At 32.2% G+C, this 72089-nt stretch overlaps 3 protein-coding genes and 1 long non-coding RNA gene across 4 annotated transcripts in view; 3 read left to right on the top strand and 1 right to left on the bottom strand.

Moving 5' to 3' along the window:
* The first annotated feature begins 944 nt into the window (after positions 1 to 944).
* Positions 945 to 34489, top strand: LOC143076769 (protein unc-93 homolog A-like). Its single transcript, XM_076252642.1, has 4 exons — positions 945 to 1077; positions 18147 to 20319; positions 32011 to 32281; positions 33862 to 34489. Exons 2-4 carry the CDS (start codon positions 19237 to 19239, stop codon positions 34089 to 34091), a joined length of 1584 nt encoding a protein of 527 aa, XP_076108757.1. The 5' UTR covers positions 945 to 1077; positions 18147 to 19236; the 3' UTR covers positions 34092 to 34489.
* A 14835-nt stretch (positions 34490 to 49324) lies between these two features.
* LOC143074212 (protein unc-93 homolog A-like) lies at positions 49325 to 53519 on the top strand. Its single transcript, XM_076249762.1, has 4 exons — positions 49325 to 49342; positions 50176 to 50446; positions 53129 to 53242; positions 53404 to 53519. The coding sequence occupies exons 1-4, from the start codon at positions 49325 to 49327 to the stop codon at positions 53517 to 53519; spliced, it is 519 nt and encodes a 172-aa protein (XP_076105877.1).
* Positions 53520 to 57328: 3809 nt separating this feature from the next.
* Positions 57329 to 60063, bottom strand: LOC143074852 (uncharacterized). The gene is made up of 3 exons (XR_012978126.1): positions 59830 to 60063; positions 59114 to 59287; positions 57329 to 58077 (listed from the first exon to the last, which is right to left on the bottom strand). It is a non-coding gene; the product is annotated as an uncharacterized LOC143074852 (long non-coding RNA).
* An 8022-nt stretch (positions 60064 to 68085) lies between these two features.
* Positions 68086 to 72089, top strand: part of LOC143076771 (anti-sigma-I factor RsgI6-like) — a 19890-nt gene continuing 15886 nt past the window's right edge. The window contains exons 1-2 of the mRNA XM_076252643.1: positions 68086 to 68324; positions 71096 to 71244. Of these exons, the coding sequence (XP_076108758.1) occupies positions 68143 to 68324; positions 71096 to 71244 (331 nt within the window). The 5' untranslated portion in view covers positions 68086 to 68142. The remainder of the gene's footprint in view (positions 68325 to 71095; positions 71245 to 72089) is intronic.

A 72089-nucleotide genomic window follows, 5' to 3' on the forward strand; every position in this document is an offset into this window, starting at 1 on the left:
GTGCGTCAACATTTGTAGTTTTCTTAAAAGATTTTGCTAAAGAGTCCGTAAATTGTATCATTACTGACATTATGTGTGAATATTTTGCGAATTTTATGAAGAAACCATGCACCCACATCTACAAACTTTTCGTAACTGTTAATTTTACTTTAAAAAAAGAACAAAGGAGATTGATTGACATGTTCCAAATGGAGTGGATAAAATCAGTAGTTAGTTTTACTATTATACGCATCGGAAATGAACTGAATGTGAAGGGCATTTTTTTTAAGTAGATATAGGAAGATGTGGTATGAATGCCAATGAGATAACTCTCCATCCAAGTCACAATTTATAAAAGACACCATAATAGGTCAATGTACGGTATTCAACACAGAGCCTTGGCTCACACCGAACAGAAAGCTATAAAGCCCCCCCCCCCCAAAAAAAAAAAAATAAAAATAAAAAAAATAGGGTAAACCCATTCAAACGGGAAAACAAAACCAACGGTCACAGGTAAATGCAAATAATTTTGTTGTTAAGTATACTTCTTGTTCTGTTTGTATGATCTTCTGTTTAGGAAAACCAAGAAATGTCTTGTATGTCAATAAAATTATTCTAAAACTATAAGGAAAAGCTGACAGTTGTTCGTCCTGTGTTTGTTTGTTTGTTCGTTCATTTATGATTTAGTTGTTTTTTCCTCATTAATTTGTCATTGCAAATGCAACACATTTAATACATGTTGCACATCGTGTTAAATGGAATAGAAATAAACTTTTAGTATAAGCGTGAAAATGTTAAAAGCCAATTCCCGTTAGATTTCTTTATTAACTCAACCAAGCCAAAATTTCAATGAACCAATCGAACGTTTGTATATATTTTTGCAACTGACTATGTTCTCGTGGTAATTTGCTACAAGGAAATATAAATCATTACAACGGTAGTTTATGCGTGTAATACAACCTTCTGAAATTGATGTCTGAAATTGATTTAATAATTACAGAAGATTTGTTTATCTTCTATAGCTATTTGCCGTTCCCTATCCGGATCGATGTAGTCGTGGATGGAAGCTGTATTAATATAGAGAATATATTCCCTAAAGTAAGTAACAGAAATTAGTTTGCATTCAGTTTTCGTATAGTACCGTTGATGTTTTTATTTAATCAAGTAAAAGTCTTCGGACTTGTTTACAAATTTTCATTCCATTTCAAATTAAAAGCTATGCATGAAATATAATTGTAGGTGTACAAAGAAAACAAAATATAAAGTTGTTAACGTGATTTTTTCATTATACATTCTCGTGAATAAAATGTGATGTGGAGTCTTTATAGAGACGCGAGCCAGCATCTCATTAACGAAAATAAAACCAGAAATGATAACTATATTTCACACTGGTTTTGTATAAAACATATTCATGATATTGTACATATAGCTGTAAAAATACTTTAACTATATTCTAAGCAATTCTTCACAGAATGTAAAATTTATGTATTCATCTCAGCTAACTATGTGTTTGACTTATCTGCGGTATATAGTGCAAGAAGATATCTCCGACTGGTACAGTAGGACCAGTGAATTTTTAAGAGGGGTCTGATGGCGGTTGGGGGGGGGGGGAGAGGGGGGGAGGTCTCATCACGATTCACGAGTTACTTTTTTTGTCAATCACGATTCACAGAAAATTAATTTCCATGATCACGGATCACGAAAATATATATATAAAAAAAAATCTGTAGAAAAACGGATCAGTCACGATAGCGAAAATGCGCCGATCACGAAGAACGAAAATAACCCATCGGGCACCTCTTTAAACAATGATAAAATTTGTATAACAAACACATATATTCAATCATTTCATCTCCATTTTTATCGTTATATTTGTTGTGTACCGACAATTGTATGATTTCACAATAAATCTTAAATTTAGAATCTGACTTAAAGGCCAACATTATAACCACTTTGCGAAAATTTCAATCGTATTCTTAGCCCATTGTAAATAAAATATAATGTAGATTAGATAGAGACGCGACAGCATCCCATCAACGCAAATAAAACCAGATATGTTAAATACATTTCACGCCGGTTAATTTGTATACTACATATTGTATATAGAACATGTAGCTGTAAAAAGTCGTTGACTACATTCTGTTGCGAAACAAGGGGGAAAGGGTTGGAACCCCCCTTTTTTTTGGACGATCAATGTATTTGAATAGGGACATATGGTTGGACCTCCCCTTTTTTGAAAATGGCTGGATTCACCCCTGACTACATTCATGATTGTAAGCTGCAATTATCCAACTTTATTTAAATTACTATAACCATGATAACGTTAGAGTAGACATACTATCAATTGTTTACTAATATACCTTCACAGTCTATATTCATATAAAAAAGAAGATTTGGTATGATTGCTCCACAAGAGACCAAACAGACTCAGAAATTGACAACTATAGGTCACCGTACGGCCTTCAACAATGAACAAAGCCCATACCGCATAGACATTAATATAAGGCCCCGAAATGAGTTTAAATTACTATATGTGTTTTACTTAATATCTGAATTATATAAAAACAAGTTGAACCCTTTCCAAACCCTCATTTATGTAATATCTATTTTATGAGATAATTTTGCAGTTGGATCACGACGTTAAATTTTCCTAATCTGCAACATAGGCTAAATACCATAAATATCTGTTTATGATTAACAATTATAAGTAATTAGGCAATGAAGTTTTCTATGAGTCATTGATTTGTGAACTGACAGTGTAATATATTATATAACATGTATAATGACAAACAAAACAATTTTGATATGTTATTTACAATTAGGAATAATTTTTGATTTTTTTTCATTTCCCCCATTGTTTTTGGCATGCAGGACGACCCTTGTGATATGGTGACAAATGTACTTAAGGAATTTCGCTTCTCAGTTTCAAAATAACAAGTTTTTCATAACATTATTATATATTGATAGGAGATTTACGTAAAGGAACCAAAACAGTGGCGGATCCAGCCATTTAAAAAAAAGGGGGGGTGGTTCCCAACACAGAGTGAAGGGGGGTCTTCCAACTGTATGCTCCCATTCAAATGCATTGATCGGCTAAAAAAAAACGGGGGGTAACAACCCCCGGACACCCCCCCTCCTGGATCCGCCACTGCAAAAGAGCTAGAAAAAATATACATGTCCGTGTGTCCGTTCGAGATGTAACCCATTGAAATTTTGGCGGCAAATGTTCTCTCTTGATTTTTCTTAGCTTTAATATTGACAACTTTAAGTTCTTTAATAAATTATAAAACATAACACAGATTGTATTAGACTTTTACAGGTTGGTTATAATAACTATATATGTATATATGTGTAAAAGATTATGTAAAAGATTTATATTAAGAAAAATGGGGGTTAATGGGCAAATATTTAAGGCATTCAAATGGATAAAATTAGAGGATTCCGAAAATCTGACAGAAGTTCCAAAACATGACAAGCGAACATCCTTAACTGATAAAATGCATAACGAGCTATAATAATAAAGAGTTATCACATATCCTGGATTAGATAAAATTTACTTAACACGGGCGGATTCTTGTTTTCATTAACATTTTGTAAATTAAAATCTGTAAAAATCTCTAGAATAGCATTACGTGTGTTGGGGGTCAGGGTTATTGTGAGTCATTGTCAATGAGTTAGCAACTTTATGTCAATGTACCTACTTCAACAATGAGCAAAACACGTACCGCATAGAAACGGTTACAAAATGTCCACCAGTTAAATACTTATATATAATACGTAATATTAATTATCTTCTAAACATGATTTGAACCTACGAACAAGCAGTAGATCAACCAAATTGAGGAATTGAGTCATTTTACAAAGATAACATCTTTAATAATGTCACATTTATGCGTCAAAATAAAAATATTTTAAGTTTATACAGAATATCGATACAAGCGAATATTTGTTCTATCGATAATATCTTAAGTATTGTCATAAATCTTCTAAATATGTTGAAAATATTGCAACCAATCTACCGAAATACTTTTAAAGTATTGCATTATATTTACAGAAATATGACTGTCTAAAGCTGGGGTCACACTATAACGATTTTTACTGCCGTCCTTGACAGGACCATTCTTGATTAAAATTTCTCAAAAGTCTGATCAAGATCCTGTGAATCGTGGATGGAAATTCAAACTTTAATTACAATTTGTAAAACAAATAATTTAATCACGACAACAATCAGATATTGTTCAGGAAGCGTCGATATCCAAACGTTTCAAGCGAATGTATCCCGATAATCCTGTTCTCAATCCGCTTCTAATCCAATTTGTATCTTTCGCCAGGTAAAATTCGACCGAGTCTGTCACAACTGCGTCCCGATTCTACCGAATGTAATCCGACAGATATCAGACAGTGACCAGGCAGTGAACCGACGCTGACGGAATTTATCCGTTCGAAAACTGTCGGCATGCAAACTCGGGATGATCAGGTACTGTCGGAACGTAATCCTGTCACAGTCCGCTCTATCGCATTGCAAACGGCTTTGTCTGGTCTCAGTCGTATTGTATTCTGTAATTGTCGGGACTCTGACGTGGGTATCATTGACGAATTTCGTATTAATAACGGGACTGTTCCGGAACGGTTTCGGCAAAAACGGTTCGCAATCGACAAGATCTGGATGCAATCTGTACTCATATGCAATCGGCAGAAAAACAGCAATGAAAAATTTCTCCAGATCATTCTCGTTCCACAGGACACCGTCCAGAATACACAGAACATTGTTAGGATTTTGATCCGATACAGCAGAATCTGTCACGACACAGGCACGATTGTAATCCGACTAGAAAAAATCGGCTGAGTTTCCCCAAATGTTACTGGACGCACATAACAGTCGGGATGCTTCGCCGAACTATTTGGACCCTTCCCGATCCGTAGGAATCTGTTACGAACTTAAACGACTGCGTTCAGACAATGATAAGACATTCCAGATAATTGAGGATAGTAATCCGACTTTTTCACTGTTCGTGTCGTATCGCTGTCTGATCTTAAACGGGAGCAATAAACGGCAATGTGTGAACCCCGCATAAAATCCGAAAACAATCTATCGAAATATATATTAAGTATAACGACAAACAATTTACCGACAGACAGATGTCTAAAATATTGTCATAAATCCGCCGATATACGAATACAACGTTTACAATAAGGACTTCAAGCTACCGATGTACATGTACTTCTGCGATAATGCACTCAATTTACCTTTACAATTCACTATAAACGGCTAAAATCGGACAACCAATCTACCGATTCGGAAATACATCTAAAATATGACAAACAATCTATAGAAATGCGTCTAAAATAATGCAATGAAACCACTTTTACATTACTACCGAAATACGTCTAAAATGCTGCTTAAAATCTACACAGGAACGTCTACAATCTACTTATTTCGAAATACATCTGAAATATAAAAAAAAAAAAAAATCAGAAATACGTATAAAATAATGCAACAAATCTACCAATATTTTACTGATCAATTTAACAAAAACTTCTAAACATGACAATCAGTTTAAAAAAATGCAATTACATCTACATGTACATGTACGATGCCTACTGAAACACGTCTAACATATTGATTCCAATCTTAAAGATATCCTGTAAATATGCATGCTATGGATTTATGCATAGTGGCCTTAAATATGCTTTTTTTTTTGAAGAAAAAAAAAAAAAATTATTCGAGCCTTCAACCTAATTATTAAGCTTCAAGAAGATTAATTCTTTTCTGACAAGTGTTATATCATACAGAAAATTGCAATAAAAACGTTTTGACTATTGAATAATGAACATGCACATAACAAAAGCATTGCTGTTCACAAAATGAAACCACGTGGAAAACAAAATTGATAGCTTTGCAGTTGCACTTGCATACGACATTTGGAAATCTATCTTTTTAACGTATAATTGACTTATTGTATTAAATGCGTTACATCATATTCAGGTTATTAGGTTTCTGAGAAAATGTGAGGGTCTGAATGGGGTCCTTCATTTCTGCAAGGAGGTTATATTATAACCTCCTTGATTTCTGTATTCTTGAATTTTTAGGCAATTGATCTCTATTATTTCCACTTGTTGTCCATTGTTCTCTATGCATTATATTCTAGCACCTTATTATTCTCTTCTCTCACAGGCACTTGTCTCAGAAAAAAAATCCTATTTACCGTAATAAATATTTATATTAAGGTACATGTATGTAGGGGGAAACAATTCTGAAACAATTGTCTTTTCTTTATCTTTGGGTCCATGTTTCCCTAGATACCTTTTAATATGTTTTGCCTATTGAAAAAAAAAACGTGAATAATTTAAGTCCATAGTTCTTGAAATCGTCTGAAGCAGATAAATTATAATCACTTCTATCTTCATTTGATATTATATGCAGTTTAATTACCGTTCCTTCATTATAAAGTTATTTGCACTGAGGGGAGTGGACACAATACCTGCATAAATATTGTTTTACTGTTTTACAACTCTATATCATTTATGATGTTTAATACTTAATAATGTTTTTACATTGTATTGTATTGTTTATATATGCCTTCAACCCCAGGGGTATAAAAGTGCATTTCATTAATAAAATTTATTCTCTACTCTGTAAACTCCCACCCACACCCTCATGCAGGTGATTTGGTTTCTGAGAATACGTCATTGTGTAGGCTTCAAATATTATATGGATGCTGTGTCAACTATTACTATTTCCTCTTTTCAATCAAATCCTTATACAATGTAAAGTAGGAAATTATAATATTTTTGTGAAAGGAGGGTACATGTACCAATATATTATGTTGGGAATTTAAAGTTTATATACAAATACAATCGGTTTAGATGAGAAAAATGATTTAATACATAAGAGCAATTGCGAAAAGTAATATCTATGCCTGCATGTGTCATACGGAGGGTAATGGGTTCTTATGATCTTTTATTACTTATTTCTGTAATATTTTTTCTGAATCTTTGTCATCATACGAAATATACAGCAAAACATTGTATACTCGTCGAGTACCTATATATTTTGGAATACCGGAAATATAATATAAAGATATAATGAAAAAAAATAATGATGACACTAATGATACACAAAAACAATTAAGGATGTACTTAGGTGAGGTTTTGGAATTTGTGTCAAATGTTCGGACTCCTTGGTGTTTTTCCATACACTACAATGTAAAATATTTTCCCCCATAACACCCATTTATTTTTTTCATACAAGACTTAATAGCTCATGAAAGGTCATGTACCAAAATTTTAGACGATTCTTAATTTTCTTTCTTTTGTTTTGAGACCTAATAATACCAATGCAAACATAAGGTAAAAGTCAGAGTCAGCCTTTTCCCGCCATATTTTAAATCTCAAATATCTCGAAAAGGAGGTCCATGACATATCAATATTTTTAACTTATTTTTATCCTTAGTTGATGCTCTACCAGCTTATAGTATCAATTTTAACTTCTTAATTTATTAATTTTCACCTAACCTCACCTAAGTACATCCTTAAAGGGAAACTTCGCAAAAAAATGAAAATTTTATATTATGTTTATTTGATATAAATAATCATATATTCATTAAAATTATTGTTCAATTCTTCTAGATGAGTGATTAAAATAAAAATTAAAATCCCACTATCACTGCTCGACTTATCGCCATTTTGACGGCATCTCCGATACAAATTGTCACGTGATGAGTATATTTGAATAAAATATCTGAAAACCACAAAGCCAAAAAACAAGCATGGCATATCGTATATTCAGTATCAAAATGACTTGTCAAGCGTACGGATGTTCAATCGAAGTTCACATGGCATAAGCTTACACTTTCCAAGACGTAGATGATTAACCTCAACATAACACCAACCAACTCACAACAAGTTCAAGAAAGTGTGTGCAGACCATTTTGAAGCATCTTGTTTCGATGGAAATTTGATAGTAATTATGATTTTTTTCTCATGAATGTTTTTATTGCTATTTCGTTCCAAGCCTGGTTGAAAGGAAATTGTCAGATTAATATAGTTCAGTATTTCTGCATTCATGCATTAGTAACACTTTTGGTGTTTACTAGTAGAAGTTTAGTACACGGATAAAAAGTCACAGACAAAAAAAATGTTGAATATATATAGGAAAAACATCTTCAAATATTATATTATTTATTACATTTATTACATATTAAGTTTATGAACATGTTTACAAGCCTTAAAAATAAAAAGATATTTGATTTCAATCATGCAAAGGATATATATTTCTAGGGACAATGAAGCCATTTAAGGTACCTAGCCACTTTGGCATTTTGATTTTATAACAATTATTTGATGTCATTGATATCTATTTAATAAATTCTGTTTACAACTTGGTTTAAAAATAATATTTCAAGAACAAACCAAAAAGGAATTAATTAATTTACGTTTTCTCGTTTAAAGAAAAATAAACTCGAAACTGAATTATGACGTTTTGTTCTGTGACTTTCTGTCGTAAATTCACAAGTTCAATGAAGTATATATTTTTTAGGTGCAAAAAAACCTAGTATACATAAAAAATTACGTAAAACATTTAAAGGGTCATTTGTTTGATATAATAATGGTTTAAAAATAAGACTTTATTTATTTACATGTAGTATAATTACAGATGCTGTTTACCCCCCCCCCCCTCCTTTTCCATATTGTGCCATATAAAAGGTTGAAGAGGTGATAGGTAGATGGGAGCATATGTCTTCCCCGATTCGTGTGGAAACTTAATAGATCTTACCGCCCCCTTGTTATGCTTTATAGCTGTCTACTAGGTCAACGCAGTTGCGTAGTCCTACAAGTTAAGGCTGAGCAGTTTCGGGATATAAAATGTCGACAGTTAGGCTAGCGAAGTTTGTAATGATTTATGGTCAATCGTAGTAGGAGTATTTTTTCTTTCTAAATTCATGTTAACAAGATAAAAGATAGGAATACATCTAGTGGGGCGGACACTAATTTGGAAGTTGTAAAAGCATTAATATATTCTTATCTGTAGCGGCTTTAGACTTTTCGAAATGCTTGCCAAAAAAAAAAATCTTTTTTATGTAATAGATTTTATTCATTTCGGGTACTTCTAATATGAAAACCGTCGATCTTCTAAATTATTGCCAGAGGTCATGTAATAGTGTCACATTCGGGTATTCTAGTGACTTCCTGCGGGCTAATAAACTGGTGACATTACGCAATTCAGGTACATGCATCGCTTCCCAGCTGTTTGACCCAGGTGTGCACAGGTAAAAGTACCATCGAAAATGCTGTCAGGTGTATTATACATCCTGTTTACAATGTATGTTCCTAACCTGATTGAAATACACAAAGCCGTCCAAACATGAAATTAAGAGTTTAAAATTTATATCTACAGGCTGATTAATTCTGACATGTGCAAAGACAGAAATAATAAGACCGTAAATTATTAATTTTGACTTCTGTTTCAAAATTCATGTGTAGAAGATTATCTGGTACTGTACCATGTAAAATGATTTTTTTTTTCAAATTTCAGTTTTACTTTTCGGGGGCGGATCCAGCCATATTAAAAAAGGGGGGTTCCAAATATATGTCCCACTTCAAATGCATTGATCGGCAAAAAAAAACGGGGGTTCCAACACCCGGAACCACTCCCCCTGGATCCGCCAATGCTTTTGTACACAATAGCTTACATAATGTTTTGTCAGCTTGTTTTATTTGCTTAGCAAATGTTTAATTTACGTTATGCGGTCTAGAGTTGTGATGAATAATTCAAGAAAGAAAAAAACATACTGCATCATTTTACAACATTGTTTGGAGTAAATCCTAGAGAATTTAACCGAGAGAATACGGATGACTATCTTTCATACTTTCTTGTCCTATTTCCGATATGAGCGGGTACATTTACGAAATATTTTGCCTATTAGAAAATTTGCGTTTACTTGTATGTGAAGAGACAAGCATGCGCAATTATGACACGAAGATGATACTTAGTTCGTGGCATGTCTCTAGAACGTGCGGTAATCGTTTGTCTTCCTGTACATGTACATTCAATTATTTAAAGGAGTGTCATTTTTATCAATATAAGATTTTGAGAACACTAAAACACTCCCGCGAAATCGCTGGCATTTCAAGCTTTTAAGCTGTTGTAGGATGATTTATTGTAAAAGATTTTATGTCTGGAGATCAGGTATCAAAAGCCCTCTACATTTTTGCCAAAGTCCGTTTTTTGTTTCCTTTTCTGTTAAATTCCATTATTTTCGAGTATCTGACACTAGACCACAATTACTCTTCCCCTTTGCTACAATGCATTTCTTGGTAAAAGTCAAATTTAATTTTTAAAAATGCACCGCTTCAAACATGAAATAAATGTAACTGTAAGTCTATAAGTAGACCATTATTAATCTCATAAAATATGCTTCTAGGACAATCCATCAGTGCTTTTTCTTTTGTAGTAGCATGATACATTTCCAATATTCAGTTTCATGGTCTTGTTTGTAAAAAGGCAGAAGGTACCAAAACGGATAGTCATATTCAGTATTAAAAAACACACTGACAACGTCATAGCAAAAAATAACCAATAAACGATCGAAAGACAAACAAGGAGATAAAAAACACATCATTGAAAACTGGTTAAGGTTGCACAACAAGAACCCCAACAACATCTCGGGAGGATCTCGGGTCAAATCATATCAACGCTCCGTGGTACTGTGGTAGACCAAACCTTCATGTTAATACAACATGCAATCTATAAAATTAGACCTCAAAGTGAAATAATTCATAAATAGGTTTATTAATACACAAATAATGAAATGAATCTGAAACATTCGGTGAAAAACTGTATTGGTAAACCGTTTAAATGATTTTAGAACTATTCAGTCTGAAGTGTCACTTTCACATTCTTTGAATCATTCGTATACCCCATCCAACTTCTAATTATGTTTACTACACAAGCCGGTAGGATTATTCTGTGTTTCTTGCCAAGTGGTTGACCATTCCTGACCCAACACACAAATTGACGATAAGCCATAAGCCATAATAAGTACGTCTGGAGCTCTCCCTCCCTTCCAGTAAGACAAAGTTGAAAATTTTCTGTTAACATTTTTGATATTTTCGTTCAAATAGCTGAAGAATTAGTACGTGGTGAGAATTAAATTATTTTGATAAGGACATTACTTCCTGAATATTTAAAAAAAAAAAAAAGAATAAGATCGCTTTGAACGACCCACTTATATAACTGCAATTGGTAATTACTATCTATTTCAAAAATTCAAGGTCACCGATTCATATTTAGAATTTTTAATTCATTTACTCGTGTTTATAGGGACATCATTATTCATAAATTTATTCAATTAAATTAATTCAGTATTTCTTTTTTTTTTAACAAAAAATATTCAGCGTCAATAATATATTTAATTAAACTGAGCTCATGGAAAATATTAAGATTCCCCCGTTTATCATTCATACGAAATGTTGTTCACACCTAGAAAAGTGAACCGTGACGGCTTAAAAATTCACTGAGTAAAGATCAAAAGATACAAAATGCTAATCTTTTAATTAACTTGAATTTAACCACGCATTCAACAGGTAGTCACTATGTGTCAAAGTACAATACACATTTGTATTTGCGGGGGCCGTATTTACACACTACAAATATACTAGCAGCACATTTACTAGCCTGACGTAAAAGGTATAAAGTACAAACATGCATGTTTAAAACACTACCAGTTATACGTGTTAGTTCAAAATATCCGTCGGAAAAAAAATCATCATAAAAAAATATTTTATATGATTTACTTGTATCACTATAATCATTTCAGAAAATATTAAAATATAAATCGTACATTCTACTTTCAAGCTGAGCGCTGTTCCATCTTAATTATTAGTTGGTTAATAGCTACACCAAACGTCGTCTATGCGCTTTAAATAGCGTTATAAGATGATTAACGATTAAGATTTAAAATGAGATTATTTCCACTCCCGGCATGCTTAAAGACTTAAACTACGTCACATAAGTCAGGAAGTTCGAAGAAATAAAATTATTAATTCTTAATTTTCTCCTTTATTGCTGTTCATATCCAGATAAAACTTGGTGAATATGTTTTTTATGGTATTATGGACATAATTAGCTGAAAAGTAAAAATTCGCGAATTATCCCTTTAATATTGAATCAATATTTTATTTTCCTTTTTTATTATAAATACTGGGAGAAGATTTTTAAGATATTGATCATTGCAGATATGTTTAACATATATTTCCAACATGTACTGTCATAAAACAACGTTACTTTTGTAATCACAAAAATGTCACTATCATTACATAATCTTTACGCACAAAATAGTTCTGTCAAATCTATGATTAAGATGCGTTATCTGGATAAAGATATGTGATGTATGCACAGTTATAATGAAGGCACTGTCATTCAACCAGAAATACGTCACAGGTTTTGTCAATGAAGCCGTAAAGTTAAAGATAGACAAAAGGCGATTTTTTTCAACGCCAAATATGATTAAATACAGATCTTGCAGTTTATGCTTCGATTTACAAGGTTAAGCGAGGACTCTGTAGTTATATTGTTATTCCTATATATATGCATGCTCAAAACATTCAAAACTTTCAGCTAATAAAACTAGGATTATTTTCATTGAAATGTCATCATTGTTTGCAACTGAAAACCCTATTATTTGAGACTGAATGCCTTCGTTGAATTTCTATTCCATAGCATTGAACTATTTTTAAGTGTGGATCATTAAATCTTAGTTTTGTCTGAAATTAAACTTTAATTGAAGAAATCCTCCTCGCAGATGAAAATAAAATCAAATTACTTTACTTAGAAATCGTGGTTTCTGATTTTAACTAAGATCCATTAAAACATAAAATTTGATTTCAGTAAGAGCAATTTCTCTATAGAAAGCAATTATTACAATTAGTTATAACGTCAGTTTTCATTTAAAGTTATCTGCTAATCGCTGCATCTGTGTATTGCAATAAACGCACGATAGATATTGATTAATTTCAGCTTGTGATAAGATAAATATTAATGGTTATGTACGAGGAAACATATATTTGTAATACGCTTAGATCATTGGTTAAACGCTGGTGTGTATATATGCATGGCTCTACAGCTTCACTTTTAAGCTTTAGCAATAGTTAGCTTTTTGAAAACCGTACTAATAAAATGAACTTCGACCTATCTTTCAGTAACTACAAGTACTGTTTTAGATTGGCTGATCTTGTCTCTTGCTATTTCTGTAGATGCGGTCTTTAATTTCGATACCACGAATCTCTTTTGATTAATTTGTTTAATTAGCTTCTTACAGCGTAGTATAGATGAGTTTATATGACATTTCTCATACAAATATTCATCTACGAAACACAACATTTTATGGTATTTTGTAATTTTATGTAAAGCAATGAATAGTATACATGTTATATAAATATGAATAGTTTAATTCAAAACAACCAAAGACACTAAGAAACCTCTGCAATTTTATGCGATGTATTAGTACTAAGCTCACTCCTTCTTAAGCTGGGGTCACACATTCACGATTTTTACTGCCGTCCTTGACAGGACCATTCCCGATTAAAATTTGTCAAAAGTCTGATCAAGATCGTGTGAATCGTGGATGGTATCTTTCGCCAGGTAAAATTCGACCGAGTCTGTCACGACTGCGTCCCGATTCTACCGAATGTAATCCGACAGAGATCAGATAGTGACAAGACCGTGAACCGACGCTGACGGAAGTTATCCGTTCGAAAACTGTCGACATAATCGGGATGATCGGGTACTGTCGGAACGTAATCCTATCACGGTCCTCTCTATCGCATTGCAAACGGCTTTGTCTGGTCTCAGTCGTATTGTATTCTGTTATTGTCGGGACTTCTCCAGATCATTCCCGTTCCACAGGACACCGTCCCGAATACACAGAACATTGTTAGGAATTCGATCCGATACAGCAGAATCTGTCACGACATAGGCACGATTGTAATCCGACTAGAAAAAATCGGCTGAGTTTCCCCGAATGTTACGGGACGCACCTAACTGTCGGGGTGCTTTGCCGAACTATTCGGACCCTTCCCGACCAGTAGGAATCTGTTACGAACTAAAACGACTGCGTTCAGACAATAATAGGACATTCAAGATAATTGAGGATACTAATCCAACTTTTTCACTTTTCGTGTCGTATCGCTGTCTGATCTCAAACGGGAGCAATAATCGGCAATGTGTGAACCCCGCATTAATAACCATAATTTATGTATCATACTTATACACAAAAAGTATTATATTATACAATTTTAGCTTTCACATTTGACTGTATAAGTATATATAATATATATTCTTTTATATGTTATCTCATCCGAAATTTTATGCATTTTTGATGCATTTTTATTTTTGTTGTTATGTACATTATTTTTTTAACTTCTCTGTAACCTTTGTACTTGCATGGTTTTATGAGAATAAACTATCTAATAGTGCATGGTACTAACGGTCAATCCATTTGTCTTTGTCTGAAGAAGTTTAATATTTTATGAACGTCTTAAAAACTTTTACATTGTATTTGTTAAGATGACTTAATATAGATGCAGTAGGGGTTTAAAGAACAGAGAATAATGGATAAAAACTGTAGAATAGAGACCATAAGATATTAAGAACAGAGAAATATTGGCCGAAAAATAAAAAAAAAGAATAGAGTAATGGAGTGCTTAAATATGAACTATAGAGAACAATGACCCAAAAATATAAAGAATAAGGACAAATTATTTGAATAATAAAAGAATACGTGACAAAATTAAAGGACCCCCATTCAGTCCCTCGATCACACACCAGGAACACAGTCACACTTTAACTGTGGTGTTGTCAGTTGCACTAGTACTATAGATGTATTCTTATTGTGTTGTCTCATTGACGTGTATCACAACTCTCCTTTTATTCCGATACCACAAAGGCACTGTAAAATGAATAAAACATGAACAACAACGCACTGCTCTTCGTTGCTCATATAATTAAAACAAACGTAAATGTACAAAACAAAACAACTCTAAACCATTGGTAATCTTTAATTCAACGACAGCTATTGAGCTTATCGAAATCGAGCCGGGCGAAACAATTGTTCGATATTTATTTTTAACGCCGGTCGTTCATTATTCCAACATGTAATTTTCTGTCTGGCATTAGATTAGATGAAAATGCACGTACAGACTTCTTTGACAAGGTTAGACGGCTTTACAGTCAAATATATATTTTATAGAGTTTTTAGCCATTTGCTGTTAAAAGATAAAAGAATACAAAATTAGATGACCCACATTCAGTCCCTCAAAAACAAGACAAATTGTCACTGTGTTGTTTAAGAATGTCAGTTGCACAGTCTAGTACTAAACATAGCTTTTTATTGTTTGTCACATGTGACGTGTATCACAACTCTCCTTTTATTCCTATACCACAATAGAATGTATAAAATTCGAACAGTAACGCACTGCTCTCCTGTGATGATATAATTAAAAAAATCTTTAATTTACAAAACAAAAAAATCCTTATACAATTGGCAATCTGTACTTTTCAATAAAAGTGACAGCTAATCCATATCGAGCGAAACGTTGTTCGATATTCATTTTTAATGCTGGACGTTCATTATTCTAACATATAATTTTCTGTCTGACATTTGACTCAGTAAAGTAATGTACATGCACAATAAGACTTCTTTGACAAGGTAACACAGTAACACGGCCTTTCAGCCATATATATTTTCTACAGTTTTTAGCAACTCGCTGTTACAACAAAACTTAATGAAGAATGCATTTAAACGTGTTTTTACTTCGAAACCAGCCGAAGTCTCTACATTAAGGGAAAACAGTACTATAACATTTTCCCAGCATTAGGTTAGCCTTAATTTTGTGTACCAAAGGCAGGTGAAGGAAGTCAAAGTAGGAGCGCTGTGATTGGATATAAGGGTACAATATATTTTATTATTTATCTATGAATAACTACAGAGTGTATATTTACAATAAAAATTTAGAAACCTGTTGAAATATTTTCGAGAGACATATTCTAAAAGACTTCCAAAATTTCATAAATTTGATGTAAAATGACGGTGGGCATGGATAACATAAATAATCTCCGTTGGAAGTTGGTCATGATACCATTTGGCTTCAATTTTTAAAACAAAATAATAAAGTACTAACACCACACATAACTGTTTTATGCAGGTTTTATTAAAAAAAAAGTGGTAAAGGAGTAGGTCTGGTAAGGGCGGATTTTGGCCTCAAATTTCAGGTTCATCTAACGAAAGATTTTGGACACTTTTCAAACACTTTTTTAAAGTGTCTGTTTCAATTGATTCAATTGGTTTATTTGAAAGATTTTAACTGATTAAGTCATCAAAAACGCTCCGATTCAATCTTAAATATGAAATATCTACCAAACATGCCAAAAAACGTCACTTTTCAGATGGTTTTGGTCAAAAATGAAAGTGGCCGCATCCGTGTTCATCCTCAACCTTTATATATGTTATGTATTATCATGCAATCCAAGTTACCTTTCAATATTATAAATGAACACGAATGCGGCCATTTTTTCATATAAGATGGTAACAGTTTGAAATTTAACTAAAATGCAAAAAATGTGAAGATAACAGTAATTTAGTATGACTTAATGATGCTAAGGCCCGATACATATGCATTGTATTGTAAAAAAGAGCCCATATCTATGTAGCAGAAACATACTTCTTTCCAGTAAATAGCTAAAAGATTACATTTTCACAATTTTGAAAAAACTGCTATACTTTGGGGCCAAAAAGGGGTCTTACTGAACCTACTCCTTTAGAAAATGTATTGTCGCCTATGGCAGAATAAATAGTACCGTTTTTCCTATTATAGTCAGCAGCGTATCGCGTAGAAATTTCCGAAACAAGATCGAACAACAAAAAAGGGATGTATTGCGTAAAAAAAGACAACCGTTTCCACTGTTTCTGAGTTTGTAGATAAAAATAGAGCTAGCAGGTGTCATTTAGAAGTGACAGCAAAATGTTAAGACCGGTTGGCCTGGAGTGCTGATAGTGTGTACTGTTACTTGTAAACTTACTTCCAGATCAGCGTGTCCGTCTTGTACCATACACTTTTAATAATCACACCATGTCGTCCAGATATGCATATTATAAGTTTTATGGACGCCATATCGAGTTGGTTGACCGTTATGAAATAACCGTTTCACAAATGATCTCGAATAGATTCCCCCAGTCGTAACTGCAATCCCCTTCCCTTTCATGAATGTCATCTACCGAATTAAACTATTTACCGGATTTGTTATAACATGAGCAACACGACGGGTGCCACATGTGGAGCAGGATCTGCTTACCCTTATGGAGCACCTGAGATCACTCCTAGTTTTTGGTGGGGGTCATGTTTCTTTTTCTTTAGTTTTCTATGTTGTGTCATGTGTACTATTGTTTGTATGTTTGTCTTTTTCATTTTTAGCCATGGCGTTGTCAGTTTATTTTCGAGTTATGAGTTTGACTATCCCTCTTTTATATTTGTCACTGGACGTTTAAAACTATCTTCAACTTCTATATATATTGCACGTAACTTTTTTGACACATTGTCTTTCTTTCTAGATTTTAACGTTGTGAACGTTTAAAAACATTACGACCAAACGACATTTTTGAAATCTGCAATGACTCGTGTGAACAAATGATAACATCGTGTAAGAGAACAAGTTTGTGTCATAATCCCAAATCGGATACAGACATTTCAATGGTATTCATATAATATTTTATTGCGAGAAAATTGTTGCCAAGAGTTATGTTGGGTTCAATTCTTTGTCTACTGTTTCAAAATTTAATGCATTCTGAGTAAAATTTTCAAAAGAGTTTGAACCAAACGTTGTGACTTGCCAACAATATCATTAAATTAATACTCCAAGAAATTTAGCCAATGACTTGGTGTTACAAAATGTATTTACAATGCGGATACGAACAATGGATTTACCATGATAGTATTTTAAGATCCATCAACGTTGAATTAGATGACCGAATGTAATGTTGATTTATTGTATTAGAATTACACCGTCAACTTGTTGTTTGAATATTTTTATATGAATTTGTCGCACTTTTCTTATCCGACACAATTTGATCAATTTATTATAAAAAATCTTAACTTTTTTTTTATCTTTGCAGGATAACAAATAACTGTTCTTCAATGAATTGATAGGCAGCTGGTGTGACATGTCATTGATCTTAATAAATATTTCAAATAACCTAATTAAAGGATGAACGATGTATAATGTCGGAATGATTTAGATACAATGTATTAGAACCAACAGTTGATTTTTTTATGAACAACACGCGTTTCATTTGATCATCCACTGTTTTTAACATGAAATATGTATGATATGACAGAAAATCAATGGCGCCGGAAATGTTATCGTTAAAACAGCATAGGAATTTACTTAGGATTACACAAGACACTAGTTTAAGTCATGACGAATTTGAAAGATTGAAAGATGATAGGATTTAATCATTTTAGCAGAAGACACGTGCTGAATCTTAAGTACCGTCTATTCCCGTGTGGACACGAGAATCCCGTCTACTTCGGTATAATGAAACATTGAATAAAAAACGTACAAATTTATCTTCTTGGAAATTATAAAGAAAGGATATTTCAAAATGTAAAAATAAAAATTGAAAATAGTAATCAATGTTTTTTTTAGATTTATCGTCTTGATGGAAATATGGAAACTATAAAGAAAGGATATTTAAAAAAGAATGAAATAGTAATCAATTTTTCTTTAACTTTCAAGCAATTAGTTTGAAACAGAAACCATTATAAAGCGGAAAATCCCGTTCTGTGTACTTAATTGCGATCACATCGAGCCAAGTTGGATATAATCAATGTTTGAAATAGTCGAGAAGCTCTTATCGTCAAAAATGTAATTAATATACAGAGAGTACAATATTTAATAAAACAGATATTGTTTGTTTTTAATACTGAGCAAGGTGTACGAACAAAGAATAATAAAACCGAACGACTTATTTACAGAAACTATGATCTTGTTTGTTGTTTTACAAATTATTGATTAGTGTTATACATGTTATAAGCACTTAATTTTGCACGAGGAAGAATACACGCCCTTGCTTGTGCCAGATAAGTAAGTTATATCTACAAAATTAGTTCCACATGCTAACGTACTTCATGTGCCGTAATAAGTGATAATTATCAATAAAGGTGACATATTAATCGTAGTGCTTTAATCTCCGATTGACCAGCATGGATGATATACATAAAACGTCGAACGAAAAGGTACATGTTCTAAGCGTATCGTCTGCGCCAAGTCATCACGTGCATCATGCGGTTATGACCCACGTGGGAGGGATTGAATACGACAAGACTAGGAGACGAAGTACGATCCATTCGTATACTCTATCTAACTACCACGCTCTTTCTCATGATCCGCAGACCATGAGAGCCGTTCACGAAATGACTCGGGCGAAGGCTTACAAAAATGTAATAGCCCTTGGATTGGCATTCATGTTTGTTTTCACAGCATTTGTATCAATTCAGGGATTACAAAGTACGATGAACTGGGAAGGAGGCGTAGGGGTTACGTCCCTTAGCAGCATATATGTAACTACTATTATATCATGTTTATTGGCGCCATGGATAATTCAGAAACTTACGACCAAATGGACAATGATTATTGCTTTTGTGCTTTGTACGGGATATTTCGCGGGAAACTTCCATCCGGAACACTATATGCTCGTGCCGTTGGGTGCTTTACTCGGACTTTTAGGAGGTCCACTGTGGAGTGCGCAAGCAACATCTATAACTTCGATATCTTTAGCATACTCCGAACATATTCATGCAGAAGAGCAAGAAATTGTCGTGAATAAAATGATGGGGATATTCTGTGGTTTATATAGAACCAGTAATATATGGGGGAACTTAATAACAACGCTAGTTTTAGGGAAAAACGAAACCCTTCATGTACCGCAATATTATAACTTCTCAGCAAACTCCACGTGCGGTGCTGGATACTGTCTCACAGTTGAGGACGAACTCAATCATGGAATTTACTTTTCCCAGAATGCAATGAGAACCATCAGTTCGAAAACGAAAATTATGTTATTAAGTATATACCTCGGTTGTGGCATGATGGGGATCGTAATCCTCATATCTTTATTTGACCAACATAAAAACTCCAAGTTGAAGTGTAGAGATGACGTCTTGTCATCGAAGGAAACATTCCTAGCAACAATAAAGATGTTTAAAGACACAAAATGTTTGCTCTTGCTGGTGATTGTTGTATTCATCGGCCTAGAACAAGGGTTCATGTTTAGTGACTTTACAAAGGTAAGATTGGTTTTGATGTTTATGTATTCATAATTCCTTTGAATTTTTACCCGCTTAAAATAATACACTTGAAAAAAGGGTGTGGATTAGGGTTTACAAAATACAGAATAATTGGCAAAAGCTATAAAGAATACATATAAAAATAACGAGGATCTCAAATATAAAGAATAGACAATTATCAGCATCGAGTATAAAGAATAGAGAAAAATGACATAAACAGTAAAGAATACAGAAATTATGGACCCCCTCCTGACCCTCTTGTAGAAATAAGACACCCAATGCCTGATTTGATAAGTTGTATTGAAGACAAAGAATTAAAATTAAAGAAACGAATTGTAAAATCCTGGAACAATGGCATCTGAAAGTTATAGCTATTATCAAAACATTACTAATACAATGGTTAATTTCCGCATATAATATTCTAAATTGTCGACATATTAAGTCTCGCCAATTTAAAATTACCTATCATTGATTGTATACCTGATTCCAATAACTTTTATTCGCAATCATGATATTTTGATACATTACTCCAACTAAAATTGACATCTTACCCATCCATTTGAGTAAAGGCCTACCAAAAAAAAAAAAAGATACTTTACCCTCATAAACATATTATGATAAGACATCGTTTATATAGCTAACTAGCTTACTAGTTTTCGTATCTTTCAGCAAAAGTATTTTTGGCTAAATAATTTACTCTTATACGACGATTGCATTGGGAATTAAAATGAAACAATAAATTTGGATTGTCAGAAAACATAGCACGCATACAAGTCGTCCCTATTCTTAAGCACATATATATATAAAACTTCTAAATATTTACATAAATGTACATATGTGTGTTTACACCATGGAAGTAGTCAATATAATACATGTATACCATGGTTACACGTTCAAATGTTTATATTTCAATGATAAAATGATTTAGGTAGATGTACAAGGATACAATATGACAACCAGTTGAACCACAATTTTCAATGCAAAACATTTATGAGGATGTGGTAGGAGGTCCATCATTTCTGTAGTTTTTAAGTTTGTTTGTCATTTTTCTCTATTCTTTAAACTTTATATTTAAGCACTTCATTATTCTCTCTCTGTAGATATATTCTTTATTTTTAGAACATAAACTACTATGTTGGAATCTCTTTTCCATGTTCTCAAATTTTCGGTGTTATGCCGTATCAAGCTTTGAAAAAAAGATTCTTAGATTATTAAATGAATTATTTATTAAAAATGAAATGGGCACTGGACTTTTGAAGAAAACAATAAATAGGTATTTCAGTGAAACTGATGCCGATCGATAATCTATACAGCTAGAACAAGTTGAACAATCTTATAGTTCACACATAATTTACTCTTTGAATATCACACAGTTAGACAAATATACCATTAGTGTAAACATATTTTATTAATTGAATTTAAGTTAAATAATACACACCATACATAGGCGGATACAGGGGGAGGGGCCTGGGGGCCCGCCCCCTTTCGTTGGAAAAATTTGGTTGATTATATAGGGAATCATTGAAGCATGACTGGAGCGGGCGCCCTCCCCCCTTTTAGGTCAGTCAGCGGCCCCCCTTAGGAAAAGTTCTGGATCCGCCACTGAAATCTGACATGAAACCTATATATATATCTACAATTGAATAATTAATAGGGTGGATCATGCGGAAACAAGTTGTTAACTTATTACATATTTATCTGTTTCCTTACGTTTCCTAATTAGCCATTTTTAAATGTAGATTGTCTTAAAAGTATGAAATGTACGTTTTAAATTAATCATTTAAAACACATAAGCTCTCAACGTTGGAAAATTATAATATAATTGTTCTAGAATATCGTCATTTGCATAGCTACTTGTATTCAGTTCAAAGTAAAAAAATTGTATCATTAACGAATTCGAAATGGATAAACCGATAATAAGACATTAAACGTATACACACAAAAAGTAAGACCCTGTGTCCTCGATAAAGGACAAATATATCCTGTTATTAAACAAGCATAAAACCACCCAAATCTAGACAATTCAATTATTATAAATGAATAACCATGCAGGGACAATAACCGATTTTCTATCAATTGTACATGTTTGGCATTGAAATTTCAAGGATAACAATAAAATGTAACATTGCAGGATCATAATAAAATGTAAAATCGAAAGTGAGAAAAAACATATACATTAATCAAGGAGCTAATGGTTCATTACATATGATAATATAGCATTTGTCATTAACTCGCATGTATTGCAATTAACCGAATTTTTGCGGTCAGTGTTATATTGATTTTATAAGAACACATTTTTATGTTTTGCATTATATTCAATTATCAAATTGATATTTTTTTCAAGGCTGTTTTCTTTGCTCTGTGATTTTTATGAATCTTAATTTAGAAGTTGATAACAGAGGGTTGCTGCATTTTAAAATTAAATTTCAGAATAATAGCAACGCTCTCGGGAAAAGATGCATGACTTATTTTAGGATATTGAATAAGTAAGTTTTAGATATCTCATCAAATCAGTGTAATAACTAAGCGCCTTTATTTTTATACTTTTCTGACTATTATTAGTAAAGTTAATATAAATGAGTCTTCCGATCAAGTTAACCGCATATATTATACTTTTTTTTAAAGTGGACGCCTGGTTATTTACTCATCACTATTTTTTTTTCTCTGAAAGTACACGTCATAAGAACGACCTTCTCAGAGTATCTTTTTTTATATTCAATCATTGAGTTGATTTCAAATCAAGCACTGTTACTCTATTTGTAATCTTTACAAAATTTGTCTGTTTATCACAACCCGTAGTTTTTAAAAGCTCAAAGAACAGTATTTTTTATTACGCTTGCCATGTTGTCAAGTATTGACAGAAATTATCATTCTTTTTAATTGAATTTAATCGTAAATGCTGATGCAAGTTCATTTAGTTGATGATTCCGTATCACTGCACTATCATATTTAATGTCTATACCTGTACATATGTAAATAATTTAAATTATTAATGAGGGTTGTAAAATGCTTACATCAAAAGAACATCGAAACATAAAATATACAGCTATAAAAATTTGCTATAACGATTACGTTCTCGATATACAGCTTATAAACACGTGTTTAAATCGTGGCAGAATTGCTTCAAAAGATTTTTGATCCTCTTTTTCGAAAATTATTGATCTTGACTCTTGACATTTTTGGGAATGGTAATAAAAATTTGAACACGAAGGAATTAAAGTCAGGAGCCTCTGTCCTTTTTTTCAGTCTAGTAAATTTTAATTCAAGTACTGACTCCAGTAAAGTCATATCTAACTGGAGTTTAGTATGACGTCCATTATTAATGAACTAGTACACTCTTTTGTTTAGGGGCTGGTTGAAATACGGCTCTATGTGCGGTATTTTTTTCGCTGCATGTATTGAAGATCCATTGATTGCCTTCGGCTGTGTTCTGCTCTTTGGTCGGGTTGTTGTCTCTTTGACACATTGACCATTTTTATTCTCAATTTATTCTGATTTAAATATTAAATAATACAAACATGTATACCCCTATATCTAAACTCTGATATTAGAAATCCAAAACGGTCAAATAATAATTAAATAATATCATATTGCAAAATATATTTAATAATAACAGCAGAAAAGTAATGCATTTATTGAATCCCATGTAATTCCGCACATTTTAATTATATTTTATAATTCATGACGCTGTATCTCTATGGAGAGGTGGTGGCGGAATTGCAAATGAGTGTTTTGCAAATTAAAAGTGTTCAGTGTTAATTGTTCCCATTTACATCTATGTAAATAATTGGAGGAGAAATCCGTATTTAATATTCAAACTAATTGCCTATATTATAAATGGAAGCATCATAATAACAAATGTACATACATATAGTAATCTAGAACGTTCACATCGACTAATGAGATCCCACCTCTTAAACGTTTACATTGCCAACTGGTTAGGTAAAGTACCGTTCAACAACTTCTAAAGAGTAGTATACAGCTGCGTCCAATAATTGGGTAAGAATGCTGAAATGTTCCAGTAATAACCCAGACAATCTCACTAGATACTAAACACGCAATGCAATATTCAACAGAAGAGGATATTTTTCACGAATAACATTATTTCCCATGGCCATGACCAAAAGATAATGTTCATGGCGATGGGAATTAATGTTATTCGTGAAAGTTATCCTAGTTTTTTTGTTTAACTGCCAGTGGTAAACCCAAATGACATATTTAAAATGATAAAATTCCCCATGACAAAGTAACGTTTTATTAATTTTGTTTCGGTGAGGTTAATTTAAAAAGTAAGTAGAATGTTCAGTGTGCACAAAATGCTTGTTTACATCTCACCGTTACTGGTTAGTTCTCAAGTAATTCAAAATGTTCGGTCAGGACAGAACAATTTTTTTCCTTCTTGGCGTATAATAATCTCAGACGTCCTGTTTTGGTTACGTACAATGCATCAACTTATGATGTTTCTGAACAATATGTGTATACGAATATAAGGATATACGAGTTACTTGTCAATGATACAATTACCAAAACAGCAGGACATCTATTGGGACCTCGGGACCACACTTTTTCTCTAGCGGCTGTTTTGGAGTCGATGTAACAAAAAGTGAAGTCATAAAAATACTGTGAATCGCTATACAAACATAACAAGTAACAAAAATACCAAACTTTGGGGAAAATTAAAAAAGGAAAGTCCCTAATCAAATGGCAAAATCGAAAGCTCAAACACATAAATCATTGTAAATCGAATGGATAACAATTGTCATACTCCAGACTTGGTACAGACATTTTCTTGTGTAGAAAATACTGGATTAAACCTGGTTTTCTAGCTATCTAGCTAAACCTCTCACTTTTATGGCAGTCGATTCAAATTCAATTATATTAACAATGGACATAATTGGTAAAAAGGTAAACTAAATAGGGGTACAGCAGTTAACATTGTGTTATAGTCTAAATCACTACAAAACAAACAAATATATATCAAAGTAACACAAAAGGCTTATAGACAAGTCTCATAAGCAAAAATGAAAGACATGAATACAAAAATTTACAATAACACAATGACGGGATGTATAAGTACAGAGCCACGTCAGCTAGCTGTATCATAGAAACACAACAAGGAAAAATGAAATCTTGAATGACTATGGCGTTCTTGTAAATTGCGCATTTTCAATTGAAATATACGAAATACATTTTTCTTCTACAGAACCTGCACACTGTATCATTCTTTCTTTTTTTTTTACATGTTTATTTATTATTTATATAAGTACTAATTATGGTCAAATAAACACGATTATGAATTTATCGCCTTTTCCACATCTGCAGGAATGTTGTTTCGTTGTTACCTATATCCGTTTCACTCACTCAATGGACGCAAGTTTTTTTCAGACAAAAGTGCCGTATGAAATAAGATCCGAAATTAGATCCCAAATAAAATCCCTATTGGATTAAAGTTAATGTCACATCTTCTCCCTTTTACACTCTTAATAGCTATTTTCACGTAGTTTATATCTGACACGAACATTGCTCTAATCATCTATGTCTCTGGTGTAATAATGTTAATTATGTGATGTTTATTGCATGCGACTATTACACCTCGCCATATTGATAAAACTAATTGTTCAGTCCCGAGTAGATACCATTTGCTTTCCACTCAACTTTTTATTCGATGACACTTTTCTATTCATCAAATTTCTTGACGCCATCAAAATATAAAGTGTTTCGAATGTAATCAGCAATACTTGCAGACGACAAGATAATGAACACGAAGTCAGAGTAATGAAATTGACTTGGGATTTGATTGGTTGAAATCATTTTGCTGATCTGAATGTAGTGTTCTGTATGTCTGGTTACATTATAAGATCTTAATAGTTTTTCTTTCAGGGTTATAGTAGGATGTTTCCACCATGTTCTACAGGAAATTCAATAAGCCAAACCGTAATTGTCTCTAACAGTTGTAGATGCTACTAAAATTATTGCTTGTAAATTGAAGCCAAAGCATTATTATTGAATAGTTCTCCTAGGCTGATATTGACTTGCTTCCTTTATTTTCTTTTAACTTTAACAATTTTACTGCTATAAGTAAGATATTACCATTATAATGAAATCTGCAGGGGCAATCAGTATATACTGAAGGTTTAGTAAACATGTTAGTTAGCAAGAAAGAAAGAAAAGAAAGGGAATTGAGGCAAGTCTACTTAGATATTGCAATATTATTCTGATTCAAATTTTGACATTTTCGTATTTTTAGAATTAAGGTTTAAGCACCACAGAAAAAAATGCATCATATTATTGATTTCATTGTGATTCTACCGCTGTCGTGACTGCTTGAAAGTACATGTCAACGTTGATGTAATAAACCCATAGGATAGTGTTTTGTATTGTTAGAGTATCTTAAATGTCGAAGTTAAAGCCTAATGTTGAAGTCAAAGCCAAACATTTCATTGGTATAACATTTGTTATTGTACAGATGTGATATCCTTGATATTGATGCCTCTTTGGTAAAATGAAAGTAAAAGAAGATTATTCTCCCGAGGATAACTTTGAATCGCGATTTCTCAGAATTTGATACGCTTGTATATCTTCTTGTACTTTTAAATTCTAAAGTGTTTGATACTTCCGGGTTTCAAGAGTGACAAATGTTTATTTCAAAAGATCATATTGTATCCCCTAATTTGGATTATTTATTCACCTCATATGTGTTCCTTATTATAAATCATTGTTTTCAATTTGAAGTGTGATGGTTCCTTCAGCTTCCTTCTAAAATAATGACAACCGATAATCATGATCATTTATGATCTAAATAATCTGTTCCGTCACAGATACAAGAAAATGATATCAAAGCGTTCGTTCAAGAACTTCCAGCGGTGACATGATTGGATATCTTGATTTGTTATGGGAATCATTCAAAACGAATTGCAATCAATGTCTAGCATGCAAAGCAAGATACCCTTACTGTAACGATATTAACTCGTCTTAATTATATTAGTGTTGGGGTTGCGATTAGCTCATGAACAAAAACACATCTTACGGTAACGACATTTAATAAAAGAGAGAGTAAAACAAAAAGGCGTTTCCGGACATCACTTGTACAATTCCGTAAAAACATATATAAAACCGAAATACACATGTAAAATATATATATCTAAATATATAACATCCCCTAGCAGAGAGAAAATTCCCAATGAAGTTTTACATGTGCGGAATTCAGAGCACAATCAAATACAAATACATGATCAATATTACCAATATATATCTTTCTAACTTTCATAATATTCATAATTCTCTAACTTTCAATATATCTCTAAACAAACAACTTCAAGTAGAATGTAGTGTACCTGTTAATCAATCAAACACAATTATTCATGTTATCAATAATCAATAAAAAGTACGATATTTCAATAATTAAGTAACAAAATGTAAGTTATGCCGGAATGATATAATATACAAAATATAATCGGGAACACGCGATAAATGTTCATATTAGTATTTTTCTTTTGCCTCTTGATCTTCATTTAAGGATATCCAGTAGAACGGATATCTTACTATGAGATAAATCTCACAAGAAAGTTTACGATAGAATAAAATACAGACGGCACTAACACAGATCCTTGACGAATTATTAATATCATGAGTCGAAGTTCCAAATTTCGATAAATGCTACGTTGTACGTAGCTACTTAATTAAATTGTCATGAGATAAATCTCACAGACACATAGTAACTTGTGAATATATACAGTTGTATTGTGCATGTAGTCATGAGAAAACTCTCCCAGACAAATAGTCTACTTGTGCATGAATATATATATATTTACCGTGAGCTGTATCGCGCATGTACTCATGAGATAAATCTAACGAGTATATAAATGGTGGACGCTAATTATTAAATAAAGATGATGTTATGACAATATACAAAAATGAATAAAGACAAAAAAAGCGATTAAATCATCAGTTGTGCCGGGGTTCGAAATTTCAACTTGGCCTTTGCCTTGTGTCCAAACAGATTTTCCTGCAGCCACATGGCGTTTTGGGCTGGTTCACCCACTATACGAATAAACTATCAAATATAAATATCCATTTGTAATTCCCAGTAATAGGAATCTTTTACATTTTACCCGACTTGTAAATTTTTCCTGGCCACATCGACAAACAACAACCACGTGTGATGTCCTCGTGTTTGGGGTCTACATGTACTATCAACGGGAGTCACATTTTCAAAAATAATTAATTGTCTTTTAAAAACAGCAAATATTCTCATAAAATTGTTAAAAGTCTCCTCATAATCTCTTTAGGATCACTCCACCATGTAACGATATCGCCTCGTCTTAATTATATTAGTGTTGGGGTTGCGACTAGCTCATGAACAAAAACACATCTTACGTTAACGACATTTAATAAAAGAGAGAGTAAAACAAAAAGGGGTTTACGGACATCACTTGTACAATTCCGTAAAACATATATAAAACCGAATTACACATATAAAACATATATATCTAAATATATAACATTACCCTGTCTCGCTGCTTTTCACGGACGGCCGGGAGTTAAGAATGTTCGCTCCTCATGTATTTAAATTTTGGTCATATATTCAAAATCCTCAGGTTTTATCCATCTAATGCCCATTAAAAATTTTGCCCACTGAGACCTTCTTTTCTTTTCATAATTTTATCACATATAGTATTGAAAGTCATATTCAAAAATCTTACAAAATGCTTGTTATATTCTCATAGGTTTTGAAAGAAAAATGCTATGAAAAATCTAGAGAGAAACATTCCCCGCCAAATTTTCAATGGCTTATATTTCAAAAACAAGCACACAGACCCATCATTGTTTTCTTCTTTTTAAGTTCCATTATTTATATATTATCAATGTATAACAGTCGTTTAAAAAGCTTTTTTTTTAAACAGAGAAGCATATATCCTTATCGCAATTACCACAGTTTTTTTATTTTGTTCCTTCGGTGTCTCTTCCTATAATCGGTGAACGAGATTTTAATATCGGTTAATTATTGTCGTCTGAATTTTTGACTTAAGTCATATTGTCAATCGTAAAACTCTTTGCTGGATTGTCAATAACTAGATCTCGGATGTAAATATAATAAAATAACTGCAGATCGCCTTACTGAGCAAATATCATATCGTAAATTAAGTTATACAAACGGGAGACAATAATTGTAAAGGTCATCATCCAGGTTTCCACAGATTAAATTACGACTGATTATACACACAGCTCTTAGAGTCAATCTTTCTGATTGACAATCAGTTTGCATAGTTCTTTTTGTACTAAAGGTTATCAACGGATGTCATATTAGTAATGATTTAACCACATTTGAGCAACACGCTTTTATATCGGATACTAGTTTTGATCATGGCAAAGCTTGATATTTCCTTTACAATAGAACGTGATTTAAACGTACAGCTGATTTAACAGAGTTAACTCCCTGTACGAATAATCATCTGATGCATCCATTGAGTATCCTTATGCATGCATAGCAAGAATCGGTACTCTGTGGATTAATCCAGTTCGCTCAATTTTCGTTCGCTATTGAATTTTGGATCCGTAATGCTATTAAACTTTGTAATTTCTGGCCGTTTACTCTTTTCGATTCGAGCGTAACTTGTAAGTTTTCTGCAGTTGAAATGCGTTTCAAGTGTGACAATTGCTAAACCTGATATCTATGATGAGTCTATATTTAGTAAATTTGATTTTCTTATATTTGTGTTTGGTTTGTATATTCATAAGCTTAAAATATACTACTGAATCGGATAACTACTATTACCTTGTGAATACGACATATGTTAATTTTATTGATAAATGAACAGAGCACATACATTCAGAACTAGCATCTGTGACGTCAGTTTGTTTGCCACAACTCAGTGGACATGTTTGGATTCAATGACATACGTATTTTGATAAACCACAAGTCTCAACAAACAAATCAAAAAGATAATATGTACGGCGTCATAATATTGTTGTAGGCTGTACAGTACCCTATAATAGTTGATAACTTCTCTATCATTTGTTCTCTATCAGAATTGTCTAATTGGCTCATCTTTTTATTTATATTCAATTTTGTAATCGTTTGATGCATAGATTACCTTAGCTGTATTTGGCAAAAAATTTCGGAATTTTGTTCTCGATGCTCTTCAACTTCGTACTTTATTTGGCATTTTTAACTTTTTTTGGATTCGAGCGTCACTGATCAGTCTTTTGTAGACGAAACCCGCGACTGGTGTATATACTAAATTTAGTCCTGGTATTTATGATGAGTTTATATTGATTCGTTACATTGACGAAATTTTGAATATACAAACATAAAACTTCATGTGCCACCAATAACAAATGTCTAAGGATCCTGACCTCATACTGGTAATGATACTTACCATTATTACTCGAGCTGGAATGCATGACAAAACATTATGATCTTAACTGTTTATTTGATTCATTAAATACATTAGGAAATGTTGATTAAGGCTATTACATCAATCGATAGTTATTTACTATTCACACACGACAAGCTTTTTTTAGCACATTCAGTAATTGTCTTATTGATGGAGTTAGTCACCGCAGTATCTGTTAACCCATACAGTAATTATTCTATCGACATATTACGAATGCGCTACACATAAAGATGGGGATGGTCAAACATGAAAAGATAAACAATTTAACGGAACAAAGGTCAATTACTAAATAAGAACAATGTCTATTTATTCACACATGTATTTAATGTCGAACATTGACCGCGGTCATATATAATGAAATATAAAACATTATTAGCAATAACAGTTCAGTCCATAGATATAAGTAGCAAATGTACCCTCTAATAACGTCCAATGTTTAAGGACACATTTAGTAGACAACTTAATGTAAGTCCTTTCTATAATTGATCGAAACAAAATAAATCGAAAAGTGCTCTATTTTTCCACTTTTCCATTTTGATGAATCTGGAAAGAACCATGTATCTTTTGCACTTCTTTTAATCTACTTTTCAGTAATGAACTTTGCAAAAAATTAAAAAAATGGACGTGCAAAAAGTAAAATAATAAAAAAACCGAGGAAAATTCTAGGGGGAAAGTACCTAATCCGATGGTAAGATCAAAAGCTCGAATTCATCAAACGAATGAATAACAACCGTCATATTCATGACTAGGTTCAGGCAAAGAAACTAAAAAATATATATATATCGTGCTTGCTTATATTCATGTTCCATTTTGGAGAGACATTAAGCCGACAGTCAATTGGTATTGCCGTTTTTATCATTACTGTTATGTTTTCAATTTAAAGAGCGCTTTGTACACATGGAGTTTATAAAGTTTTGATTTTATTATTTTTATAAAGACATTAACGAAACACCACTTCATAGATATTTTCAACAATGCTAAAAATTGGTTAGATGATACATTTTTTGTAAATCCAAGCAGAATTGTCCAGCTATTCAGGAGAAAATACTATCAAAATTTTGTGAAATAAGCCCAAAAATACAATTTGTTTTTAGTGGATACATGATTTCTTAACACGTACATTGGTATATCAAGGCTATATACTCTTTTAATATTTTTGAAACAATTAAATCTTGATAGCATCCAACATCGCTTTAAGAATTGTTAATTTTGTAATATAGATACAACCATTATAACTATAATATTTCTCAGATATTAAATAAAACAAAAATAACCGTTCTTTTATATATTTCAGGCATACATTTCTTGCACATTGGGAGTAACAAGCATTGGACCTGTTATGATATGTTTTGGTGCAGTCAGTTCTGTTAGCTGTATTTTGATTGGTTGCATAGCCAGTCGCCATATTAAAAGATTTGCTTTTATCAGCGCAGGCGCAACGTTTAATATTGGTCTACTTATAGTATTATGGTTATGGAAACCGTCTACCTTAGATATTCCAAACTTTTTCGTGGTAGCAGCATGTTTAGGATTATGTGATGCCATCTGGCAAACACAAACGTACAGTAAGTTGTGTTATCATAACAATTTAGTACTAACTAATGAAGTATTGTCAAAATAAGGCATATGATACCAAAAGGACAATTAAAAGTCTAGTCTACAGGAGATAGTAAAACACTAACACAAAAACGACAAAAGAAAACAATGGTTTACAAGACACAACACAGAAAAGTAAAGACTGAGCATAACGAACCCAACAAAAATCGAGGTGACACGCGTTGTCACTGTAAGAAACACTTATCCATATAAATCAACATTAACACTGCGAGTGCACTAGTGGAACAGGATCAGCTTATCCTTCATGAGCAAATGAATTCCTCTCAGTTTTTGGTAGGGTTTGTGTTGCTCAGTCTTTAGGTTATTCTGTGTTTTGTGGACTGCTATTGGCGTTTTGTCGGAATGTTTTTGCCACATCATTGTCAGTTTGTGTTTACCTTACAAGTTTGCGTATCCCTTTAATATCTATAGTCTTTCTTAAGCAGAATTGTAGAGAGGCAATTTACTTTCTTAAATAAACTAGATTGAGTAGAAGCATTATCATCTCATCGGGTGTTTCTTACTACTAACAGTAAGTCTGGTGACTGAACTTTCATAGTTATCTTACCCTTTCAATCAATGTCTTATGCAAACAGTATTATCATCATTTGAAGGAAACATATTAAATCCCCTCTGATAAAAATCTAAACCTAATCACTATTCTCAGCTTAACGATTAAAAAAAGGGATATTGATTAAGTGTAAAGATCATGCATTAAGTCCTATTTAACATTACAAGAAAATAATTAAAGAGAGTGGTTTATATGTATTTAATGAAATTGAACCTAATGAATTACTATGCAATATCTTTTCATTGTGAGGATAAATCATGCTTCGAATCTATCACTAGTAAATACATTGACCTGTTGTATGCACATTAATGTCCTATAACTCTACATAAATGTATGTATCTATGCCATATAGTATCGTTTTTACTATCTGCTTTCCTAAAGATCATATGAAAGGAGATATGAAAAAGCCACTTTGTTGGACGCTTACATTTAAAAATTCAAAACATTTCAAATATACAAAAAGGTATCTATGTTTATAAAAACAGTTATTTCAATCGCACGTGTCGTGTCTATTTATCAATGTCTCTTAAAAATAAAATTTAAAACACATTGCTCAATGCAACTGTCATACAAGCGAGAGGTTTCGCTAGCTTAAAGTCTGCGTGTTTAAATCCATATATCAAGCCAGGTGTTTTGCGTGTTTGAGCTTATGATTTTGTCATTTGATGACTTTCCGATTTGAATTTTTCTTTGAGTACGGTATGTTATCTATTTTGCTTATTTCTATATATATTTATAACAGAATGAAGTGGTCATTATATTTGGTTTAAAAAATGAAAAGTACTAATAATGAATTAAGATTAATAGGACCACCCATCGGAGAACATAGTTTGTGCCATGTTCTCAAAAACAAAACTTAACATGACTTTATGTTTTAAATGTCAATATTTAAGGGAGTAATTAAACCCTAGTTTGCTTTGATCAATACTTTTGTATGACACGCATTGAAAAGCTAAGTATTGTAATTTTCTTTTTCAGCTTTATTCGGAATAATTTTCATGCATAAGCAGGAAGCTGCTTTTGCCTCATACCGGATGTTCTACGCCACCGGATGTGCAATTGCGTTTGGATACAGTTATTTCCTGTGTGTTGAAACAAAAGTATTAATCTTGGCCGTAGTATTAATTATCGGACTTATATGCTACTGTGTCATCGAAATGAAAGTTCAGTTACAAAGTCAACATATAAAAGATATTGTTGCGTTATAACATGTTTAGAAGACTTTATATCTTTAATCTGCATTATATTGATGCTATATTGTACATCATGTTTTAGATGAACCAGAAATCAAAACAATTTATTAGAACTTCAAGTTAACACAATTAAACACCGTGTATAGATTACCTCTGATAATGAAAACTAAAACCAAAGAACTATCCAGCAGACACTTCAAAGTTGTACAACGTTATTTGTCAATGTTAAAATGATTCAGAATGAACTGTTAATTTAGAAGTTGGAATGACATTGAAAATGTGATGTTCAAACACTGCAATTATTAGCATTGTTAGAAAATGTATTGATTTGAATGTGGAAGCAACTTCACAATTCAAAATTCAAATAGCGATATGTTATGTCAAATGAAATTGAGTCTCATGACTAACTAGTACGTCTTATAATTTGCCACTATATAGAAATTTCATAAAAAAAAAGAACATCAAATGTAAATAAACCTAGTTTTGACACTAGTACGCATGGCCAATGGATGATCTAATATGTTAATAGTGTTCAACTTCTTAAATTGATCCTATTTTGAATACATTTATTATAATACCTGTCTCATACCTCCTGCATTTATTTCTGGGGCATGTTTTAGACATTTGGAAACTTAATCCTTAAATTCGGTGTTCTTTATTTCTTTATATCTAGTTAGGTATCAATATCAAAGATAAAAAATAAACCACATACATAATATAGTTGCAGTCAGGCAATAAAAGTTTACTGGCGGTCAAATATCGCAAATTAAGGTAACATACACAATTTCTCAACTGATTTTTATAGTTCGTTCTTATGTTGTACAGTGACACCTCTGTCTGGGTTAGGGGGTTAGGATCCCGCTAACATGTTTAACCCCTCCACATTCTCTATGTATGTGCCTGTCTCAAGTCAGGAGCCTGTAATTCAGTGGTTGTGGTTTGTTAATGTTTTTACATATTTCTTTTTTGTTTGTACATAAATTAGGCCGTTAGTTTTCTCGTTTGAAATGTTTTACAATGTTATTTCAGGACCTTCAATGGCTAACTATGCGATATGGGCTTTATTCATTGTTGAAGGCCGAACGGTGACCTATAGTTGTCATTTTGGCCTCTTGTGGAGATTTGTCTAATTGGCAAACATACCATATCTTCTTATTTATATAAACAAACTAAGAGAATTGCATGAACGAATATTAGAAGGATTGTAATTAGGGTCTTCCAAAGTGAGTCACGGCTCCTTTTGATTGGAGAAAGTGAACAACATGTAACTTATTTCTATACGCAGAACACATGTTCTTAAAAAAGTCAGCAAGTGTGAACGACACTTCTTACTTTGAAAACCATAAAATTTAGACGACATAAAAAAGACTGACATATGAAGTGCAACCATAACTTTCTGCTTTCAACATTACCGATCAGATTAAGAGATTGCAACTTTAGTTTTAGCATAATGATATAATTTTAAGAACGTGAGATTTACGCACGATGTACCACTTAAAGCATCATGTATTGTAGTAAGAACACTACACATGGATTGAAGTTAAAACTAATGTAGTGTATAGATGATATTGTAACAACATTTTTGATTGGAATGAAGGGAAGTGGAGTAAAATCTCGGAGGAAAATCCAAAAAACTTTAATCCATAAAAACTACCAACAGTGTTGCAATTGGGAGGAACACTATTAGTTGCACAGTGTGTAATTGTCCTAATACGAGAATTTATCGGGTCAATAAAATTCATATCGGGTGAGGCGACCTGATAAATTCCGTATTAGGACAATTGAACACTGTGTAACGAATTTATCCTGATTTTGTTATATTACATAATATTATATTCAAATTCAACATAAGAGCAATATCAACAAAATATATTTTAGATATTTAATCTAAAACTGTGAAAAATTAAAATATTAGGACTATGAAGCAACTCATTTTTTTAATTTTTTTATTAGGTCAATGGTATAGGGGAGATACTCCCAATTGACATAATACATAAGGGAGATAATTCCTATTGACGTAATAAAAAATTGTACTGAAATTTATTAGGACAATATCAGCCAATCAAATTGCGAGAAATTACTCTAAATCAGGATAAATTTAAATATCATAACCATATTACAACCAAAAAACATGTGACACAAATAATGATACACATATTCAAAATGGGTCAAACACTCATGTTATGGACATGATTGAATTGATATATTTTAATCATATACTCATCAAAGATACTTGGATTGAAATGTTGAGCTCAAGACATACGTTTCTATTTATTAAAATTTAAGATTCATCAGCGTTGCTCGAATCAAAGTAAAAAATACCAAATAAAGTACAAAGTTGTAGAGCACTGAGGACCTACAACTCCAAACAAATTTACAAAATACAGCTTATGTAATATTTTCATAGGATATAAAATCCTCAGTAATAATATTCATATATAGTAGTACATGTATAATATGTTCCTTTGTTTATTGTGTAGACAATAGTCGGTCTCTAATGTGCCCGATATCTCTGGTTGTGTTTTTCTTTCCATGGAGTTGTAAAGTTGTGTTGCTCTTGAATTGACTTGCAGTCAATTTCTCCTTTCATTCAATAAATAGAACTTGAAAAAATAAAAGAAATACAACGACCGTTCTTCGTTGTCGAACATGACGTTTCGGAAACTTAGAACGTTACCTTGTCAAAAATTCTGAAAAAAGGAAATTTAATCAGCTGTCGAAACCATTAAAACCTAAAGCGCCTATAGATTGACTGTACCTCTGGTATCTTTCGTCCCTCGTAGATAGACTTAACAAAACCACTTCAAGACCAAATTTAAGTCGGGTAAAATTTGGCCCTAAGATTTTGATGTTCTTTTTAATGAGTCCAAAATACTAAACATTTCAAAAAGAAATAGATGTGATATTGCTATTAATACAACATGTACAATGTAACTTCATGTTGTAACATCACATCAAAAATGACACTTAAACAAGTTAAAGTATGCATTATTTTGTGTTGTAACGTCACTTTGGGACAAATTTTCGGTAATAAATTTTACCATATTTTTAGCTCACCTGGCCCGAAGGGCCAAGTGAGCTTATGCCATCACTTGGCGTCCGTCGTCTGTCGTCGTCTGTCGTCGTAAACTATTTCAAGAATCTTCTCCCCATAAACTACTAGGCCAAATACTTCCAAACTTTAACTGAATGTTCCTTAGGGTATCTAGTTTATAAATTGTATCCGAAGTTTTGATCTATCAACAAACATGGTCGCCATTGCTAAAAATAGAACATATGGGTCAAATGCAGTTTTTGGCATATAACTCAAAAACCAAAGCATTTAGAGCAAATCTTACATGGGTAAAATTGTTTATCAGGTCAAGATCTATCTGCCCTGAAATTTTCAGATGAATCGGACAACCCGTTGTTGGGTTGCTGCCCCTGAATTGGTAATTTTAAGGAAATTTTGCTGTTTTTGGTTATTATCTTGAATATTATTATAGATAGAGATAAACTGCAAACAGCAATAATGTTCAGCAAAGTAAGATTTACAAATAAGTCTACATGACTGAAATAGTCAGTTGAGCCCTTTAGCAGTTATTGCCCTTTATAGTCAATTTTTAACCATTTTTCGTAAATCTTAGTAATCTTTTACAAAAATCTTCTCTGAATGAAACTACTGGGCCAAATTAAACTAAACCTGGCCACAATCATCATTGGGGTATCTAGTTTAAAAAAAATGTGTGGCGTGACCCGGCCAACCAACCAAGATGGCCGCCACAGCTAAAAATAGAACATAGGGGTAAAATTCAGTTTTTGGCTTATAACTCAAAAACCAAAGCATTTAAAGTAAATCTGACAAGAAGCAAGGAAATTTTGCTGTTTTTTGATATAATCTTGAATATTATTATAGATAGAGATAAACTGTAAAAAGCAATAAATGTCGGCAAAGTAAGATCTACAAATAAGTCAACGTGACCGAAATGGTCAGTTGACCCCTTTAGGAGTTATTGCCCTTTATAGTCAATTTTTAACCATTTTTCGTAAATCTTAGTTATCTTTTACAAAAATCTTCTCCTCTGAAACTACTGGGCCAAGTTCATTATAGATAGAGATAATTGTAAGCAGCAAGAATGTTCAGTAAAGTAAGATGTACAAACACATCACCATCCCCAAAACACAATTTTGTCATGAATCCATCTGCGTCCTTTGTTTAATATTCACACAGACCAAGGTGAGCGACACAGGCTCTTTAGAGCCTCTAGTTTCTTTAGCTCCACCCAGGATCAAAGAAGTATTTGTCTCAATCGCTTCAATATAATCATTGGCAACTTTATGTTACAGAACACGTTGAATTCTACGTTGTGGTCAAGGGTTTCCTAAAGCTGTTTGGTCCGATTAATGCACAAAATCGTCACATTGAGGCAAGAGATCCAACATTTGCTTATTTTTAAACCAAGCATGTACTCTTACAAAGAGATTTATTTTAACAAGAAGTAAGATTTTTCCATTTAAGGTATCCATTTAAGAACCCAATTATGACCATTTTGCAACTTTATGATAAAAGTGAAATCCAATGGCTGAAGACAACCTCGTCTTTTGCAAGAGAATTTTTCCAATTCCGTTTTGGCTGAATGACATGAGCTGGAAATTTAGAAAAAAAAAACAACAACAGGTTTAATAATTTCAAGTGTCCGAAGCGCTTTCCTGGTTTTACCTTCGTCAGGCACTCTTAAAGCCGAATACAATTTTCGTATCGCAAATTGACAAATTACGAATTTTCATTCCTTTGTGAAGTAAATATTGTGCTTTTCAAAATCCAATAACTAAACATCATGGTATAATTATCTTAAGCATCTAAGTGTCATTAATTTCGTAATGAAATTCTTGAATACAAAGAACCAATATGTTTTGTTTACTTAATCATTGCTTTACGTGAAATAAATTATTAAATAACATTAGATTTAATAGAAACCAGAATTTCCTGCAATACGATTCTCATTCTTATAACGAGAATTCTAAACAACAGAATTAGATAAACAATTTCTAAAATTAAATAGCAATGCTTTAGACATTCATTCGGTCTTATCTCATTTTAGAGCTGTTCTAGTATTATAGAGATGCAGATGAATAGTATCAATGAAAGTATACCCAATTCGTTACAATACTAAATCTTGTTGATTGAAAAAGTACACTAAAAAAATACCAAACTCCAAGAAAAATTCAAAACGGAAAGTCCTAGATTAATCGGCAAAATCAAACGATCAAAGACATAAAACTAACGAAAAACGACTGTCAAATTCATGATAGTCATTACTTCGTTTATAGAAAATAGTGGATTAAATCTGATTTGATTAAATGAAATTTTTTGTTTTATATATTTGCTAGGGTTGTTTGCGGTATTTATCACATATGATCTCAAGGGGTCGTTACTATCGATGACCCTGTCTAAAACGGCACACAGATCGCAACACACCACAACAAAAGCTTTAGAATAGAAGATCTGTTAATATAAACCACATCAGAACATACTCTGTTTAAATGGAAGTGAATAAGCACATATTGTCTTACGGGGCCTTTACAATAGAAAAAGGTAACATTTATGTACCGTTGTTCGAAAGTCATGAATCGATTAAGAGAAAAAAATCCGGGTAACAAACTAAAACAGAGGGAAACACGTCAAATATAAGAGGAAAACAACGAAATAACAGAAACACTGAGGTTCAACAAAAAACAAACGACAATGCAACACAGATACTATAAGATAAAAACTGTCATTTTCCTGACTTGATACAGGACATTTTAAGAAATGTTTGAGGAACTTAATAACAACGCTTGTTTTAGGCAAAAACGAAACCCTTCACGTTCTTCAATATCATTACTTCTCAACAAACTCCACGTGCGGAGCTGGATACTGTCCCACAGTTTAGGATGAACTAAATCATGGAATTTACTTTTCCCAGAATGCAATGTGAACCATCAGTTCAAAAACGAAAATTATGTTGTAAAGTATATACCTCGGATGTGGCATGATGGGGATCGTAATCCTCATATCTTTATTCGATCAACATAAAAACTCCAAGTTGAAGTGTATAGATGTCATCGAAAGGAACATTCCTAGCAACAATAAAGATGTATAAAAAAAATAAGGATTTTATTATCCCAGGAATAGATTACCTTAGCCGTATTTGGCACAGACGTTTTGGAATTTTGGACCCTCAATGCTCTTCAACTTTGTACTTGTTTGGCTTTACAACTTTATCGATCTGAGCGTCACTGATGAGTCTTATGTAGACGAAATGCGCGTCTGGCGTACTAAATTATAATCCTGATACCTTTGATAACTAATTAAAGACACAACATGTCTGCTCTTGCTTGTGATAGTTGTATTCATCGGCCTAGAACAAGGGTTCATGTTCAGCGACTTTACAAAGGTATGATTCGCTGTGTCAGAATTTAATGCATTCTAGGTAATATTTGCAAAAGCCTACACAAAAACGTTTTGGATGTTTTAAAACGTTCTAAACCATTGAAATTTATCCATTGACGTAACGTTACTTTAATTTTGGTGTACAAACAATGAAATACCCATAGTCCTTTAGATTCTAAAAAGGCGAATTGGATTTGATGTGTCTGTATTTTCAATTCCCTTGGATTGGACCAGCAAACATTAAAGGTTTGTAAAGATAACATACCCAATGCTTGATTTGAAAAGTTGTAGTGAAGACCATGAATGAAGAAGAAAGAATTAGAAAATCCTGGAACAATGACATTTAAAAATTAGCTGGACAATCAATACATTAATAATACGGTAGTTAATTTTCGCGTATAATGAGTTCGTGTTGTTTATTCTTTAGTTTTCTATGTTGTGTCATGTGTGCTGTTGTTTGTTTGTCTTTCATTTTTAGCCATGGCGTTATCAGTTTGTTTTAGATTTATGAGTGTGACTGTCCCTTTGGTATCTTTCGTCCCTCTCTTTTCTAAATTCTCAATATTTTAAGTCTCGCGAAATTTTACATTTTGTTTCGTTTATTGTACCTACATGGTTCTAATAACTTTTATTCGCAATCATGGTACTTTTATATAATTATCACTGATAAGGTAACGAAAACAGTGATAATACAAGCAGAAGTTTCACTGTCTGGAGTTATAAGCATGTGAAAACTGGCCTATTCCAACTAAAATTGACAACTTTTTCAACCTTTTGATCAAAGGCTTACCCCACAAAGATACTTAATTTAACCTTTATAAACAAAGCAATATACGACGTCGTAAAGTAAACTATCTATGTGTTAGGTATCTTTTAGCAAAAGTGTTTTGGGCCAAAGAATTTACACTTACATGACTTACACAACGAGTGCATTGGGAGTTAGAATAAAATAATAAACTTGGATTGTTAGAAAACATTAACTGCATGTGTTCTCACTAGGAAGTAGACAATCCAAAGTACAACTAGCTCGTCTAACCTTGCATTCATGTGTTTTCGATTCTTAAGCTAATACAAATTAATTCAAAATTTTCTGATATTGCATATGCATTTATTTTTATATTTAACCTTTTAATTTTATATGTGTGTTACACCACGCATTAAGATATTCAAATGATACTTCCATGGTTACCTACACTTACAAATGTTTATAATTCTATGATTCCATGATTAGGCAACGCAATCGATAGTCGTGGGTTTTGATCCAGTCACCTCCTTTCTTCTCGTTCCAAGGATCACGAGAGGAGGGAATTGGATCGTAGCTCTTTGCTACCGAAGATGTTATTTGGGTAGATCTATAACGGTACAATATAAAACCCTTTGTTTAAAGTTTCCAATCTTAAATGATAACAAATGCATATAATCATGCAAAAGTTTTTAACATAAAAACAAGGCTACATCCTTGTTATCATGTTCTCAAATTTCAGTGTTATGCCGTATCCTGCTTTGACAAAGGTTCTTAGGTTTCCGAATAAATTATTAATAAGAATAAATTGGGTACTGAACTTTTGAAGAAAACAAGAAATATGTATTTCAGTGAAACTGATGTCGATCGATATTCTGTACAGCTAGAACAAGTTGAACAATCTAATAGTTCAAACATTGTTTACTCTTAGAATGTTATCACACTTTGAGACCAACAATTAAGCCATTAGTGTAAACATTATTTAAGTTAGATTATACACATTTTAGAACAAAAATATATAGCCACTGTTACAGTAACAGTTGAATAATTAATAGGGTGGCTCATGCGGAAACAAGCTTTTAACTTATTGCATATTTATCTGTTTGTTTTTATCGTTTCCTAATTAGACATTTTTAAATGTAAATGGTCTTAAAATATTAAAAGTACGTTTTAAATGCATAAACTATCAAAGTTGGATAATTATTAAAGAATGATCGGAAATAGCGCCAGCTGCAAGCTACTTATATTCAGATTTTAAATATTATATTGAATAAACATTAAAAATAAATAAGAACACATAGAGTCCTCAATAAAAGACAAGTATATGTATATCTATGTCATAGATCAAATATTTCGCCACCCAAAATCTAGACAATTTCATTATGAATGAATAACAATGCACGGACAATAACCGATTTTTTATCAATTACTTGGCATTGAACTTTCAAGGATAACAATAAAATATAGCATTGAAGGATCATAATAAAATGTAAGATCGAAAGTGAGAAAAACATAAACATTAATCAATGAGTTAATGAGTCATTACATATGATAATATAGCAATGTCATTAACGGGTGTGTATTGAATACAATTAACCGACTTTTTGCGGTCAGTGTTATATTGATTTTATTAGATCACATTTTCATGTTTTGCTTTATATTCAATTATCAAATTGATATTTTTTTCAAGGCTGTTTTCTTTGCTCTGTAATTTTTATAAATCTTAATCATGTTTTAGAAGTTAATAACCGAGGGTTGCTGCATTTTAAAATTAAATTCCAGTTAGAGAATTATAGCAACGCCCTTGGTAAAAGATACATGACTTATTTTATGATATTGAATAAGTAAGTTTTCAACTAGATGTCCTAATTAGTATAATAATTAAGCGCCTATGTTTTATACTTTTCTTACTTTTCTTATTAAAGTTAATAATATATGCATGAGTCTTCCGATGAAGTTAAACACATGTATAACAGTGAAGTGGTGGACGCCTGTTGTGTTTACTCATCACTAATATTTTTTCTGAAAGTATATGTCATAAGAACTATTATTCAGCATTTTCTTTTATTTTGATATTCGATCGTTCAGCTTATATCAAGTCATGCACTATGTTTTTTTTCCATTTCAATTCTTGTAATAAAATGACTATTTTCGACAACATGCACCTTGAAAAAAGCTCTATAAACAGTACTTTTATTATTTTTGAAAAACTTGATATATTAAACTAGTATTAGTCAAGTATTGAAAAACAAGTATGAGATAATTGTTTGTTTTCTTTCTTTTTATTGGAATTTAATCATAAATGCCGAGGCAAGTTTATTTAGTTGATGATTCTGTATCACTGCACTATCATATTTAATGTCTATACCTGTACATATGTAAATAATTTATTAATTCATGAGGGTTGTAAAATGTTTACATCAAAAAAATATGGAAACATAGAATATTCATCTATCAAAATTTACGATAACGATTACGTTCTCGATATACAGTTAATAAACACGTGTTTTAATCGAAGCAGAACTTTAGCGATAAATATTATAGTTTAGAAAATTAATCGGTTCAATCACATGTTACTCATAAAAGTTTCTTCAGAAGATTCTTTATCGTCTTTTTTGAAAATTATCGATCCTTGACTCTTGCCATTTTGTTTAAACGGTAATAAGGATTGGAACACGTAGGACTTAAAGTCCGGAGCCTCTATATTGTTTTTAGTTTTGTATGATTTTTAATATTAGTTCATTCATATATCCATAACTGGAGATTAATATGACGTCCGTTATCACTGAACTAGTACACGGTTTTATTGAGGTGCCAGCTGAAGCACGCCTCTGGGTGTTTTCTCGCTACATTGAAGACCCATTGTTGGCCTTCGGCTGGTGTCTGCTCTATGGTCGGGTTGTTGTTTCTTTAACAAGCACATTTGTATTCTCAATTTCATTGTAATTTAAATAATACAGAAATGTAGACCCCATATCCTAACCCTCATAAAGAAATACAAAACGGTCAAATAATAATTAAATAAACTCATATTGCAAAATATATTTAATATTAACAGCGGAAAAGCAGTGCGTTTATTGAATCCCATGTTATACCGCACTCTTTGGTTAAATACATATACATGACACTAAAGCTCTAAGGAGGCTTTGCAAATCAGTGTTTTGCAAATTAAAAATAGCCAATGTTAATGTCCCATTTACATCTAAGTAAATAATTGGAGAAGTTATCCGTAGCTAATAATCAGACTTATTGCCTTTATAAATGGAAGTATCATATACATACATATAGTTATCAAGAACGTTCACATCGACTAATGAGATCTCACCTCTTTAACATTAACATTGCCAACTGGTTAGGTAAATTACCGTTCAACAACTTTTAAAGAGTAGGATACAGCTGCGTCCAATAATTGTGTAAGAATGCTAAAATGTCCCAGTAATAACCCACACAATCTCACAAGATACCGAACACGCAATGAAATATTCAGCAGAAAAGGATAACTTTCACGAACAACATTAATTCCCATGGCCATGACAAAAGATACATTTTGCTTAACTGCCAGTGGTTAACCTAAATGACATATTCAAAATGGTAAAATTCCTCATGAATCAGTAACGTTATCGTTAATTTTCTTTTTGTGAGGTTTTAAAAAATTATGTACAAGTAGAATGTTCAGTGTGCACAACATAATTGTTTATATCTCAACGTTACTGGTTAGTTTTTAAAGAATTCAAACTGTTCGGTCTGGTCAAAACAAAGTGTTACCTTTTTGGTGTATGAAAATTTCAGACTTCCTGTTTTGGTTACGTACAATGCATTAACTTACAATGTTTCTGAACAATATGTGTATACGAATATAAGGATATATGAGTTCCTTGTCAATGATACAATAACCAAAACAGCAGAACATCTATTGGTACCTCGTAACCACGCTTTTACTCAAACGTCTGTTTTGTATCAAAAAGTAAAATAAAAAAAGATACTGAACTCCGAGGATAATTCAAAACGGAAAGTCCATTATCAAATCAAAAGCTCAAACTTATCAAACAAATGGATAACAACTGTCAATTGCCTGACTTGTTACAGGCATTTTCTTGTGAAGAAAGTATTGGATTAAACCTGGTTTAATAGCTAGCTAAACCCCTCAATTGTATTACAGTCGCATCAAATTCCATTATATTAATAACGATGTGTGAACAAAATAAACACACATAATAGGTAAAAGGGTAAAACATAGAATTACATCAGTCATCAGTGTGTAATCATAATCACTACAAAAACAAACAAATATGTAACAGAGAACAAAAAGCATAAAGGCAGAGCACATCAGCAAAAATGAAACACAGGCATATAGAAATTTACTATAGCACAATATCACAATGACGGGATGTGAAAATACAGAGCCCATGTCATATGTATCAAAGAAACACAACACCGCAAAAGACTATGACGTTGTTTTAAATTGGGCGTATTTAATTGAGATATGTGAAAGACAGTTTTTTTCATATATGAAACACATTGCTTTATACGTACGACAGACCTGTACTAGCACTTTTCTATTATAGCATATTTACAGATCCTGCGCACTGTATCATTCTTTCTTCTTTTTCACATGCTTATTTATTATTTATATATTTTAAGTTCTAATTATGGTCAAGTAAACACGATAGGAACTTTTCAACATCTGCAGGAATGTTGATCGCTGTTATCTGTATTCGTTTCACTCTTTTAATGGACGCAAGTTCTTTTTCAGACACAAGTGCTGCATGAAATAAGATCCGAAATAAGATCTCAAATGCAATCCCTATTGGATTAAAGTTAATGTCCCATCTTCTCCCATTTACACTCTTAATAGCTATTTTCGCGTAGTTTATATCTGACACGACATTGTTCTTATCATATATGTCTCTGGTGTAATTATGTTAACTATGTGATGTTTATTGCATGCGACTATTGCACCTCTCCATATTTATGAAACTAATTGTTCAGTTCCGAGTAGATACCATTTGCCTTCCACTCAATTTTTTATTCCCTACAAATTTTCTATTCATCACATTTCTTGCGCCATCAAAATATAAAGTGTTTCGAATGTAATCAGCAATACTTCCAGACGACAAGTCAATGAACACGAAGTCAGAGTAATGAAATTGCGGTAAATGATTACTTTGGATTTGATTGGTTGAAATCATTTGCTGATCTGAATGTAGCGTTCTGTATGTCTGGTTACATTATAAGAACTTAATAGTTTTTCTTACAGAGTTATAGTAGGATGTTTCCCCTATGTTTTACAGGAAATTCAATAAGCCAAACCGTAATTGTCTCTAACAGTTGTTGATGCTACTTATGTTATTGCTTGTAATTTGGAGCCAAAGCATTATTATTGAATAGATCTCATATGCTGGGATTGCAATATTCATGATATTATTCTATTTCTAAAATTTGAATTTTTCGTATTTTGTAAATTTTGGTTCAAGCACAGCAGAAGGGAAGGCATCATATTAATGATTTCATCGTAATTCTACCGTTATCTTGACTGCTTGAAATTTGTATGTCAACGTAAACGTTGATGTAATAAACCCACAGGATAGTGTTTTATACTGTTAGAGTATCTTAAATGTCAAAGTTAAAGCCTAACAACATTTGTTATTGTACAGTTGTGATATCATTGATATTGATTCCTCATAAAATTTCAGTCGGCAAAAGTTTGTAAAATGAAAGTACATGAACAAAGTTATTCTCCCGAGGATAACGTTGAATCGCAATTTCTCAGAATTTAATACATTTGTATATCTTGATAGTCGTGTACTATTCGAAAGGGTTTGATACTTCCGGGTTTAACAAGTAACACATGTATGTTTCGAATGAACATATTGTATACCCTAATTTGGATTATTTATACACCTCCTATGTGTTCTGAGTTATGTATCATTGCTCTGCATTTGATGGTTCTCTCAGCTTCCTCCAAAACAATAAAATGACAACAGGTATTCATCATCTAAATGATCTGTGCCGTCACGCATTCTAAATTTTACCAAAGCGTTCGTTTAAGAATTTCCAGCGGTTGTTATATTATATTATAGTTCGTTTCTGTGTGTTTTGCTTTGATGTTGTGTTTCTGTTGTGTCGTTGTTCTCCTCTTATATTTGATGTTTTTCTCTCAGTTTATGTTTGTAATCCAGATCTGTTTGTTTCTCAATCGATTAACGAATTTTGAACAGCGTTATACAACTGTTGCCTTTATTTACATGAGTGAATATCTAAATTTGTTTTGAGAATCACACAAAACGAATTGCAATAAAAGCATACAAAGCAAGAGACGCTTACCCTGTTCAAACCAATGGTCTCGCTTCTTCTCGCAGGAGTTCATGCAATTACCCACGTTTTTGCTTGTTTCTTAATTTTTAATATCGGTTAATTATTGTCGTTTGCAGTTTTTACTTTAGTAATAAAGTCAATCATAAAACTCGCTCGTGGCTGTATTAAAGAACATATGAATTTGTATCACTTGAGAGTAATTATATTTTCAAATTGTCAATTATTAGATCAGAGGTGTAAATATAATGAAATAACTGCAGATAGGCTTAATGAGCAGATATCACACCGTAAAGTAAGCTATAAAACGAACGGGATACAATTGCAAAGGTCACAATAATGGTTTCAACATATTGAATTATTGATGATTGTAAAGTCAGCTCTTAGATTCAATCGATCTGTTTGACACTCAATTTGAATAGTTCTTTTTGCTAAGGGTTATCAACGGATGTCATTTTTGCAATATTTTAACCACATTTCAACAACACGTTTTATATCGGACACTAGATTTGATCATGTGAGGCTTAATATTTCCTTTTAAAACGCGATTAAAACGTTCGACTGATTTTAACGGAGATGACTCCCCGTAGTGTTACGTTCCACTTTGATACGAATAGTCATTGATTCATCCATTGAGTATTATTATGCATGTATAATAAAATTCAGTTACTCTGTGGATCCATCCAGTTCGCTCAATTTTCGTTCGCTATTGAATTTTGGATCCTCAATGTTTACAAACTTTGAACTTTCGTTGGCCGTTTACACGTTTTCGATTTGAGCGTAACTTGTAACCTACCGAATAAGACTATTTACCAGATTTGTTATCACATAAGCAACACGACGGGATGCCACATGTGGAGCAGGATCTGCTTCCCCTTCCGGAGTACCTGAGATCACCCCTAGTTTTTGGTGGGGTTCGTGTTGTTTGTTCTTTGGTTTTCTGTGTTGTGTCATGTGTGTTGTTGTTTGTCTGTTTGTCTTTTTTATTTTTAGCCTTGGCGTTGTCAATTTATTTTAGATTTATGAGGTTGACTATCCCTTTGTTATCTTTCGTCCCTCTTTTGTAAGTCTTTTGTAGTTGAAACGCGCGTCTGGTTTACAAATTGATAATCCTGATATCTATGATGAGTCTGTATTTAGTAAATTAGATTTTCATAGATACATGGTGTAAAGAGATTAGAACATCGGAGAAGTTATATTGCCTTGTGTATACGACATATGTTAATTTTATTGATACATGAAGAAACATATTTATTCAAAAGTAGCATTTTTGACGTCAGTTTATTTGTCGCAACTCAGTGGACATGTTTCCCGTCTAATGACATACATATATTGATAAACCGTGAGTCTCAACAAACATGTCAAAAAGATACTTGAATCTACGTGCGGCGTCATAATATTGTTATAGGCTGTACAGTACCCTATAATAGTTGATGACTTCTACAACCATGTTGAATTGTATAATTGGCACTTTTTTTTTTTATTCATATACAATTTTTAACCCTTTGATTTGTTACATTGAAGAAATATTGAATGTATAAACATAAAACTGCATGTGCCACCAATAACAAACGTCTAACGATCATGAACTCACACTGGTAATGATACTTGCCATAATTACTTCAGCTGGAATGCATGACAATGCATTATGGTCTTTATTGTTTATTGGATTCATTAAATACATTAGGAAATGTTGATAAAGGCTATTACACCAATCGATAGTTATTTACTATTCACACACGACAAGCTTTTTTTTTAACACATTCAGTAATTGTCTTATTGATGGAGTTAGTCACCACAGTATATGTTAACCCATATAGTAATTATTCTATCGACATATTACGAACAACGCGTCAGACTTAATGATAGGGATGGTCAAACATGAAAAAGATAAACATTTTTACATAACGAAGGTCAATAAAGTCCAATGTTTAAGGTCAAATTTAGCTAACAATTTAAAGAATGTCCTTTCTAAAATTGAACATAACAAAATAAATCGATTAACTAATCAAATGGCAAAACTCAAAAGCTCAAGTTCATCAAACGAATGGATTAGAATTGTCATGTTCCTAACTTGGTACAGGGAAAGAAATGTATTGTGTTTGCTTATATTCATGTTACTTTTTGGGGATAGATTAAGCTAAGAGTCAATTGGTATTCTGAAAGGCGCTAAAAATGTCCCTCTTATTGCCGCTTTTATCGTTACTGTTATGTTTTCAATTTTAAGAGCGCTTTGGACACATGGAATTAATAAAATTTTGATTTTATTATTTTTATCAAGATATAAAACAGCACGTGCACTTTCTAGATATTTTCAACAATACTAATATTTATCAAGATGATACATTTTCTGTAAATCCAAGCAGAGTTGTCCAGCTATTAAGAAAAAAAAAACTATCAAAATTTTTTGAAATATCAAACAAAATGCTATTTATATTTAGTGGATATATAATTTAATAACACGTACATTGGTAGAGCAAGGCTAAAGACTCATCAGATATTCTTAAAACAATTAAATCTTGAGATCATGGCACATCGCTTTCAGAATTGTTAATTATGAATGCAACCATTATATATATAAAATTTCTCAGATATTAAATACAAAAAAATAACCATTTTTTTATATATCTCAGGCATACATTTCTTGCACATTGGGGGTAATAAGTATTGGACCTGTTATGATATGTTTTGGAGCAGTCAGTTCTGTTAGCTGTATTTTGATTGGTTGCATAGCCAGCCGCCATATTAAAAGATTTGCTTTCATCAGCGCAGGCGCAACATTTAATATTGGTCTACTTATAGTATTATGGTTATGGAAACCGTCTACCTTAGATATTCCAAATTGTTTCGTGGTAGCAGCATGTTTAGGATTATGTGATGCTATCTGGCAAACACAAACTTACAGTAAGTTATGTTATCATAACAATTAGGACATGATCATCAATTTAGTACTGACTTAAGAGGTATTGTCAAAATAAGGCATACGATACCAAAGGGACAATTAAAAGTCTAGTCTACAAGAGATCGTAAAACACTAACACAAAAACACAAAAACGACAAAAGAAAACAATGGTTTACAAAAAAAACACAGAAAAGTAAAGATTGAGCAAAACGAACCCAACAAAAATCGAGGTGACACGCGTTGTCACTATAAGAACACTTATCCATATAAATCAACATTAACACTGCGATTACAACTAGTGGAACAGGATCCTTCTTGAGAATATGAAATCATCATATTTGTTGGTAGGGTTTGTGTTGCTCAGTCTTTAGGTTTTCATGTTGTGTTTTATTTACTGTTTTCTTTGATATTTATCGTCTCTCTTTATTAGAACTGTAGACATCAATGTACTTTCTTAAATCAATTACTTACGAGTTTAAATATCCCTTTGATATATATCGTCTACCTTTATCAGAAAGGTAGAGGGGCAATGTACCTTATTAAATATATCATTACCATCTCATCGGGGGTTTCTTACTACTAACAGTAAGTCAGGTGACTGAACTTGCATAGTTATCTTACCCTTTCAATCAATGTCTTATACAAACAGTATTATCAACATTTGAAGGAAACATATTAAATCCCCTCTGATAAAAATCTAAACCTAATCTCTATTCTCAGCATAAAGATTGAAAAAAAAGGAAACGAATTAAGCGTAAAGGTCATGTATTAAGTTCTATTTAACATTACAAGAAAAGAATTTAAAAAGTGGTTTATATGTATTTAATGAAATTGAACTCACTGATTTACTACTAGTATGCAATATCTGTTCATGATGAGGATAAACCATGCTTCTAATCTATTAAATAAATTGACATGTTGTATGCGCATCAATGTCCTATAACTCTACATAAATATATGTATCTTTGCCATAAAGTATCTTTTTACTATCTGTGTCCCTAAAGTTCATATGAAAGGAGACATGAAAAAGTCAATTTGTTGGACTCTTAAGTTAAAAATTCTAAATATTTTAAATATACAAAAGGGTGTATATATAAAAAAAAAGATGTGGTATGACTGCCAATGATATTTATACAAAACAAAACACCAATCTGTCTTCACATAACGTCTTTGGAACGCATTGTTCAGCGTGACATGGTTTATGGTAACAAAGCAAGGAAAATGACAAGATATTAAAAAAATGAGTTTTATAAACATATTTGTTTGTTATTATAGTTATACTAACACAATGTTGACTGCTGTATCCCCATTTTGTTTTGCATTTTAATAGTTATCAAAGGTCCCAGGATTATAATTTAGTACACCAGACACGTACCTATTATGCCTGGTTTGTTTTTGTTTACAAATTGTTGTCATTGATTATAATAGTTTTATGCGAATGTCATATAAGTGATAGGGTTAGCATCTATAAAACCATGTTTCATCCACCATCTTGAGATGCATGTATCAAGTAGATCATATGACAGTTGTTTTCTATACTTCAGTTTATACTGAAGTTAATTCTTCAGTTTTATCATGTACATCTTTTGAATATTCATTTTATAAAATTTACTGTTTGCAAAAGTATAAATTATTCTAAATTATAGGGATTTTCTGGTAACGAACAGAAAACCCTTGCCGTTTTTGGCACTACCTTTTTGATCTTTTTGGTCCTCAATGCTGTTCAACTTTGTACTCGTTTCTGCTTTCAAACTTTTGTATCTGGGAGTCACACGTAGGTCTTGTGTGGACAAAATACACTTCTGGCGTATTAAAATTTTGAACTTGTTGCCTTTTGTTGGCTGTTGTTCGTGTGATTCTTTGTCAATTGTGTTCTCCAATTTATTTATATTGTAGTCCTGTGTTGTCATTTTGATGTTATATTTCACATGGCCATAAAAGTGCGAGGTTTGGCATGCCACAAAACCAGGTTCAACCCACCATTTTTTCCTTTAAAAATGCCCTGTACCAAGTCAGGAATATGGCCATTGTTATATTATAGTTCGTTTCTGTGTGTATTACATTATAACGTTGTGTCGTTTGTTTCTTCTTATTTTTGAGTGTAAATTCACATTGCGATAAGACGTGTCACGGTACTTGTCTATCCCAAATTCATGTATTTGGTTTTGATGTTATATATATATGTTATATTTGTTATTCTCGTGGGATTTTGTCTATGTGTGTTACATTTTAGTGTTATGTCGTTGTTCTCCTCTTATATTTAATGCGTTTCCCTCGGTTTTAGTTTGTTACCCCTATTTTGTTTTTTGTCCATGGATTTATGAGTTTTGAACAGCGGTATACTACTGTTGCCTTTATTTTTCTATTCGTTTGATGAGCTTGAGCTTATGGTTTCCGATTTGAATTTTTCTTGGAGTACGGTATTTTTGTTATTTTACTATATATATTTGTAAAATCATCAAGTGATCATTCTATTTATTTTACAAATTGCAAAATACTGATAATAGTCTAACATTAATAAGACCACCCAGCGGACACCATAGTCTGCATCTTATTCATCAATAAAATTAATACATGTTTTAAATGTCAATATTTGAGGGAGTTGTTAAACCTTAGTGTGCTTAGATCAATACTTTTGTATGCATACGCAATGACAAATTAAGTATTTAAATTTTCATTTTCAGCTTTATTCGGAATAATTTTCATGCATAAACAGGAAGCAGGTTTTGCATCTTACTGGATGTTCTACGCAACCGGATGTGCAATTGCGTTTGGATACAGTTACTTCCTGTGTGTTGAACATTTTTTTGGAATTTTGGATCCTCAATGCTCTTCATATTTGTACATGTTTGGCTTTATCAATATTTCGATTTGAGCGTCACTGATGAGTCTTATGTAGACGAAACGCGCGTCTGACGTACTAAATTATAATCCTGGTACTTTTGATAACTATTGAAACAAACAAAAGTATTAATTTTAGCCGTAGTAATAATTATCGGACTTATATGCTACTGCGTCATCGAAATGAAAGTTCAGTTACAAAGTCAACATATAAAAGATATTGTTGCGTTATAACATGTTTAGAAGACTTTATATCGTTAATCTGCATTATATTGATGCTATATTGTACATCATTATTGTGATGGAACCAGATGTAAATCAATGTACAAGTTAGTTCACAATTAACCTTCGTGTATTGATTGCCTCTGATAACGAAAACAAAACCAAAGAATTCCCCAGCAAACACTTCAAAGTTAAACAACGTTATTTTTTAAAGTTGAAATGACGTAAAAGGACCTGTTGATTTGGAAATTGGAATGACGTCGAAAATATGTTGTTGATAAGTACGCATGTGTCCAATGGGTCATCTAATAAATGAATACATTTTGAAGTTTAAAGTTCTCTTTATTTGAATAGATTTGTTTCCTCATACAGTCTTTTATAAATCTAAAATCTTCCTCTATTAATTATGTCCGACACTTCTTGGTTGGTATAAATAACACAGTCCAGAAAAACCACACTGCATGGTTGCTTATAAAGCAACAGAATTTGACTGGTGTTCAAATCTCGTAAATCGATAAAAATAAAGGCAACAGTAGTATACCGCTGTTCGCAATTCACCAATCGATTGAGAAAAAAAAAAACAATTCGGGTAACCAACTTAAGTGAGGGAAACACATAAAATATCAGAGTATAACGAAACAACAAAAACACTAAATTACAACAAAAAACCAAACGACAATGCAACACACACACAGAAACGAACTATAAGATAACAAAAGCCATTTTCCTGACTTGGAACATGACATTTTAAGAAAACATGGTGGGTTGAATCTGGTTTTGTGGCTAGTAAAAACTCATTTCATGACAGGACTACAATACAAATAAATGAAAGAACATACAGGACAGAGAAACAAAAATATAATCAATATAATAGAATATTACAACATGAAGATAATTATTAAAGTTACCAGGATTATAATTCAGTATGCCAGACGCGCGTTTCGTCTACATAAAACTAATCAGTGACGCTCATATCAAAATATTTAAAAAGCCAAACAAGTACAAAGTTGAAGAGCATCTAGTATCCAAAATTCATAAACGTTGTGCCAAATACGGCTAAGGTAATCTATGCCTTGGGTAAGAAAATCCTTAGTTTTTTTTCGAAAAAATCAAAGTTTTGTCAACAGGAAATTTATAAAAATGACCACATTATTGATATTCATGTCAACACCAAAGTGTTGACTATTCGACCCAATGGTGTAAATAGTTATCAAAGTTATTAAAATAGAAAACAGAATTTCCCGGAATACGATTTCAATTGCTTATAACGAGAACTTTAAAGAACGAAAATAAATAAACAATTTCTAAGGTTGAATATCAATAGATTAAATAGGCATTCATTCGATTTAATCATAAGACTCATTAGTGATTCTAAAAGAAACAATTCAATGTAACATACAAAAACTAACTTAAGGTTATTGCATAGAAGGATACTAGAATGATTGAAATTAAAGTACTTTTACTAATCATCAATGACAACAAACAAAGCGTAACGGATTGCTATACACACATATGTTTATGAATATTTCTCAAGTGTAACCGATACTTAAAGTATTGAAAACCCAAATACATACACAGTTGGACAATATAAAACAACGAATGGTATACAAAGTGCACCCATAACTAGTATCAATGTCAACATTATCGATTAGATCAAATTATTGCAATTTTAGTTTTAGCACAATCGTACAATTGTTAGAATTATCATTCCTTTGGGGAGTAAATATCGTACTTTTCAAAATCAAATAACTAAACATCATGGTATCATTATCTTAAACATTTAAGTGTCATTGATTTCGTAATAAAATTCTTGAATACAAAGAACAAATATGTTTTGTTTACTTAATTATGGCTTTACGTGAAATAAATGATTGAATAACATTGGATTTAATAGAAACCAGAATTTCCCGGAATTTAATTTCAATTGCTAATAACGAGAATTTATTAAAGAACGAAATTAAATAAACAATTTCTAAGGTTGGATATCAATAGATACAATAGGCATTCATTCGATTTAATCATTGTACATTGTAAAAGCTGAAATAGTATTAGAGAGAGGCAAATGAATATTATCGGTGAACTCTTTCCAAATTCCTTACAAAGCTCGGTCTTATTTATTGAAATGTTTAGTTCAATATGTTTGCTAGGGTTTATGCAAACTCCCTGGCATTTCCCGCTTAGATCCGCATACCGATGCCTCATTCCAATGATGGAGTTAACGAAAACAGTTCTAGTTCAGAAACAATCACTATACGGAATTTGGTTTTTATGTTGAATGTACTTGTCACATATGGTCGGACAGGATCGTTAGCAAATCTTTTGATAAAGCACACATAAGTTCATACCCTGTTCATATATAAACCCTGTAATATAATAGTGGATTATACGTTGCTTTAGATAGCAACATACACCGTCTGTTACAAAATATCAAGTTCTTTCATCATACAGCTCTAGAAGTCTTTGGATTGTTTGTGTAGATGCTCTCTCATTGACATATACATTTCGCAAGGAAAAGATACCCACTAGCGACATTAAAGAATATATTTTACCTATCTTACAAATTATGTTATACGTACGTAAGAATAAACAAAAATGTACATACACATAGAGTTGTCTTTCTTCTCACAAAGACAAAAGATTTTTTTGTTTGAATAGAAATCTAAATTAAAGTATAAAACATATAACAAGTATTATGCTCTTTGGATTGTCATGTGGCCAATGTTACACAAAACTAAAGTTTTTTACAGAGTGATACATTGGCCTACTTTGTCGAACCACCTTGTCTTACTCGTGTTTGGACTGACCTCTTGTTTCAGACCGACATTTGATTCTCATCACCTAAACTGTTCGGCATGGAAGTGACTTTAGAATATGCATATGCATGTATGGAATATTTACACAGATATACCACATCTCACGAACTCATTGGTATATGGAACAAATATGAGAAACAGCTAGTGTTATATGTCTAAATACACAAAATAAATAACATGGCGATTTAAGACATTAACACTATGTTATCTATCTTTAATTGATATCGCTAATACAACTTTGCAATAAGTCATATTATTTCACTAAACAAAAATATGTAATTAAGAAAGGGTTAAAGATAAAAACATTATAAATCAGATAATAAATCTATATTTTTTGTAGTTGTTGTTTTACCGCGAGGGTGTCATTTTAGAATATGTCAAATTGTAGATTTTCAAAATTATACAAAAATCCCTGATAGTCGTCCAATTCAATTGAATTTAACAACGTGCTACCCTACGTTACACCTGATACAAACTGTATATTAACCTTTCTCAACCAATAACCAATCTATTATCTATCCATCAGATAATTTATTACACCTCGTTTCGGCTCCACTAGATTTAACAGAAGCGTTCAAATCAGCTTTAAGTCAAAGGAAGGTAAAAAAAAAAAGACGAAGTTGAAGCTTTTAAAACCAAAAATTCCAAATCTGGTTAAAAAGGGTCTTTAATGAAACGATTCCAATTAAAATTGCACATAAATGTTTCACTTGGCTATGCCCAGTATCTGTCATTCATATGCAGTGGATACGTACTTATAGAAACTTGCATTTAGCACAACTGTAGCTATGTGTGAAAGCAGATGAGTATATATCATTGGATTGCCTATATTCTTTGTCTATACAAGAAATAGGAACGTGACAATGTTACAGTCATCTCATTTTCCTTGGTCTTAAATGAGATTGTCAATCGAAATTGAAAATATGTAATAAAGACAGAAACCCAAGCAAATGACAGAAAACAGTCGAAAGATAATGTCTTTTCAACACATTGAGAAAAATCCCTCACCTGATGCGGGCTTCAGCCGGCCCCCTCAACAATATGTGTACTAGTTCAGTTAAAAATGACGCTACACTTAACTCCAAAACATATTAATGAACTAAGATAAAAAAAATATATAAGTCTAACAAAGGTCCGAGGCTTCTGACTTTGGACAGCCACAAAAAAAATGCATGGATTCAGAATAACTGTAGTTTTGTTTGGAAGCAGATGAATATATATAATGTGTTTGTCTATATAACAAGAAATAAATGTAACAATGTAACAGTAATCTTATTTCCCCTTGTCTTAAATGTTAATTTCACATAAGAGTATGCTAGGTAATCAGGATTAACAATAAATAATCCCGAGCACGGGGTCGTGCTTCAGCCGGCCTCTTAACAAAATGTTAACTAGTTCAGTGAATATGAACGTCACACTGAACTCCAAAACATATATAATTGAACTCAAATTAGAAAAAAAAACATACAAGACTAAAAAATCCCAGATGCTGCTGACTTGGGACAGACGCAAAGATATGACTTAAATGTATATTTCACATAAGAAGTTTGCTAAGTAATCAGGAATAACATTAGACCAGTGACCACCACCCTTTAATATATCCATTACTATGTGACCGTTCTCGGGATCGTTGACAGGTTGATGTTGGTTCCAGTTGCTGAATTCCATCTCGTTCCCATCATCATAAAACCATGAATCTTCAACATGTTCAAGTCCTCTGTACCCTTGTATATGAACAAATTCGGCTGGATACCAAACTATAATGTATAATTGCTTAAAGTTCATAAATAGAGTTTACTTTACAAACCACTCGTCCTACTGGTAAAAACTTTCATCATTTAACGCAAATTTTCTATTAATCAGAAGCATCTCAAGAATTTAGTCTTTGCAATTTAATTTGAATATCTATACTTAGAAAACTAATAGTCGTAAAGCTTGTTCTTTACAATCTATGTTTATATTTTACGTAGTATTTGAATTATAAAAAAAAATACACTGGCATGTTACCATCATTTATTTTTTAGATAAGCTTTTGTATTATTGAAACTTTTAAACGTAATTAAAACAAAATACCTATATGGTCAAAATACTCATGTGGTCCGGCCCGGTAATAACCAAACGAGTATTATTCTCATATGGTCCGACCATACGCGTACGGTCGGACCATATGAGTATACGCATATAATCATGACCATACGCGTATGGTCCAAATACTCGTATGGTCCGGAACAATTATACACCTGCAACTGCAAAATATTTCGTATGTTAAGTAAATTTCTTAATTCATGCACATGGATTTGTATTCTAGATATTGATTGACCCTTCAAATCATATTTAGTTATCAAAGGTACCAGGATTATAATTTAAAACGCCAGACGCGCGTTATAATCATTTATAGAATATTTCTGTTTTTAATTTAATTTTGAATGTAACGCGTCTTCTAATTGGCTGACAGTGTTTTGTTTATCAGCTTGTAGAAATTATTTAATAATGTGACCGTGAAAATTTTTCATGATTTACTCCGGTTTAAAATGGATTTTAGAATTGAATTCCAAGCAATGATTGTAATTTTTGTTCTGTTTATTCGAAATAACATGAAAATGTGGTGCACACTGAAAAATAACCTGCTACGTAGTCAGTCAATCAATTAATTATTCAACAAATACCAAGTATCAGAAATAATTCCAAGGGCAGCGATTGAAACAAAATTAACCAATAGGTGACGTTATACGAACATTTATATCATCTATTCAACGAAGAAAGTCATGTGCTTATTCATTCTAATAACCATACCTAAATACTGATTTACATGTTCTTGTTTGTCATAACTATCAATCTTAATCAAGGCAGCATTTTGCTGATGACAAAATTGTACTGCTGTATCGTGATTTACCAATGTGTCAAAGAATCTAAAACACGAAACATGACTGTAATAATGATAATCATCTGGACATGCATCTGTGTCAGCTGAAAATAGAAAAACAAACAAATAATGTAGGAAAACAAACGATATAGGTCAAATGTAAAAAATAAGAGTACACAACTACGAATAAAGTAACCTTTTATTTTAAGGAGCCCACCATCTGATTTGCAAAGATTATGGACGGAATATTCCGTATTACATTGATAACTTTTTTTCATATGGCCGGTAATTGTTTTTTTAAAAGACAAATCTCGGAAAGAAAAATGTTCTTTTGTTCATAATTATGCTCTGAATTTTGTGTGACAGAATTTTTATTTTCTTCCCACCTTGGACATTTTTTTCCTGTCCTTACCGGGCAAGCATGTTCATTTCAAAAATTCTCCTGGCTCTTCCCTATAAAAATTTAATGTAATTCATTAATTATTTTTATCTATTAATTACACACGTCAATAGAACAGTAGAACTTTAGTTTTCCCAGCTAGTAGGTCTATTACTGCAGTAATAATCATCGACATTTGAAAGGCTGTTGAACCCAGTATTTTGTTTTTATTTATTCTGAATAACTTTCTCTACCACATGCAATTACCTTCAACGTAAGTGACAGGTTTAATGTAAACAGCACCGATTGTCAAATCTGCATCGTCTTTACTGGTAAAAACATTCGAGTGACAAAAGCAATCTCCATCATAGTATGATGCACTTCCGGTCGGGTTTTGCCCAATACATTCACGAGCACATTGGATAACAGTTGATGACGTCAATGTTCTCGTCAAGTTCAAGCTAAATTTGTAGTCATACTGGAGTTGTAACTTTAAGTTTTTGGTATCTAAAATTACAAAATAATGAATATGCAAAGAATTTGGTTTGAAGTTCTTGCAAGTATTTTTATTATGAAAAGCCAAAATGATACTATTATGGTCGCAAAAATACAACTGGGGATTTTTAAAGCATTGAATGAACTCTAAGAAAACACAACAAATATGATGTTCATACTTAATGATGTAACTTCTCCCCTTAATCAATATCCGACGGCATAGAATCAAGTTACTAGAGATCAATCATTATTCGTTGGATACCCGTTTTGGGGAATTTTGTTGATACAAGTGAACTATGAATTTACATGTTGTAAATGGTTAACGAATTATAAGTCTTTGAGAATCCACGAATTGAAACAAATATCCATGAAAATGTAAGTTTACTTGAATCCACAAAAAAAAGGCATTTACAGTATTAGGCCTATTTTCTAAATATGATGTGATCATTGCTCACGCTAGTTTCTTTCTTTTCTGTTTATAATTTGATGAATTGGAATCTTCAGTGAAGAACAGACACTGATTTGGAGAACAGCATACATTTGTTAAACAGGGGCAAATACTTAGAACCTGATTTCAGTAATTACGATTTTTTTTTCATACACTAAAATATTGTTACAACAATTCAATATGATAACGATACTCCTGAAATTCAATTTTGTGAAATATTTCTTACATATTACAGCATACCACAAAATTAAGTAATGAAAAGCCATGAATGTATGAATATATCGATTGATTGTTGGTTGCTTAACGTCCAGTGAAAAATATGACATGCATGCTCAGGACGATGTATAAATGTGAAGGAACGTTAGAAATAAAGGCAACAGTAGTATACCGCTGTTCAAAATTTATAGATCGATAGAGAACAAACAAATCCGGGGTAACAAACTAAAACTGAGGGAAACGTATCAAATATAAGAGAACTACGACACAACAGAGACACAACACCGAAATGTAAATCACACAAAAACGAACTATAATTTAAAAATGGCCTTTTTTCTGATTTAATACAGGGCATTTTATGAAAAAATGGTGGGTTGAACCTGGTTCTATGGAATGCCAAACCTCCCGCTTTAATGGCAGTGTTAATAATAACATTAAAATGAAAACATTACACGACAGGGTTACAATAAATAAACAGATAAATGGGAGAAAATATAGGACAGAGAAACAAACGAATAATAGCCATCAAAAGGTTACAGGTTAAAAAATATGTTTATACGCCAGACGCGCGCTATGTCCACACAAAACTATGCTCAGATGTAAAAAGTTTGAAACCTCAAAACAAAACAAAAGTACTAACTGATGAATACAAACATGTATGATCTTTCATGCAAGTAGTTAATGAAGACAAACTGCCTCTAGTTATATCATTTATGTGATTCATGGTTTTAAAGGTATTTAGTAAACAAAAGTATTCCGCTAGCGCCTATGATGCTTAGGTTGGGTTTCGTTTATTTTTTTTCGATCTAAGGTATGATGTTGGCCTATTTTCAGGAAGTAGTGTCTCCTGACCTGGTTTGACTGAGGCTTTTTGATTGTCGTGTTTGTATTTTTAAAATGTTTTGAAGATATTTTAAGACATCAACGGCAAATCAATCACTAGTTTACAACTAATCATTGACAACATCCAGTTTACTGTAAAGATGAAAAAGAAGATGTGGTATGATTGCCAATGAGATAACTGTCCACAAGAGACCAAAATAACACAGACATTAACAATTATAGGTCACCGTACGGCCTTCAACAATGAGCAGATCCCATACCGCATAGTCAGCTATAAAAGGCCCCGATATGACAATGTAAAACAATTCAAACGAGAAAAATAACGGCCTTATAGGAACATTTAAAAAAACACAATAAAAAGCATACCTGTTTTATGTATGAAAAATAACATCATAAATATTCCTGATCGTAAAAAAACTACTAAAATACTTTTAATTTCCATATTTATTAAGATGTACTATCCGTAAAATTTTTGATAGTATTCAACGCTAGTAATGAAATCAAATATAAATTAATGATACTAAGCAGTAAACAAAAAAATAAATTACTCAAATAATATAATTCTATGAAAGGAAAGCAATTAAGGAAAATCTATTCATAAGAGATTTCTTCATTTACTAGAAAATAGATAGCAATTGATCCCTTTTATTCAATTTCTGTTTAATATCAACGCATCCATCAAATGATTTTTTGTTACTTTCCGTATCTAACATTACTAAGTAGAATACGAACAGTTAATTAAGTTATTCAAACTTTTCCTGTCAAGAGTAGGAAAAATGATTAGTCAATCACATGTTCATAAAGCAAAAGTAATTCTAGTAAATACATGAAACAGGTTATTGACCAAAATTGTGATATCAAGTGTCAATCACTGTTCAATTCGTTCCGAAAGTTATGAAATCGAAAGATATTTCGGATGTAAATAAGGATACCTTACAAAAAGTCTTACAGTTTTAAATGCAATATGTCCCAACAAAATATTGCAGTCAAGAACGTTCAAATGAAATGCGTTTTGGAAAGAAAACGGGACACTAAAATATCGTTATAACAGACCACTGGTTGAGGGAGGATTGGCGCCATAAACCATTTCCCCCCGCAACATTCTATACGTGCCGGTTTAAAGTCAGAAGCACGTAATTGAGAATTTGTTGTTTCTGTTGTTACTATGATGTGCTGTTACTCCACTGTCACGGGTTAAGGGAGAATTGGCGCCTTCAAATATTGCCTTCCTTTTATGTGTGCATGTCTAAAGTCAGAAGACTGTGATTGAGTGGTTGTTGGTTTTTTTGCTGTTCATAGGTTGTGCCGTTACTGTTCTGGCCTGTATTAGGAGAGAGTTGGCCCCTTTAAACCTTTAGTCTGTTTAGTTAACGCATCATTTTAAATATAACGGAATTTGATGAGACTGTCATCAAAGTGAAAGGGTTAGCGCTATAAAACCAGATTTAATCCACCATTTTCTACATTTGAAAATGCCTGTACCAAGTCAGGAATATGACAGTACTTGTCCATTCGTTTTTGATGCGTTTTGTTATTTGATTTTGCCATGTGATTATGGACTTTCCAAATTAAAATTTCTCTAAGTTCAGTATTTTTGTGATTTTACTTTTTAAACACCGAAACTTGTTTTATGGGACTGTTCAGTCAGGAGCCTGCAGTTCTTTACGGTTGTTGTTGGTTCATATCCGTCATTGTTTTTTATGCAAATTGCTATTAATAAAACCGTTAGTTTTCTCTATAAAATTGTTTAAATTTTCATTTCCGGTCAATTTACAGCCAGCTGTACAGTATAGGATTTTCTCATTGTTGAAGTCCGTGTGGATGCTTATTAATGCTCAACTTTGAAATGATAAGTATTTGCTTCATATTACGTTTATCAAACTTTAAAGGGGCACTATCTACGAGATATAAAAAAAATTAAAGTCTGATATTTTTTGTTCAATCATTAATGAAAGTGAAATAGTGAAATAATAATTCGCTTTTATCATTTAAAATGGTTCAATTTTGTTAAATAAAGCTAATAAACATTGATAATGAATTATTCACTTGCAAGTGAAAAACTCGACCTCATTAAATCCGTATACATGTGAACTCCATTTTAAACCGTAGAAAGAGATAGAATATGCATGCATTGCCCATGTATGGTTATTTAAAGGAAAAGAATGTCAACATTGAAAGTGAAACAAAGGTAAATAATTTGATGGACTAATTCGATCCACAAAAAATCTTTCTTATAAAGGTAAAACCGACGATAAACCTAAATTTATAATTTATAAAACAAAATTCAACAGACCTATAAAAATTCAATTGCACGGGTTGCTTAATCTATTTATATCTATGTTTAAGTTTACATCGTTTTAAAAAATCATAGAAGGTCAACTCGATAGTTAAATAGATGGCGTCTTGGCTAAAATTCTTACGAAACGAAGCTTCATCTTATTGAGACCATGTCTTGTTAATTGTTTATTTTATACTTTTGATAGTGATGAAAAATGTTTTACATAAACAATATATTAGAATTTGAGTCAAATCTGTGAACATGAATTTGGCAGCTAGTGCCCCTTTAACGAAATGACTTGAAGATTTAAACTTATTTGCCCCTTAAGAAGATAACAAGAAAAAGTTTGATGCGATTTCAATTCTTTTTTATAAAGAGAATACTAGTAGATGACGGTAATTCAATAGAACTATATTTTGAAAGAAATATCAATAGCCAAGTTTAAATCTGATATCTCTAGAAATACCCATAATAAAGTATGCATTAGCGAGATAATTTCTTATATTAATTAGCCTTTTCTATCTCTACCGACTCTTTTATGAGCGAATTAAACAATTATTCAAAAACTATTTTCGACCAAATGGAATAGATAAATCAACGATTTCTAAATATAAAAACTCACAGAAATAAAATATTCAACCCTATATGAAATTGATATGATCTAAGTAATGATAAATCATGCAAGAATTTCAAGAAAATATATATATGTTGTGTACAAGTTATCATTTTGTACAAATAAAATATAAAAAATTGTACAAATTATAATATGTATTTTGACTTTGTACAAATTGTCATTTGTACAAAAAGCGCCTGTACAAATCATAACTTGTACAAAATAAGGCTTAATTTCACTTATAGCTTGTACAATATTGTATATATAATTAGTTTCAAATTAAATGAAAAAAAATATTTTCAATTTTAATTGCGAATCAATATGAAACACACTTGAGAACTCTATTTACAATACTATACAATAATATACAATGCTCTTATTTTGGAGCAGGTGAGCGAACCATGACACCTTCAATTACACAATACATTTTTTTTTTTTTTTGCATTTACTTCGAATTGTTACAACCTCCTTTACATTTGCAAGACAGATAACCCTGTCCACCAGTTTTTGAAATTTTTTTCACAGCTTCCCTTAGAGAAAGTTGCAAATCTGGAATTTGTGTAACGGACAAAGAAGAGTCACTAATTGATTCTACTTGGTTTCTGCTTAAGACTCCTGATAAATTACCAGCTATTGTCCCAACACGGTAGCCAAAATTTCCTACTTCTACAACAACACCTTGTATATTCCTCGGGTCGGTCGGTCCTCAGTCATATTGCGGTATTGGAATAATAACATTGTCTCCAACAGATAACTCGCACAGTTTCTGTTTTGTATTTCTTGTAAGGACATCTGCTTGTATTTGTTGGCCAGACAATGCGCGTTTTCTTGCAAGAATGATCGGTGTTTCCACTTCCTCTGATACCACTTCAATGGTATCCAGAATTGTTCGGTTCTCTTTCTGACTCTACCGATTTAGCATCTGTGTTTTCATCCGTGCCATCAATCTCAATTTTACTGTTCTCCTCTGAAACCTCTTTAAACACTTTCTCCAAATCTTCCTCAGTTTCAAGATTTTGCAAAAGTTCCTTGGGCAAAGAAGATGAAGATAAACCTATCTTTGGGTCGGAACCAAACAGAGCATTATAAGGTGATTGATCAATTACTCTGTGATATGATCTATTTTTCTTAAATTGCACGAAGCGCAAACCTTAAGACCACTGTTGTGTGTCATTGTCATTCATCCATGATATGAGCATTTCTTTAATGTCTGCATTTGCTCTTTCTACAGACCCTTGACTTTGGGAATGTATTAGTCGCCCATGAACTATGACTAATTCTGACCATAACGATTTCAGTTCTGTGATTATATGTGCACTGAACTCTCTCCCATTATCGATTGGGAGGATATGGGGTGCACCAAAGACAAGAAAAATGTCAAGTAATTGATACGCAAATTCAGCAGCTCTCTTAGATTTCAGAGCTCTAAGCACGCTAAATTTTGTGAGATGATCTTGATAGTGCATTATCCATTTAAATTCATGGTCAGGGACATATTGAAGGTCTACAAGGTCAACCTGCCCTCTACAGTTGAAGTCAGCAGAAATTATAGGTTTAACAAGTTTTGATAAGTCAGAACGTATTCGTTTTAAGATACATTGTTCACAGTTGGTTGTGAATATGCGTATTGCTTCCCGGCTAATGTTAGTAAAATGTTTTTTGAGTTCTTTGTTAGTTTTATGGAGACCTGCATGACCGACCCCAACATGTGCTGTTTTTATGATATCATACATATCCTCAATGGATAAGTAGTAAAGTATGGTGTCATCTGAAACTAAGAATTAAACCATTTTGAGTATGGCACAAAGTTAAACTTGTATTTTGTTATAAAGATAATTATGTTATGAGCCCTAACAGCGATATGCTTGTTCAAATATTATAAATATAAGAAGATCTGTGAAATAGTTAAGTTCATATTGTCGTCTGTGTTGTGACCTAAAGTTCTTTGAATAATACTTGTACACCCTTATTCACTGTGATAATATGGAGTTAAGAATTTAGGTTGATGTGCCATAGTGACTGCAATCTTTTGTATTTAATAATGTATAGTTTAATTGATTTAATCCTCATGAATATGCATGGAATATTTGCCACTGGACGTTAAGCAACCAATAATTAATCAGTCAGTTAAAATTCCAGAATTTGGGATAGATTTTTGTTTACATTTGATTTCAGACCCCCTTCTTTATTTGTCATATAAAACAAAACAAAACTTACTATTTCCTCCTTTTTATGATGAGCTTTTCAATATCAGAAACTTCAATAATATCATATTTCTCTAGCAAATGTCTGTCTTGGTCACTTCTCTTCAGTGCCTCTTTTGCATTTTTAACTTTAGAAATTAACTCATTTAATTTGTCCCTGGTATACAGATGTTTGTGCTTAGATGTATTATTCTCGGCAAATTGCTGAACTTCTTGGTAAAGTTTATCCTGTTGATCAACAATACTAGCCATTTTTTTAACACCTTAACTTTTACTTTTGTTAATTACCATATGAAGGACTAGTGAACAAGAGTTCAATTTTTAACCCCAAGGCAATATAAATGAATCAATTGTGACGGGATTGCTTCCCTTAGAAAACTTAGTAGATACTTAGTCAGCCGTAAGCGGTTGAGCTAAGGAAGTACTTCTTTAGCTCAGTCGGTTAGCGCGCTGCCTTGTAACACAGAGGTACCGGGTTCGAGTCCCGGTGGAGACAAGCAATTTTGTAATGAAATTCGTGCTCTTCGGTTACATTGGCGCCCAACAATAATAACCCACGGTTAGAAGAATTACCTAGCCAGGTTAAAATATAAATATAAAAAAGATGAAGATATCATCATTATAGAGTATAATGACTCTTGAGGTGGGGGAAGTGTGACGAGATTGCTTCCCTTAGAAAACTTAGTAGATACTTAGTCAGCCGTAAGCGGTTGAGCTAAGGAAGTACTTCTTTAGCTCAGTCGGTTAGCGCGCTGCCTTGTAACACAGAGATACCGGGTTCGAGTCCCGGTGGAGACAAGCAATTTTGTAATGAAATTCGTGCTCTTCGGTTACACAATATATGACTTTAAAAATAGCACTGAAATGTTTTTATAGTGGGTATCAACACTTTTTTTTATCACAATATCCATATGATAAATTATTGTACAAGTTATAAGTGAAATTAAGCCTTATTTTGTACAAATTGTAATTTGTACAAGCACTTTTTGAACAAATTATAATTTGTACAAAGTCAAAATACAAATTATAATTTGTACAAAGTCAAAATACAAATTATAATTTGTACAATTTTTTTGTACAAATTATGTTTTGTACAAAATGATAACTTGTACACAACATATACATGGTTTCTCGTTCTGAATCATCATTATCGACATTAGGAAATGACTGTAACAAGTGGGTTCCATTCATTTAATGTGTTTCAGCTTTTAATTTTGCCACCTGATAAAGGGCTCCCCGTTTTTAATTTTCCTAGGTGTTCGGTATTTTTGTTATCTTATATCTTTTAATACATATCGAAAACTGTTTTATTTAGAACGACAACATTTGTAAATGCAATTCTTATGGGGCTTATATCTGATGTAAATGTCAATATGTGAATGATCTTAATTCAAACTTGTTACTAAAGTTCATCAGATCAGCACGAAGTTTTGATAAGACAAGGAAGTCTCGTCAGAAATCACAACTGCGCAGTGTGATCAACATGTTAATAGGCATATTAGTTTTTGTTACGTTATATAGCGTAGCATTTTCAGCAACAAATCTTATCGATAATGGAGACTTTGAGAATCCTAATACTATAGATCCTTGGGAATGTTTGGGTTGTAAACCCAATGGATTAAGGGATAGTTATAGAGGAGATTGGAGTGTGATGGTCACTAACAGGTAAGACCGTGACTAGGTTTCTTTTCTTATTAAATAGTCAAGTCTGCTAATCAAACCTACCTTCAGAACATCAGGTACACGAATCAAACTGTATCTTTGTTGATAATCCCGGCTACGCTCCTTTTGGAAACCAATCTATTATCTCAGTTTCTATTTTGAGGGTACGTCTAAACACCGCTCAGGACCTTCTGAGTGCACTCAGGACATACAAAGTGCACTCAGGACCCTTTATAGTCATCGCATTTGTACACAGGATGGATGTATATACGCGTTACATGCTGCTTATCTAAGAATTAAATTTTGGTAGAATTTGAAATCGAACTTAGATAGATATGTTAATTTTTTTTTTAAATTATGAGGGCACGTGTCACTGATTACACAACTACTGAGCCGTGAATTATCCAATCAACAAAATTAATTGGATTATATTTATTGATGTTTATGAATTGTGTTGTTTGTACAATGTTGCGTTTAAAATTTTAAGATTGATTAATGTAAATTTAGATTATGCACAGTGAAAATAGTAAATTGTAAGTAATATGGAGAGAAAAAATAAGATAACCCATTCGATGTTCTTTGTATTTTTCATTTTGATATATAAATTAATTATTTTGTGTTCTACAGTTTATGAATAAAGAAAATAAAAAAATCTGTAACAAGTTCGATTTTTGTTTTTCTTTGTGTGATTTTTTCTCTCTCTCCATGTCAATTTAATAAACAAAACCAATGTTTACTAAATATCAAATTTTATTCTCAATAAACCATACACATAGGTATAGAAAGACAATTACATGTATGTACAATATTTACAATGACAATATTTACAATTTAAGAAGTCTAATATCTTGGCTGTGTACGCGCTGTCCTTGGTCTTTTCCTTTGGTTAGGCTTACCATGCTTACGTGCAAGCTTCTGGGGTTATGGCACTTCAAAATCTGAGCACGAAGACTTAGTTGTGGTTTGGACGGATTTTGTGTCGATCAACAGTCTCCGAAATAGTCTTTCTCGCTGTTCTTGTGTTTTGGAAAACCAACACTGGTACGATACGACATGTCTTCTGTACGGACCGAAAAGTTCATAATTTCCCATTCCATACAGGGAACGCTTCAAATCGATTAGTTGTACACGTTCAATGTCTATCAGTTTCGTAGCAAGGTCTGGCATTGGTTGTGGTTTCCACTCAACGGCTTTCTTAAATACATGATTCATGGACTCGCAATTGTTGTTTGTCCAAAAAAAAAAATCAAGCATTAGGACTCTCTAAAGAATACAAGGGATGTACAACAGTGAACTGAAGTGGGAAAATGGTTGCACAAATTTTTCGGACTTTCTTTTCTTCCGGATTCAGATCAAACCTGCCGGTCCCAAGACCGGATAAAAGAGGAGGGAAGTCATAGATATATTTTAAAAAAAGCGCAAATGTCCTATGTAAAAAAGCGCAAATGTCCATTTTTAAAAAGCGCAATGTCCTATGTTTTGAAGCTCGAGTGTCCACAAAAAAAAGCGCAAATGTCCTATGAAAAAGCGCAAACGTCCATTGCGTAAGCCTGGAGATATGAAAATACATAAGAATTATTCATCTTAATTTTTGAACTAAGAATAAATTAAAAATTTTCCGGATTGAACGAAATTTCATAAAAAAAAAAAATCAATGCTAATTTTTGTGATTTTAAAACTATTAGCTTAAAAGTAAATTATATAATATGAAAATACGAAAGAATTATATAATATGAAAATACGAAAGAATTATATAATATGAAAATACGAAAGAATTATTTAATATGAAAATGCGAAAGAATTATTCATCTTAATTTTTGAATTAAGAATATAACTAACACTTTCAGCATTGAAAGAAATTTTTATAAAATTCGAAAATCTATACAAAGAACATATTTACGATATATTTTTATCGATTAAGTAATATACCTTGCTCAATCTCTGGAAACACTCCTAGCTCGTAGTTGACACGGGGTTTTGATCCCCAAGGACGCCACATTTTGCAATAAATTTATCTATATTTTTGAACGTTTTCAAGTTTTCTTTGTTCTATATTTTTCAAAATACATCTAGGTTTTGTTTGTTTGTCAAGCTTACTTGTATGCGGTTAGACCCATTACTAATCACTTCTAATTATTAAAGATCAAACGACCTAATCAACATGATAATTGGTATTCAATATAATCATCGGTCATGCCTGACATATTTCATAAAAACGGCGCGTGCCGATGAAAACTCAAATAACTTCTTAAATATTAAATTGATTTTATCGAAACAAAAACTATAAGAAGAAGAATCAAATTATCTATTTTCACCACCCACAAAAACATATATTTCATGTCCTGAGTGCACTTTGTATGTCCTGAGTGCACTCAGGAGGTCCTGAGCGGTGTTTAGACGTACCGCTATTTTTAACCTTGATTTGACTCTTCGGTATTTTAGATTTGAAAGAGATAAACTACTGTCCCTGAAATATAGTGTGCGCATCATCGTTTCAACATTTGATCTTTGATAATTTGAATTGAATTAGTGAAAATTTTGCTTTTTTTTTATTTTTCTAAAAGCATGTAACCTTTGCAGCATTCTTTTTCAATGTAAACTAGTGTTTGTGTATGTGATGTTTGTAAACAAATTCGCATGTAATACATATCAATCTGTAATCAGAGTCAAAGTTTGAATTTTGTCTCTATTTTGAAAATTCATACAAAGAAAATTATACGGCATGCATCTTAAAATGACATTTAACAGAACAAATCCATTTATTCAATTTTAAGGGATCAAAGCTTCTCAGCTTTGACGCAACGAATTCGCAGTACTGGAGGAGAAAACTATGTATTCAAGAGCTACATCAAACTGTTGAAGCTAGTAAGGGGGACTATGTACACAGATGTCCACGTGTATGTGAAGTACACAGACCGTTATGGTAAGCTGTTTCTGGATTTATAAATAACACCAATATTAGAATTGTGTTTATTGATGAGTAACAGCAGGCAACAACCGATGTAGTGACGTCGACAAACAACGGCTTTTACTACGGTGACGTAATAACAATAGGGATGTGCACGAATTTGCAGATTGTATGTACACCTGTTAGTACAAGGCTGACAAAAGGATTATTTTTATAATAAAATAATCAACAACCAGCACAGACAAAGGTTGTATGATCAACAGTTTTACATTACATGTCGCATTTATTTTTATTTACTTTGCATATTGCATGGCAAATCACATTATGATGCTTCCTGTAATTAAGGGTTCGTTTGCTTTAAGATAACTTTGAATTTCATAGACATTAAAAGTGCGGGATAAATTCAATATTTTGAAAAACACAAAAAAAGAAGGGTTAAAATTAGAACCTACTTGAACATTATTTAGTCTTAACTTTAAGGCAAAACAAAAAGTTTGTCAATTTTGTTAATTTCAATTATAAAATAAAATGTTTTAAAAAATCTTCATTTTCTTTAATATTTTAAAAGCTAATTAGATATCAAAATAACATGACTCAGTATTTACTGTACATTTGAAGTAGATTGCAATTTGTCAACCACAGGGGTATTATATATACTTTAAACTTTGTCATGAACTCAAAGCAGAAGAAATCTCCACAACCAATATCATATTTTTTGGGGCATTTTTTATGGTTTTCTCAAAGATATCAATTTTTAAAAGCGTTTAAACAATAGAGATAGTAATTATTTACAGCTAAAATATTGTTTTTGGTTTGTTTGAATCGATTTAAATAAAGACACGATTGTAACTATGTAGTAT

Source organism: Mytilus galloprovincialis, chromosome 5, assembly GCF_965363235.1.
Source record: "Mytilus galloprovincialis chromosome 5, xbMytGall1.hap1.1, whole genome shotgun sequence".
In the NCBI taxonomy this organism is placed as follows: domain Eukaryota; kingdom Metazoa; phylum Mollusca; class Bivalvia; order Mytilida; family Mytilidae; genus Mytilus; species Mytilus galloprovincialis.

Excerpts from the sequence above, each read along its gene's own strand:
- LOC143076769 (XM_076252642.1), top strand. The coding sequence starts at position 19,237 with ATGGATGATATACATAAAACGTCGAACGAAAAGGTACATGTTCTAAGC. Across the intron at positions 20,320-32,010 it reads TGTTTAGTGACTTTACAAAG|GCATACATTTCTTGCACATT; the intron begins GTAAGATTGGTT and ends TATATATTTCAG. Across the intron at positions 32,282-33,861 it reads CTGGCAAACACAAACGTACA|CTTTATTCGGAATAATTTTC; the intron begins GTAAGTTGTGTT and ends TTTCTTTTTCAG.
- LOC143074212 (XM_076249762.1), top strand. Across the intron at positions 50,447-53,128 it reads CTGGCAAACACAAACTTACA|CTTTATTCGGAATAATTTTC; the intron begins GTAAGTTATGTT and ends TTTCATTTTCAG. Across the intron at positions 53,243-53,403 it reads CAGTTACTTCCTGTGTGTTG|AAACAAAAGTATTAATTTTA; the intron begins AACATTTTTTTG and ends AACTATTGAAAC.